This window comes from Carya illinoinensis, chromosome 4 (assembly GCF_018687715.1).
Source record: "Carya illinoinensis cultivar Pawnee chromosome 4, C.illinoinensisPawnee_v1, whole genome shotgun sequence".
NCBI classification, from domain to species: Eukaryota; Viridiplantae; Streptophyta; class Magnoliopsida; order Fagales; family Juglandaceae; genus Carya; species Carya illinoinensis.
Genome location: NC_056755.1, coordinates 22,211,686 through 22,283,774, shown reverse-complemented (window position 1 = coordinate 22,283,774; position 72,089 = coordinate 22,211,686). Strand labels below are relative to the sequence as shown.

The window sequence follows — 72,089 nt, the reverse complement described above, 5'->3', positions numbered from 1 at the left end:
ATCGTTTGTGTCTTCCACATTTGCTCGGGTGTGTAACTTGGTCACGGAACCGTTGCCGAAGGCTATGGTAGTGGCGCTACCCGATGGCGAGATGGTGTGGTGTTCCAAGGTTGCTTTGGGATGCCCGTTAAATTTTGAGGGAAGATTTTTGGATGCCGATCTGGTGGTATTCAAGCTGTTGGGTTTTGATATCATCCTCGGGATGGATTGGCTATACCGATATTCTGCGACTATTAATTGCAGAAGTCGGACAATTAGCTTTCAACTTCCGGATGGTGATTGTCTGGAATTTGCGGGGAGTAGATTAAAAGAAAAGCCGATGATTATATCGGCGATACAGGCAAGAAGAGAGATTGCATGGGGAGCGGATGCATTCTTGGTCCAGATGGTGTCCACGCCGTCTGAGAAGAAGTCCTTGGCAGACATTCCAGTTGTGGAAGAGTTTCCCGATGTGTTTGTGGATGACTTGCCCGGACTACCCCCCGTGCGAGAGATGGAGTTTGTTATAGACTTGGAACCTGGAGCGGCTCCTCTGCATAAGGCTCCTTACCGCATGGCACCGGCTGAATTGAAAGAGTTGAAGACTCAGTTGCAAGAATTAGTAGAGAAGGGGTTTATTCAGCCTAGTACGTCGCCGTGGGGTGCTCCAGTTTTATTTGTTAAAAAGAAAGATGGAACCCTTCGTATGTGCATTGACTATAGGGAGTTGAACAAGGTGACCATCAAAAATAAATACCCTCTCCCGCGGATTGATGACTTGTTTGACCAACTTCAAGGAGCAGCGGTGTTCTCTAAAATTGATCTGAGGTCAGGATACTACCAGCTGAGAATCAGAGAGCAGGATGTGCCGAAAACTGCCTTCAGGTCGAGGTATGGACACTATGAATTTAAGGTGATGCCGTTTGGGCTAGCTAATGCTCCTGCCGCTTTCATGGATTTAATGAATCGGGTGTTCCAACCTTATCTGGATTCCTTTGTGGTAGTATTTATTGATGATATACTGATTTATTCCCGAGATATTGAAGAGCATGTGTATCATCTTAGTTTGGTACTTGAGAAATTGAGAGAACACCAGTTGTACGCCAAGCTCAGCAAGTGTGAGTTCTGGTTGGAAGAAGTTAAATTTCTTGGGCATGTAATTTCCCAGGGTGGAGTGGCAGTTGATCCCAGTAAGGTAGAAGCCATTTTGTCATGGCCACGCCCAACTACAGTACGCGAGATCAGGAGTTTCTTGGGGCTCGCCGGTTACTACCGAAGGTTTGTAGAGGGTTTTGCTCGCTTATCCGGACCTCTCACAGCTTTGACTCGGAAGAATACAGAATTTGTTTGGTCAGAGAAATGTGAGAGAAGCTTCCAGGAATTGAAGAACAGGCTGACGACGGCACCAGTGTTAGCACTCCCAGAACCGCATAAGCCGTTTGTAGTCTTCAGTGATGCGTCTAAGTTCGGTTTGGGTTGTGTCCTTATGCAGCAAGGACGGGTTGTAGCCTATGCATCTCGTCAGCTTAAGGACCATGAGAAGAATTATCCGACGCATGATCTAGAGTTGGCTGCGATTGTTTTTGCACTCAAGATCTGGCGGCATTTCTTGTATGGGGAAGCTTGTGAGGTATTTACTGATCATAAGAGCTTGAAGCATTTGTTTTCCCAGAAAAAATTTGAATATGAGGCAGAGGCGTTGGCTAGAGCTAATCAGTGACTATCAGTGTGAGATCAAGTACCACCCGGGGAAGGCTAACATAGTTGCTGATGCTTTGAGCCGGAAGTCTCATTTGGAGGATGAAGCCGAACCGTCAGAAATGGATTCGTTACTTTATGGGATGAGAAGGCTCCTTATAGAGAGTTCGCAGCAAGTAGAGATTTTGTCTTCGGTTCTGGACATTCGGGTAATAGATTTTGAAGAATTGAAAGCTCTCCAAAGAAAGGATCAGAAGCTGCTGAACATCAGGAAAAGAGTCCGAAAATCTCGAGGGCCGTTGCACTATAGCATGGATAGTGATGGAATACTTCGGTTCCGAGATCGCAGAGTGATCCCAAAGGACTCAGATTTCAAGGAACGGATCATGGCGGAAGCTCATGCGGCCCCGTATTCAGTTCATCCCGGCAGTACAAAGATGTATCGAGACTTGAAGAAAAATTACTGGTGGGATGGAATGAAGAAGGACGTTGCCTTATATGTGGAGAAATGCCACACGTGTCGTCAGGTAAAGGCCGAGCATCAGAGACCTGCAGGTATGCTCCAACCCCTCCCTATTCCTGAGTGGAAGTGGGATGACATCACGATGGATTTCGTAGTGGGTTTGCCGAGAACACCTAGTGGGAAGAATTCTGTTTGGGTGATTGTGGACCGGTTAACGAAGAGTGCTCATTTTCTGCCTGTTAACAACACCGACTCTTTGGGTAAGTTGACCCGTTTGTATGTCAAAGAGATAGTTCGGCTACATGGCATTCCAAAGACTATAGTGTCGGATCGAGACCCGAGGTTCACATCGCAGTTCTGGAAGAGTTTGCAGGCAGCTTTGGGTACTAAGTTGAAGTTCAGTACTGCTTATCACCCGCAGACAGATGGCCAGTCAGAGCGCACCATCCAGACTCTGGAAGACATGTTGCGAGCTTGTGCCCTGGAATTCCAAGGGAGTTGGGAAAATCATTTGCCTCTCATTGAGTTTGCCTACAATAACAGCTACCATGCGACCATTCAGATGGCTCCCTATGAAGCTCTTTATGGAAGAAAGTGTAGGTCGCCCTTGTGTTGGGATGAAGTTGGGGAGAGTAGGGTAATTGGACCCGAAATAATTCAGGAAATGCAAAGCCAAGTCCGGATCATCAGAGAAAAAATGGCGGCAGCTCAGAGTCGCCAGAAAAGCTACGCTGATACCAGGAGGAGAGAATTGTCATTTGAAATTGGTGATTGGGTTTATCTTAAAGTCTCTCCCATGAGAGGTGTTAAGCGTTTTGGTAAGAAAAGGAAACTAGATCCGAGGTACGTCGGCCCTTTTCAGATTCTGGAGAGAGTAGGGTCCGTCGCCTATAGAGTTGCTTTGCCGGATTATTTTGGGGATGTTCATGATGTCTTCCACGTATCATCCCTGAAGAAGAGCTTTGGGCAGCAAGAGCCACGTTTCGTTGACCCAGCAGGTATTCAGTTGCAACCGGATCTCACTTACGAGGTTGTTCCATCGCAGATTTTGGATTGGAAGGAGCAACAATTGAGGTCCAAGACGATACCGTTGGTTAAAGTGGCTTGGGGAGATCCGTTAGCTCAAGACTTCTCTTGGGAGCGAGCAGCGGACATGAGGGAGCTATATCCATATTTGTTTGAATGATGAAGGTATGTAATTTTAATCTTGGTCTCAGTTGGTTCATGTGCGTTTGTGTGGTTTGGTTTAAGTTGGTGGTGATCTTGCAATTTCGAGGACGAAATTGTTTTTAAGGAGGGGAGGATGTGATGACCCGCTTTTAAGTGTATTTTCGCTGAAATAATTGTTTTTATTTTAATTAATATATCAGATATTTTATTTTATTTTATTTGCGTTTTTAAAGTCGGTTTTTAATTTATTTTAATTTATTTGAGGTTGTGTTTTATTTCTTTTAGTTGTTTTTGTGGTTTTAATCTTTTTGGCGGTTTGTTTCTTTTTCCCGGAGTGAGGACTGGACCTCATTTCTTTTCGCATCTTTTTTCTTTTTCTCTTTTTCCTTTTTTCTTTTTCCCTTCTTTTCTTTTTTCTTCTTTTTCTTTTTTCTCTTTCTTTTCTCTCTCCTCTCTCCCGCTCGACCCGGTCACCCCCCCCCGTGCTCTCTCTCTCTTCTCTCTCTCTCCCTACGCCGGCGTCACCTTCCCTAAGCCCTACCGCCGCCGTCCGGCCACCGTTCGGCCTCCCACCGGTCCCATTCTCTTCCTCTCCTTCCGGTCTACCTTCCCTCCAAAACCCACCCCCAACCGGCCGGCCATTTGGCCGGAAAAAGCTTCCAAAGGGCGCACGGATTTTGCTCCGATCCGCCGCCGTCGCTCCACCTCCGGCCACCATTTCTTCACCACTTCATCACCGACTCCTTGCCGTCCTAACCCACCTATTTCCGGCCTCCAACGACCACCGGAACAGCTCCTACGAGCTTAGTTTCCGTTTTGGGTAATCCGGCCATTTCCGGCCATTCCGCCGCCACCCACGGCCGTCCGTCACTTCCAATAGCTTCACAACCACCTCTAGACCATTCCCTATCAATCCCATGTCCTAGTTTGTCCCCGTTCAAAAGTGGGTTTTTCGGACCCACGGCCACAGTGAAATTTCACTGTGACGTTGCTGTTTTTCCGCCGTTTGCAACGCCTCGTGTTTTCTAAAATTGCCGTATAGCGCTGTAAGTATTTTCCAAACCCTATTTTCAGATTTAAATATATATTGCTCATTCAATTTATTTATTATCTGTTGTTGGTTGTTGATTCCGGACTGAGTCCGAGGAGTTTCGGGAGTCGGATGGATGGAGGACGGAGTTGCTTGTTTATTTGATTTATGATTGTTGGATTATTTTATTGTGCATTGTTATGGCATTACATGGTGCATGCACGTGTGTTGTGGGTTTATGAGAAAAGCCTGTGTTTTGGGCGTGAGTGTGTTGCGGGTGCGTGGGTATCACGAGCCCAAGCCGGGATGGGTTATTATCTCGGTGGAGCTCCTCTGGTCACTCGGGAGCGGAATAAACTGAGTGATGTCCCCTGAGTTATCGAAAGCGATAATGGGAGCGGGACTAGGGGGTGCTTGGCTACGAACGCGCCGGGCGCGGAACCGGGCATCGGCCTACTCACCGACTCCGTGGCCCTTCGCTGGCGAGGGCTAGAGGATGCTTGGCTACGCACGCGCGGGGCGCGGAACTGGGCATCGCTCGTTGGGTGTCACATGCGTGGCGGTACTCTGCGGTGTGACACTGGAGCCAGGGTGTGCGGATGACCCCTAGGGGAGGTCATGGTGCATACGGTTAAAATTGGATAATGGTTTGAGATGTCAAATGTGTCTTTTGGCGTGCGTGGAAAACTTGTGTTTTACGGGTTTGTGCATTGGGCATGTTTCATGCATCTTGTTTGAGTTATATGTGTTTTTATCTGGTAGTGTTTGGGTTTTACTTACCTGCGGTACCATTCGTGGTTCCGTAGCTTTTGGTGCAGGAGATGAAGTTGAGGAGGAAGAGGCTGAGCCCGAGGATGCGGCTCCGCCGGGTTGCTGATGTTATCTTTTTATTTGTTTAAAACTGTATTTGTGGTATATGTAATATTTTATCTATGTACGTTTTAAACAGCTTGTATTATGTTAAGAAAAATTCTGGTACTTAGTTATGACTTTCTTATCCGCTGCGTGTTTCTCTGCACACTTTTGCTGCCTTGCACACACTTGGCACCCGACGATAGGATGGTGATCCGGGTTGTCACCATCCGGACGTCTCGAATTCCCCGTGTTCGGGCGTGGGGATTTTGGGGGCGTCACAGCGATAATTGTAGCACAGCTTTGGAGTGTCAGTTTCACAGGAAGACAAATTAAAAGAATAGCAGAATGAACAAAGAAACTAAAGAAAAATATTAAATGATTAATAGAGAACAAAAATTAATTTTAAATACAAATTAAAATGAAGGAAAGTTACTAATAGAAAAGGTACTCAAATCAAACGAACAGTAGAGTGTCGAGAATTCCTTACAAAAATCCTGTATTTTAATTATTCTTAATTCATTGAATAATTCAATTGGGAACTCAATTCCCGAAATTTCCAATCGGAATGTATAGATTTATAAACCAAAATTAAACCAAATGTAATCCTTTGAAAATCATTCACTATTTTTAAAATACGTAAATTATTATCCCTATTGAGAAAATCTAATAACAACAATATACTCAGAGAGTGATATTGCAGCAAAGAACTAAATCAATATAAATAAATAATTGATCCAAACATAACCAAAGAACTAATCCATTCAATAGAAAAAGCATAACTGAATCCATAAACAGAATAAATTATATGATTATTTGAAGAAGAAAATATCAACGATAAATTGAGAATGATAAAACAAAAGAGTTTTAGTAATTGAAAATCAAATACATAAATTAAAAATAAATTAAAAATATCATCTAATGTGCAAGTTCATCCCTACCTCTACTTGAGAATTTAGTTACCCATAAATATAATGGACAACAAAAATTTTCAGAAAAAGATAAAGCAAACGGCGGCTATGAAAGTGATTTTCTCCTCTATTCAAATCTACCTCTTGTGCCTCTTCTCTCTCTCTATTTTGTGATACTGATATGCGTATATAGAGTAGGAAAGAAACTCTAATGTCGTCATAATTCCCACATAAAACAATCGCCAAAATTTTAGGACTAATATTGGCAACTACATATGCACTTCAGGATTTCTAATTTGGAAATAATTATTAGAAACAAATTATATCCCTTTAAGATAGCTTTCTAATATATCAAGAATTGTATCAATCCGATATGTGAGTAGAAAGTTACAGCCAAAATATTAAAGTATGTCTAGACTGTCTCCTAACAAATTTTGGATTTGGACTTCTTGCAGTTTCCTTTTGTGATTTTTTTTTCTTTTTTTTTTCTTGATCCAAATTTCTCTCAAACCCCATGAAAGTCCTCATTTGAATTTGAATGGTTTTTGACTTACCCTTTTATAAACTTTGAAATTAAACATAAAAAATTGTTTAAGAGTATTCTAACGTAAATAGAAACTCAATTCAAGAATACATATTAATTCTTATCATTTTTATTCACATTTTAGCATCTTAATGTAATAATATGGTATTTAGAATGCACTTTTGCACACTTATCAAGTGTAAAGCTAGAGAGCACACAAGAGGGAGATTGAAGAAATAGGCCCATGGAATTTGACCCTTTGAGGAATTAGAATTTTGGAAGCCCAAAGTTGGTCCCTAAGGGTGGTGGAGGTGCCATTTGGCATGAGAAGATCTTTTTGGTTTTTCTAGAAACTCATCATTTGAAACATAGGAAAGTAGTAATGCATGACACTTGTCCTGCATGCATAGAGGTTCTAGAAGGTGAGTTGATGGAGGCAAAGAGAGAGGATTCAGCTACATAGGGAACACACCAACCCACTTGTCCCTCATGCACAAGTTTATTTTCTTTTAGACTCAATGGATGTGAAAATGGGAAAAAGGGGAAAGATAAAAATTAGGGTTTTGAATGAAACCCCTAGTCCTACACGCCACTCATGGATTTTGTCAAGTTGCAATAGAAGAAGAGAGAATGTCATATAGGGTTTCGGTTTTGAGGTCACACACCCACATGCAAAGCCCCATTTTTTTAGTTGACACTTGTCAAGTATGAAGAAAAACCTTTGGATTTCCAAGAAGACCTTAATTGGGAAGAGAAAAGGCCATGTTCTATAAGTGACTTTTTGGAAAAGGAAGAGAGAAAGGGGGAGAGGGGGGGGGGGGGGGGGGGTGATGGCACAAGCAAGAAGGCAACTCAAGGGACACCTAGGGAAGACTAAAAATCATTGAGATGCACTAGGGTTTTCGGCAAGCACAAGGCACCCAAACACACACTTTACTTACCACATGACAACCATACACACATGTAGGGATTCAAAGAAGAATTAAGAGGATTTTACCTATTTGCCACCAAGTGCATTGAACTTAGACACATGAAGAAGGGAAAAGATGGAAATAGGGTTTTGGTTGGGGAGGCTACATGCCACTTGCAAAAAGAGACATTTGGCTTTCCAATGCAATCCCATCATAGGGAAGAGAAAGGGACTCTTCTGCCTAGGTGCCAAGTGACATCCATGTACATGACCTTTGGTATTTCAAGAAGGGAGGGAGGCTTCTATATAAAGGGATAGCCGAAATGTGAAAGCCATTTTTGGACAAATTTCCATTTTTGCTTCTTACACCCATTCAGCCACACCATAGCTCTCTCTCTAGTTTTCATGTTTCCAAGTTTTCTCACAAACCACACACAACCCTCACTCTTCGAGTACTATTTCAAAATCACCAAGGATTTCTTCTACACCATTCAAGAAGAAAGTAAGCATGCAAAGGTAAGAGCCATCTCACGATTTCTTGCCCATACACACACACGTGACCATGAGGGGGAGAATACTTTCAGTTCTAGGGTTTTAGCATGAGAAAATGGTTTCGGAAATCGTAGACACTTACACTTACTCATACTTCAAAGATTAGGGTTTGTTCGATAATTTCTAATATTTCCAAATTGCTTACTAATATTATCATGGATTTTTGTAAGTAAACTTCCAACTTACTCTTGATAACACTTGTATATATTGTGTAAACTCTTGCTTCTATTGTGTTGCTTGAACCTTGCCATCTTGTTACATGTATATACTCGATTTATATGTTGTGTAAATCTTGTATGTATTTCGCTGATTGAATCATGTTGTTATATGTATGCTCTATTTTTATAAAAGAAATGAAATGTCATGTATTGTGATGTTTTGGTTAAAGAAGATTTTGAACATGCCATATAAATGTTTCAGTTCTGACATGTATATGTGTTATGCATGCTTGTTTTGATATGTGAATGTTAGAAGCATGAGTATGTGTGTTGTGATGATGAAAACCCATGGAAGACTTGTATGAATCAACAAAAGCTATATTAAGGGTGTAAAAATCTGTTTTTTGTTTCGGCCAGTATGATTCAATTATGCTTATGTGTATTCATCATATGATTGCATGTTCTAATATTTTCAAGCCATATTGCGAGATGCATGCTATTATTTGGGCTATATGGTTCAACTTTTACATGTTGCATGAGAACGATAAGTGCTTCATCATATGTCCATGTCTCATGCATTTCAGTCAATGTTTTGAAAAGAAAAGAGTCCATATATGTTTTATCACAACCCCAAATGTTAGGACGGGAAAATGCCCTAGTAGAACTCCTTATCTACTCTGGAGTGTTTAAAGTCGAGTGGAGACTCTTGGGTCGACGAAGTACCGTTGACGAGCTTCAAATGGTTCCTATGGAAGGATACCAAATCGAGGTTGCACTTAAAGCTAGTGGGTGTATTATGATAAAGGCGAAATAAGTGAATTGCCGTAAAAGAATATGTTAATGATTATGACGTAGTCACCTTGATCAAGTAGATCGTTAGTTGATGAGGTGACTAGTGGGGAGCACCGTGTGCGTAGGGGAGCCGTGAGGTATCCAATCAAGTGAAATATATTATATGAATAAGGCTTTTGAGCTCTATGATATGATACGTTATGATATGTCATGATACGATATGACATGATATGTTATGCCATGATATGATACAATATGAACATGAAATGATGAGATGTGATCTCAATATGACATGTTATGAAATGATAAAGAAATGGCATGATATGTTATGATATGAACATGAAATGATATGAAAATGATGAGATGTGTTCTCAATATGACATGTTATGAAATGATAAGGAAATGACATGATATGTTATGATATGAACAATGGAACAATTCGCTAGAAATTCACTATTGGAATTTCTATTGATTTTAGGAATTTTATGAAAACTCCATAAGTTTTCACAAATTGACTAATCGTATAGGTTTTAGTCTGTCAACATAGTTAGTATTATTACTTACTATGATGCTAGAAATGCGATTTTAATTATTTGAAATAATTAGAAATGTCAGAATATGTTATGGTCTGTGTCACTAGACTCAGTAAATTATTTAGGATTTTATGGCGCAATAATCAATTTTCATAATTTTGGATGAAACGTCCGTTCGAAAATGTGAAATTATTTTTAGGGGCATTTCGGGGTTGAGTTTTGGTAAACGGTTTTCACTATAGGTTATTATGAATATTTAAGATTTTTCAGTACTAAGTTTATTACACATTTTTTTGGGAGTGAATAGGAATCTCGATAAGCATACTAAGTGCAGTATTTTCAAAATCACAGTGTGGAATGTCCAAATTAGGTTAGAGAAGTTTTATTTGGACACTTGACAAGATCTTAGCCACATATAGTAAATAGTATTAAACACATGACACAAAAATGAACCATTAGATGGCTTTGTAAAGGAAATTAAGGTGTGAGATCATGCCACATAAGTAAAACTTTTTTTATCTGATCAACCAAATTATGCCAGACCAAAGAGGGTTCTTTGGTTTCAACCCTAGCGAGACCCTAAATGGTTGGAATCTAATTGAAACTCCAAAAACTTGGTTGAAAACCGAAACTCTAAACGGTTTCCATAAACCCTAAAGTTGGCCTCCAAACCTCTTTTTATCTAATTTCTAGCATTGTGATTAATCACTTGATTAAATCACTTCCACATGCTATTAATTTATCAAATCCTTATTATGACATCATTATCTAACCTTTTAAACCTTGAAATTTTGATTGGATCAAGAAAAATTAGATTTGGGCTTGATTGCATATCAAACCCTAACCAAACCCCCTTTTAAACCCCAAATTGAAGCCCACTTGGTTGAGACCCACTAAGGCCCACGAATTTGGCTACCTTGGCAAAGCTTGTTGAAGAAGTTTCCTCCCGCACATGGCAGACCATCCACCGCCCTTGGCTGCACCTAATAGTGTCTTGATGTGAATGAGAAATCCACCTGATCAACATCCATACATCACATCTTCTACAGGCAATCCTTTGCAACTCACTATTCTCCACTTTATGTCATATAGCCAGTTCTAATCAAGAGTCATTCAAGCCCATATCACCCCCTCCAGAAGTCTAAAGTTGTGCAAGACACATTTCTTTCCATTTCATTAGTTCTTCACTCCATTCTTAGATAGAAATCCAAAAGAGCTCTCTCGGGCAGATTTCTAGGTCTTTTTGAGTGAAGATGTTTTACCCTTTGTAAGTATTTTCGTAGGATGACTCGTTCATAAAAGTTATTTGTATTTGAGTATAGTTTATGTATATATATTATTCGTCTCATTCCATGGTCATTTGGCCGACCAAAATTGTTTATAACCATACAAAGGTCATTATGGGCGTGAAACTAGAGAGTATGTTATGTTTTGAAATTGTTGACCAAGCTAATAGACATATATTGGTCTGAAAATTTTATGGAGTGTTTCTAGCATGTGTTTATGAGTTTTCATCGAGGTTTTATTGCATGAATAAAACTTTTGATGATAGATCTTCTTAGATCTATAAACTTGAAAACTGGAAGTGAAAAAACAGTTTTTATTTGGAGAAAGTTTTAATATTTTATGGTTTGATTTTACTCTAAAGGCTTTGATATTTTTATATGATGATCCTAAGTCTCTTATTTTCATGTTAGGATGTCATTTTGAAGAATTTAGTATTAGTTTCAAATATATGATTTTTCTATGCAAGAGGATTTTGGTTAGGCCTAAGATTTGATATTTTTGGGTTAGATCCATGTTTTATTGATTTTTAGCCATGTGATTTTAAGTTTGATGATTTGATCTTTTTTAAGATACATTTTTAAATCATGTGATGTTTTAGTTTGAAGATCTCATCTTTTTAAGCCATGGATCAAGAGAATGACTAAAACTAGTTAAGAAAAAAGTTTCTGTTTTTGAACTAAGTGTAAAACCAAAAAATCCAAGTGTTATTATGTAATTTTTGGTGACTTTTTTTTGATGATTTAAATCATGGTTGATGTTAAGATGATGTTATGAATATGTTAGAAGTAAGATTTGATTTTTGAAATTCTTGGAAATGTTTTGATTTAAGGTCAAAGCTTGTGATTCAAGGGTTTGCTATTTGTTAAAAAGTTTGAATCTTTTGTTTTAAGTATGGTTTTAAAATTAAGATAGGAAGATCTTTGTTGCAAAATTTTGCTTTAAACATGAGTTTTGAAGTTAGAAGAAATTGCAACAAAAATCAAGAGAAATGGCCTATGGATGTTTCAACCAAAGTCTGTTTTCTATAATTGTGATTTATTTTAAAATTTTCTAAGTTGATATTTGACTTTATGACAAAATTTAAATAAAAAATGTCCATTTTAGAAATTTTTGGAGTTAGGATGTGAAATCGTTAAGTTAGGGGTAAAATGGTCATTTTTTCATATGTAGAGGGTAAAATGATAATTTTACTCTAAGTTAGCTTGTTTTCATGCTTCTAATTGTTAGTGACTAAATTTCTAATTTTTTTAGAATAACTATTTTCAGTTCTTCGTGTTTTGCTCTTTATTCTCGTAGAATGTGATGATTAAGATAAGTTAGCTCTTAACTTACTATCAGTTTACTGTGTATAGGTGATGGGTAAGGGAACTACAATTTATGTATGCATGTTATTATATATGCCATGTCATTACATGTTTATATGTTATGTATGATTTATTCTGTCATAAATTATTATCTATTACACAATCTATTTGATCATGTATTGCTATATGTCATGTTACGTTATGCCATCTGTTATGTATGCCATGTCACCTAATATTCACTATTACATGTTATGTCATATTATGAAATGTTGTTTGTTACATGTTATATCATGCTATGAAATATTTCTATCTCAAGTAAGTCATTTCTCTCAAGTTACGTTTAAGTTATATTATGTGAGGTCAAGTGATTGAGCTGAGATATTGCATATTTTTAGCTATTTAAAACCAATGTATTTTAAATTCTTCATGACATTATTATTGGTTTTAGATGGAAAAATGGTTAATAAGCATAAATACGAGTTGTGATTTTTAATAGATTAATATCATGTTTATGCTTAATTTTACAACCATGATGTAATTGGGCAATATTTCCTCACATATATAACATATTTGTGATAATCTATTTTTTTATTATTTTAATTTATGTTTGAATGTTATTTTTATCTACTTATTTTCAGCTTGAATAAAAGAGACAGAAGGAAGAAAGAGACGTGTAAAAGAGTTTCCAGATTTCTTTGGGGACGAATGTGAAAAGAAGTTGATGTGGGGGCTGGAATTAGCTGAAGCAGGGAGTATAGACGTGTAGGAGCTGTGCTTGATTGAGGCATATGTATATATATATATATATATATAATGCTGGACGACAAAGAGATAGAAAAGGAGTGGAGTCAACCGGTGGGTGCAAGATTGGAGCAATTAAATAATTCCATTGGACGACACATTGAGAGAAGCACATGGGGAGAGAAGTGGGGGACACGGAAAGAAGGAAAAGAGAGGGAGAGTAATGAGTGGAAGTGTGTTAGCTGAGGAGAGGAATTTACGTGGGCCCTCATTGGAATAATTTGGTAGAGCTTGAAGCATGTGGTTCGGACAGCAGCCACTCAAACATGCAACCAGCTGGACAAAGACACCCACAACACCTCACTCGGACAGAAAGAACATCACACGATGTAGCTCACATGCAAGACCACACGGACACCTTGCTCACATGACAATCACACATGCAACACATGGACAGCCAACAGCAGAAACACAATCATCACTCGGACACATGCAGAACACAACCTGCAGCAGAAGATCACCAAGGCATCACACGTACAGCTCACAAACACACAGCTATAAAGTGAAAGAAGGCTGAAATGCTGCCAGGGGGTTCGGCAGTAGCTTAGTTTAGGGGCTGAAGTGTTTTCTTTCTTTCATTTCGTAGAGTAGCTTAGCTTAGGTTTTTTTTATTTTCCTTCATTTGTTTTCTTTTTCGTTTAAGCTAAGAGTGGAGTAGTTTAGTTTGAAGCTGGGTAACGCTGCATTAGAAGGAGCTGGACGGAGAATAAAAAGAGAGGAATTCGGACTGGTCTTTAGGGGAGTTTTCTTTGTAATTCAATTTCCTGTTTTATGATCTAATTTTCATTTTAGCTTGAGTTTTATTTTAATATTATCATGGATAATGTTTGGAGTTGTAACTTTTATTTTATTTTATTTTCTTTTCAGTTTTATGTTATTGTGTGGTTTCATTGTATTTTATTTTAATTTTATCCTGAACAATATTTCTAAGGTATTTGTAATAAATATGTTTGGCTAAATTTTCATACTAAGGTTAGAGGTGAAATTTAATGATTTACATATTGTTTCCGAATCGACATAAAATCTATTTTGCGAGCTTGATTGATTGAAAGATTTTATTTGGATAATTTGATTATCTATATACTCGTCTTGATTCATTGTGATTTCCGAATACAGTGAATGCTTGAGGAATCCCTGTGGTATTCAAATAGATTTGTAAATGTTTTAATCAATCAATCATTCACACTCGATCATAAGCATCTGTTTTTCTTAATCTTAAATGCTAAATCTTCCAATTAAACGGAATCATTATTCTAGTTTAATTGAAGTAAATCAATCGGAAACAATATTATAAATTATTAAACGGACCCTCGAAACCTTAGTCTTTTTCCATTCGTTTTATCATTTCAGTTTGATTCATTTTATCAATTTCCTTCATTTGTTTTCTTTTTCGTTTAAGCTAAGAGTTGAGTAGTTTAGTTTGAATTTTTATTTTCTTTCTTTCGTTTTAGTTTTTGCATAGCAAGTTTATCTTTCTTGCACTTTCTTTTGGTTTTTTCGTTCGGCTACAGCAGTAGCTTAGCTTGGAGTTTATTACTTGCTTTCATTTTCATTCGGTGTTGCAGCAATTTTATTTCATTTTCGTTTCAGACAGTATCTTTATTTTTATTCGGCTGTTTCTTCGTTTTATTTTTCATGGTTGATCTTCATTCTATTTTCTTCAATTTACGTTTCAGTTTTTATTTTGTCATGACTCAACTTAGATTTATTTTTATCGCTAGAAACATCGTGTGTATTTAATTTTAGAAACTTGGGTTGTGGAATGAGATTTAATTTATTTTGGATTCTAGATCGATGCAATATTTTGTGATTGATTGTTGATTTCACTATATTACTAGTCGGATTTAAATTGAAAATAGATTACGATTCTTGCTCTTGTTTTGTTGTTGACGTAAGGCACAACAAAAGATTGAATGGGACGTGATTTGTTTTGGATTCAAAAAAAAAAAAAAGGATTGAAGCTCTTGCTCTTGTTTTGTTGTTGACGTAAGGCACATCAAAAGCTTGAAAATTATCAAGGCTTCTCTCGGTTGTTTGTTAATGTGTGTTCGGCTAGTAAAATAGAGAATCCCTTAGAAAAAAAATATTACAAAACTTGAGCATAACTTATTATCTTCCGTTTATCAATGCCTTGACTGGATTGTTAATCGAGAAAATTATCTAGAATCCGAAATAAAGAGAGTCTCATACCCAACCCAAGTGTTCGTTAATTTGTTTGTTTTACAAACTCTAAGTTCAACTTAAATTATCTTCTTGCATTGCATTTGAATTTTACTTTCATCTCATTTGAATTTTATTTTCATCACTCATAATCGACACAATTGTTACCCCAAAAATCCCATATATGCTTTGATAACCCTTTGTCCCTGTGGAATACGATCCTGGACTTATCCTTGATACAACTTGACACTTCTACACTTGGAAGCACATTCGAAGTCGAGTCATCAAGGATAATACGCATTGACTGGTATTGCGATCAAGGCTATGCGCTGCCGATTACTAAGGTAAAGGAGTATAATCTACCATACTACAAATGGTTAATTCAATTAAATTATGTTACGGTCATAATACGCGCTGCCTGATATTGCGATCAAGGTTATGCACTGCCAAGTACTATGGTGAAGGAGTATAATCTACCCCACTACAGATGGTTAATTCAGTTTTATAGTCAAAGATGATAAGCGATGCCTGGTACTGCGATTAAGGCTATGTGCTGTCAAGTACTATGGTGAAGAAGTATAATCTGTCGTACTACAGAAGAATGATATGCGCTGCCTAGTACTGCAGTCAAGACTATATGATTCCGAGTACTACGATGAAGGAGTATAATCTATCGTTATCTTATGTTCACGTTCACGTTAATTTTCAAGTTCATGTTCATATCATGTTATATTCACGTTTATATTATGTTCAAGCTCACTTTCATGTTAAGTTATGTTCATGTTAAGTTTCAAGTTCATGTTCATATCATATTATGTTCACATTTATGTTATGTTCAAACTCACGTTCATGTTATGTTATGTTCATGTTCACATTAAATTTTAAGTTCATGTTCATATCTTATTATGTTCACGTTTATGTTATGTTGAAACTCACATTCATATTATGTTATGTTTCAAGTTCACGTTCATGTTATGTTATGTTCACGTACATGTTATGTTCAAGTTCACGTTCATGTTATGTTCATGTTCACATTATATCTCAAGTTCATGTTTATGTCATGTTATGCTCAGGTTTATGTAAAGTTCAAGTTCGTGTTTATGTTATGTATGTTCACGTTCATGCTATGTTTCAAGTTCACGTTCATGTTATGTTGCTAGTCCATGTTATGTTTTAAGTTCAAGTTCATGTCATGTCAAGTCAAGTTCAGTTTATGTTTTAGTTCAGGTTATGTCAGTTATACCATGCTATATGTCAAGTTATGTTATGCTTACTTACGACTTTAATTATACATTCATACTTTTACTGCCATGCACATATCATTAACCTGTGTGGGAGTTTCCTGTTAACTTATTAAGATTTGTAATCAAATCTCATCGTGGTAGTCCCAACTACCATTTCCCCCAAATGGTAGGCGATGTGTCAGGATCAGAGCAGGGAGCGGATACTAGTAGACTGAAGGAGATTGACTAGACACCGCAAACACGTCGCGGAACTTACAACTTCCATAGTTAGTTTTTAGATAGTATTCTAGTCTTGTTAGTCGAATTACATGAGTTACTTGACGAACTTCCTTAATAGTGTATTTTGATAATGTAAATATAGAGTCTGGTCTCCCATGTTTTTTAGATTACAGTCTTCTGAGACTCGTACTGAAATCATGGATGTTTATTTTGTTAAATATGTTTGGATTATGATTTAACTATTTGAGTTATTAAAAGTTTGGTACATAGTATTGCTTAAAAAAAATTATCATGCTATATGCATGTTAGGAATATTGCATCGTATATATCATGAACAGAGGCAAGTAACTTTGTATTACATGTCTTGATGTTTTAGATGTCCGTTTGATCCCATGCGGAATCTAGGGGCGTCACAAACAAGAACCCAAACTCAAATGAGATGAAAAGTTATTTTATGAGTTTAAAAGATGAAAAGTTATTTTATGAGAAAGTCTATGTTGCATATGTCAAGGTTTTACGTCAAAGTATATGTCCATACATTTGTTTGTGGTTTGCTTTTATATGCTTGTGATATCTGTGCTATATTGACTATTTACTTGTTGAGATTCCTTGGAATCTCATTGTGATAGTTTCCACTACCATTCTCTTCCCAGAATGGTAAAAGTTGTAACAAGTACATAGGACACTATCGAACCATGAGTTTAGATGACACAAGGATAGAAGATGAATATACCATTGAGGCATGCAACCTTTATGCCGTAGCCACTTTAGAGTCAACGGTCTCGCTTCTTCATGAGCTGTTAGCTAGTCTGAATGATCCCGATCTCGGTACTTCGCTTGCCCTATAAGGACTCCCAATTTTCATGGAAATTGGATCAAGTTACATGTACCCTTAAGGGGGCTAGTAAGGCCTATGTCGAGGGAAAGGAGCTTGCTAGGGAAATAGGTCTTGTGTCACTTGAGCTTTGAAGGTCGGATGGAGTTTTTTGGGTTTTGTCCCCTAAGGATTTTTAGTGTTGGGGAAATTGCAAAGTGAAAACTTAGGAAAGTTTCTATAGACAATCTTTTGGAATGGTCCCTTGTTTTCGGAGACTTTATGATACTCTACATCTTTTCGAAATCTTTTGAATACATAACTCTTTTGGAAGTGCATATGCTATATAAAGCTTTTGGGATATTTTCACTCATTTATACCACGTATCTTATTTATTTTGCCACTGTGCTTAAGTAGATAGAAAAGAATTTTTTGCTACGATTTTTATTGCATACTGCTAGAATATTAGGTGCATTGCATCTTAACTGTCATATATGGAGATATGTAACCTTGTGTTACATGTCCCAATGCATTCAGTCACAATCAAATCCCAAGTGGGGGTTGGGGGTATCGTAGGCGGTGGTATCAAAGCAGCTATGTCTCTAGGTAAACCCAAAAGTTGTCCTAGGGAATTTCTTGGTATCAAAAGCTAGGCTTCAATCTTGTAGTTATAGGCTTTGATCTTATAGCTATAGGTTTGAATCTTGAAAAAGTCAGATCGAGAAGGAATGTGTGTGGAAACTCGTGGATGCAATGGATGGAAGCTGGTGTTTTCCTTCTTAGAAGGAAAGATTAACTCATGATTGGCTCTATACGTTTCAGGAGGAAGGATAAGTCATTGTGTGAAATTGACGAGACGATGCTTCTCTAAGGCGTATAGAGCAGGATACTGGAAACCAACCTTTGGAAGGAGGTCAAGCTATAGTAGAGGCTATTCGCCAAATGATGGAACTAGTGAAAAATCAAATAGAGCAAGGACAAAACGTTAGGCAAGACCCCGATAGAGGAGACGCCCGAGAATGCCCATTTGAGAGATTCCTCGCATATCAATACCCAAATTTCTCAAGAACGGAAGGAGCTTTGCGAGCCAGCAATTGGCTTATTGATTTGGAACATACCTTTGATATCAATGGGTGTGTAGAGGAATAGAAGGTTTAGTACGCTGAACATCTGCTTCAAGGAGAGGCTGGCATATGATGGGATACGAAATGGCAGTTATTGGCACGAGAATTGGGAGATGTGGTTTGTTTTTATGCTTGACTTATGCTTCATGAAAAATACTCATTTTTCATGACAGATCACAATATAATACGACATGAACATTTCAAATTTTATTCAAAAAGTTTAGAACATGAATCACGTTAATGAATCACATTTTTCATAAAGACATAAATACCATCGTAGATAAGTTAGAAGCCAACTTACACATTTCTTGCTTATAGATTAAGCTCAATGGGCTACAATAAAATATACACTAAAGTTACAGACTTCTAATAAATCATGAAATTAAACCGTATAAAAAACTGAACCTCCAACATTTAAAAACTGTATAAAAAATCACAAAAAAAAAAAAAAATTGCATATGCCCATAAACTTTCAATATTTGTGATTTAGCCCCAAATTTCATAAAACTTCATAAACCACCTGTATTTTTTGTTTTAAATCCATTTATGACCTTATAATAGGATTCATCACACACCAGACCCAACAAAACACCAAATCCGAATTTCATGATAAACATATCACTAAATGAAAATTGAAGCCTAGTCTTGTGCTTGTAAGCTAATTTAAACCAACATTAATATCTCTTAACCTCATCCCAAAACAGAATTTAATAACATTTTTACTCACGGAAATTCCATCACAAATAATTAGATTTGCACAAAGATAGTAACTAACACAACTTTGAGCAGTAAACATACAAACCTAAGCTCAATGCATGTGGAGTTCGTTGCTTCTACGGTGTATTTGAGTGCTTAAAACCTCAATATATCCTAAGTTCTAAACACACTCATGCTAAAGATCAATTCTGGAAAATATCATACCCAAATAAACAAGTAATCCAAGATAACTTTGAGGAAAAACTCCAAATCACAACAAATGTACAGACCGAAACATATATCTTATAACCATCTTGAGCTTATAATTCAATCTTCTTGCAATATGTCGTTTTTCTTGAACGTCTAAAGTGTTCAAATCATAATAAAGTCTTATCTAATTCTAAATACAACATCCAAATCATAAAAATTCAAATATTGGAAAACAAGCAGAGAAATATGAGGAGCTGTGTCTTGGTTTTGTGCAGAATGAGAGTTGAGAATGAGAGCATGCAAGCTTGGCCACCCTTAGCCTATTCTTGCGCGCTCACAGTACCTTGTTGCCAACTTTGAGGTTTTTAAACAAATGGAGGGTGAGTATCCAACCGTGTGTCACGTTGCTCTATGTGCACTTTCAAGCTGTTATTAAAAAAAAAAAAAAAAAACCAGGAGAAATCGGTAGTGAGAAATCATAAATCGACTTTGCCCTAGAAATGAAACTTTAACTAGTTAAACTTTATATATTTTCAATTAGATCACTATATCCAAAAATTAGAGAAATAGTTTTGATCTAATTTTCTTTTGACGTTATTACATGAGATTTGAGAAAATTTAGTACGGTTTGCTTTTATGCGATTGGATCGTTCATAAGTACGTGATGCTTCGTTAAGAATATATATATATATATATATTTATATATATATATTTTAATGCTAGTAGCATTACGATCTCTCTATTTACTAAAATTAATACTATTTTTAACTCTAAGAAGACACGGTGTTACGTACACACTATGTGGTGGACATGACTTTGGCCACGGCCACCATTGCAATTCCCATGGCGGCCGGTGAGTCAGTGACAGAGGCGCACAGACCACCAAGAGGTGGCCGGATTTGGCTAGCCCTTGTTGGCTTGGTGGCTGCAATGGTGGCCAGGGTCCAGAGTAATGGCTGGTGACCCAATTTTTTTATTTTCTTATTTCTAAAAGAATAAAATATTATAAGTATTTTATGTTGATGATCTACTAAGATTAGAAACATATTTGAATATTTTTGTGTACGAGTTGACTTCAACTCCCGATCAAAGTAGTGTTCAATAAAGATCGGACTTACGACTATAAATGAACCAGTATATTTGATAGTGTAGTTAAACTCGAATCGAACTCGACTTATAAAATAAAAATAAAATAAAAACTCACTCTTGAAAGCAGATACCCGCTCAATTAGCAAATGACACATAATATACAAAGAAACTCCACTCGATTCAGTACGATTAAGGATCGTTTATGTCGAGTTGATTCGATTAAAACTCATTTATATATTGATAAATATATACATATACATGTGCATATATACATATATATAAATATGTATTAGCTAATAATATAAGCATAACACTTTTATAATTAAATATACAATATCCAACCTAATTACTTATATCTATATATTGAATATACTTCATAGCTAGATTTTAAAATTTTTACAATAATTAGTCAATAAGATTTAATGATTTCGTATATTAGTATGTGGGAACCATATATAAAATAGATATATACTATCATATCATGTGTATGTATTAATAATTTATGTATGCATATAATATATTGTTATTACGATAAATATCAACTAGTTTGATGTTAATTACTATTTATAATTTTAAATCTTAAAATCGTAGTGGTATAAGATCAGTAAAAATTTTCTTAGAGTGGATATTGTTAAATGAAGTGATCATAACTTAAAGCATCCGACCCATGTTAAATGGTTCAAAAACCAAATCGACGATATATACTATTCTACTTACGACGTTCTCATCTCAGTTTTATAGAGTTGCTCAAATGATTCAATTGAGAGAAATGATAATTATAATTCAAGTTTGCACTTTTTTTTAAAAAAAAATGAGTAAATCTATATCCACATAAATAAATTATTTTCTTAATAATAGATATTATTTTTATTTAAAATGAATGTGCAGTACTTTATGTAGATCTTATAATTGTATCTAATGTTAATATTAAATTAATTATTGTTTATAAAATAATATCTTTAAATATTATTTAGAGTATAATATATAGAGTACTGCATGCTAGGATGTCACCCAACAGTGATAGTTAGGAAACATGTATTGCTCGTAATGAGCCTCCTCTATGAATGAAATTTGGTTTCCTTATCAAAAAAAAAAAAAAACAGTGATAGTTAGGAAACATGTGAGCTACTCTCCAATTGAGCACCCATGTCATTCTCACAATCCTTCTAAGATATACACTAGACTCTTAAAGAAGTCCTCCAAAGTTATGCTCGCCCCGGCCAGTAAGTGGTTTGATTTCGGATGTTCGTGCATGTCTAGACCCTTGTTCTAGGACGATTTTTGTTAGGGTCTTGACAGCGTGACCCGTAAGTAAAATCCATTTTTTTTCTATCTTTTTTTTTTTTTTCTTTTTCATATTTTGTTAACATCTTTAAACATCATTAAAAATTTTTTTTAAAAAAATAACAATACATTTAGGGGTGTTCATATGGGCCGGGTAAAACCCGGCCCAGTCCGGAACCCGGAAAACCGGATTTTCGGTTACGGGTTTAGGCCCGGATTAAATCCGGACTGAAACCCATATCTTGAAAACCGGGTATATGCGGCCCGGATCCGGTATGAAAAGCAGGTTTCATTTTAAAACACCGGGTACCGGGTTTGTATAAAATGGAAAATGAAACCCTACCCATCTATCACCCGTCTCCCATCCCTGTAGCCCATTCCGCGTACCCCCCCTCTCTCTCTTTCTGTCTCTCTCTCTCTCTCAATCCGAAGAAACCTAGCCTCCCTCCCTCACTGCCGTCGGCCGATCGAAGAAAGATAGCCCTCCTTTCCTCCCTCAGTGCCAATCGAAGAAACCCTAGCCTCCCTCCCTCAGTACCGATCGAAGAAACCCTGTCATCCCGTGACCCATCATCGTCGTCGCCGACTCGTTGTCATCCTCGACCTCAAGGTTTGTTATCTATGATTTGGGTATATTTTAGATTTGGGTCTGTTTTATTACGATAAGAAAAAGGTTAGAATCAAACTCTTTGAACCAGAGAAAAAAAAAAAAAAAAAAAAAGACAAAAAGACAAAAAAAAAAAAATGAAATATTTCTTCGTACATTTGTGTAGAAAATGAAAAGGGGAAGAAGCTTTGGTAGATCTGGGTTTCTTTTGTTATTTTGTTAAATATGTATAAAGTATGTGCTTTATTTTGATTGATTTGGATTTTTTTTTTTTTTTTGTTTTTTGTTAAACATGGGTATAATGTATATCATCTTTAGCAACGGCGATGGTGGGATCCGTGAGGTTGATAATCAGGATCGGACATCGGCGAGTGACATGGGTATGGAGTTCAAAGGACGAGGGAAAATGGAGATGGGGAATTCCTTAGTGGGTCCCCATGAAGTGCTAGTCGGGATTCATCAGAGGTTTGAAGTTTTAAGTTCTTAAATTTTGAGAGTTGTTTAGAATTGCATTAATATTGGTGATGTTGGTATCGTTATATGTAATGTAAAAAAGAGGTAAGTGTTTCTGCACACTATATATATAATTGTTGGATCAATAAGAAGAATATTAATCATGTGCTTGAATATTATGCTTTTAGGTAAGAGTTGATTGTGAAGTGAGAGGGGGAGACAGAGCATATCTATGAGATTTGTATGAGGAGTACTTGAAGACTGAAGTAGTAAAAGATCATATACTATAAAAGATCATGATCACTTTTTCCTTATGGCATCTATTTGATAATATTCCCTGCTATTTGATAATATTACCAGAGAAAACATATGTCAAATTATAACTCTTTTTTATTGGGTTGGATTTTGGACCAAACTTTTTAGATGCTTCTCCACTGTATTTTATTAAAGACTCTATTTTAAAAGTCTGTAAGAGGTATATGTTTCTCCACTGTAGCAGTTTGTGCTTTCTTGTCTCCTGTCTTCTTGTTTTTTTTTCTCAAAACTATTAAATAAATTACTAAGATCATGAACTGCAGATTTTAGATCTTTCACAAAAATCCCTGTTTTCTGAATATGCTTCTCCCCATTTGATAGCCAACCAACTATAGCGGGAAGTGCATCAACTCCTAACTTTTCACAGCTGGATCTGTAACATCACGAACCTACACACAATAAAACAATTACATGGATTATTATTATTGGTATCATCTTTAAGCAGAAAAAGATTACATCATTAAATTCTTGTGTAATTTTCTGCTACATGATGTGTTTGGAAAACAGATATTATCCAATATATGTTGTAGTTGCTCTGTCTCTGGATCTTACTCTTTCCTACCAACATATACCTTTGTGGTAGTAAATAACCTCTCTTTGCATTTTTACATTCTGTGGTTATAACTTTTTAAACCTTTCTACTAATCATATAAAAAGTGGTGGTTTGTTTCTGTTTTTCTTTTTATGAACTGCAGGTGGATAGCAACAAAATGGGACTATTTTCACGATGATAGAAAATCGAAGTCCTTCCGTGATGATGTAGTAAATTAGTTCATGTTTGTTGTTGTGTATTGGTGTTTAATTAAAACAATGTATGTATTTTGTATTGTTCTAAGCAAATTAGTTCAGACAATGTAATATGTAGTGGATTTTTTTTTTTTTTTTAACATGCATTTAGTTATAAAGTTCAGTAGTTGTTTATAGCCTTAGCTATTCTTAACATAAATCTAGTTTTTCATTTGCATATTTTATCATTATGGACAATGATATATATATAGAGTTTTATATAATAATTTTTTTTGGCTTTTCAACATTATTTCTTGAAAAAGTTGTAATAAAATATAGGATTTTTTATAAACGTTTTCCTTGAAAATAAATAATAACATACAGACTCGTTTAAAAAAAAAAAAAAGCAGGTTCAAATCCGGAACCCGGAATCCGGGTTTTTAAAAACCGGTTTCGGCCCAAGTATGACCCGGATTCATCCGGGTTGGGTTCCGGCCCGGATTTGGAATCCGGATTGCGGTCCGGGTATACACGGGTTTCCGGATTGGAACCCGGATGAACAGTCCTAAATACATTCATCTAATATATATATAATTACTTGAGCAATTAAATATGGAGTTGGTTCAAGTCTACGTGAAACCGTTAAACATATAAAAAGTTGGTTTTTCCTTTCATATCCCCAAACTGAACGGAAGAGGGAGCACGGAGGCAATAGTTAAGAATGGGTTACCGCGGGAAGCAGAAGAAGATGGCCTTAGAAGACTACGTCGATTTCTTTCTGTCTCATAAGCAATTCCGTCTCACGATCCAATCCCTCAACCAGGTTCTTCCTGTCTCCTTCATCTTTATTTTCCTACCTTCCTTCTTTTTGAATTTCCACGTTACTCATTCAATCTCATCGCTCCAAATCCAAGCAAAAGAACTTGTAAGAACGGTGCTACACATGGTTTTTATTTCGCAGATCATCGGCATGCACGGTATGAAGAAAATCTTCAATGCTCCTAAGGTGACAATTGATTTCCTCTCTTACTTTTTCTGCAATTGTCTTAGGCTCTGTTTGGCTGCCGAGAAAAATAGGACAGAATAGAAGGAAGTTTTACTTCTGATCGAATAGTTTTTCTTTCTACCGTTTCTATTTCTGAATTTGAAAAGAAACAAAACGGAGAAGTAATCTTAGCTCAATAAGTGAGTGTTAACATTTATATCTTCTTTTACTTCCCTTTATTTGGGATGGAGGAAATGGAAGCAGTGCATTTATGAACACAATAAACATTCTGCTGAAGGAGTGCATTTACAAACACAACGACCATTCTGTTATTTTCGTTCCAAAAGAGAGTCGAAAGCTTCACAAACTTGGCCAAAATATCATCTGAATAACCTATAAATTTGTTTCAATTTCTTATATTTTCTCATAAACCAAACGGATCCTAATTACGCATCCTCTGTTTCAACAATGCCGCAGAAATTGATAACCGACGCAGTGAACACACTGGATCTCATGGATCCCTCGCGCTGCACACTGAACAACAACGTTTCGTCGTTGGCGTTCGTGGCTCTGGAGGACGTAATCGCCGACCTGAACGACCTCGACTGGCAAGAGTGCTGCGTCACCTCGATCCAAACCCTGAACTCATGTAAACACAGCGTCCCGGATCCCGGCACAAAGCAGATACCGATAAAGGATTCGGATCGGGGAGGCGTGGGTGAGGGGGGCGATGGAGCTTCGTCGTCGTGTGTTGTTGGGTCGGAGCCAGGCAAGCAGCGAGGGAAGTCGAAGAGGAAGAGATCGAAGGTACCGGATAAGAACTGCTAGAGTTGGCGTTTCACTCCGAACTTCGGGTCGGTTGGAATATTCGGTTGGATTAGCCTCAATTATATTTTCGTATAGTTTTTACATTACTTTATAGTCTTTTCCAACTTTTTGACACGTCGATAATTTCCTAAGCATGAAATTACGTGTGCTTTTATAACGAGTCCGCGGGAAAATGAGTGAAAATGAGAGTAGATATGGATTTGAATTTTCTAATGCGTTTGCTCGAATTTAAATACGAAAATATACATATATGAAATGGATACCATAATATTCACTGAATATTTAACATTTTTTAAGAAATTCTGTAACTATTGAAGGTTTACTTTATATATTTATCCCTTATATTCTAAACCTTAAAATTTGATCCAAAAACCATACTTTTGTTCTCTATTTATCCCATGCGCACTAGGCACATTCTAAGGTACTTCTATTTTCGACGGTTGGCTTAAACTTTAAAACAAGCATTTGATAAAAAAAAGTAGATAAAATATCGATTTATACTAGGCTTGAAAAAATGGTTCGATTTAGGAATTGAATCGATTGGAAACAAAATCGGTTGTAATAAATGTTTTGAATCGTTCACTGATCCACCTCAATCGACCGATTAAGATTGATTTTAAACCGATTAATTTATATTTATTTTCTACTGAATAACTATCTTGCATAGTTATTCAGTAGAAAAGTTAAACATAAAAATTAAATAGAAATGCTACATTTATTATTAAAAAAAAAAATCACACAAATCAATGAGGCCATATGTAATACTCTTTATAATCTAATGTACCACCCATAACAAATCATATCATTTTATAAATTTGCTTTTGAGAGATCTCTTTATAAACGAAGCTCTTTTAATAATTGAGTGACAAAACTTCACCTTATTTAATTGTAGATGGAAAAGCTTTGTTGTTGGAAAGACCCTGCACACCTAAACAACGAAATAAATATCCATACAATAGCAAGTTGCGTTCATTACATAAACAGAATATGCATCTTTGTGTAGCAGTTAAAAAAAGCATCTTTAGTAGAACTAAACAGAAAGAGATTTGTTTGATTTCAAATGGATGAATGATTACATGGTTTGCACCAAAACGAAAAAATCTTGCAATATTTTCCCCATGAAAGAAGGGATTCTGTTATAAAGAACAGATGCGACGTTCACTATGTAATTGTGGTTAATTCAGTACATCCTTTCAACAAAATGTAGAGCAAATTATTTTGCAGTTACACAATGCCAAATTGTCAAAGTACTATCAAAGAAACAATAGGATACATCATTTCACTTTCTCGTCAGATCCAAATGAGTCCTACAGACAAGAGGAAGAATGGTGGACAAACACAGGCAGATCCAATGAAGCACCTGCAATGCACTTGTATTCTTCAAGCATTTCCACACTCAAGGATGTAACATCCTGTATATGCCATTCAAATTCCCACATAAGAAGATTGCAATATAAGCAGCCAACATAATTTTTATAAGTAACAAAGTCTCTTCAGCCTCAAAGAGAGATAGATAGATATCACAGGCAAGCAGTTGACAATAGCTTTAATTTTTATGATTTGTATACATACATATTTAGAACACAGGCAAGCAGTTGACAATAGCTTTAATTTTTATGATTTGTATACATACATACATACATATTTAGAACACAGGCATATATATAGAGTAAATCTATACATCAGCCACTGTTTATTGACACCACACCTCATGTGGCATTTGTTTTGAAAGGAAAAAAATGTGAGCAGAACCAAATCGGCATAAATTTTTCTGTGAGCGGAACTTTTTCAAGTATGGATTTAGAGATTTCGACTGTTTGGGGGCAAAAAGATGTGGAAAGTCTGATATTTGTTTTGAAAGGAAAAAAATGTGGGAAGCTCTGATGTTTGTTTTCAAAATGCATTTGGTTAAACCCAGAAGATTTCTTCCAGAACAGCTTTTCTTTGACCTTTGGTGACCTCTCCAGCTTTTTAATCTGAGAGGGAAAAAAATAAATTCGCAGCAGTGAACAAGCAAAACTCATAACAAGAGATAGATGGAGATGTTGGGGAACCCCGTGAAGAGAAGAAAGAGAGGAGTTATCTCTCTGCTTTTATACCACAGCCATGGTCAAGCAGCTTGGAAGGATGCAACTTGTTCCTTTTCTGTCATTGAACTTTCTGGAGAATTCAAAATTTTGGATATAGCGTCCCAAAATCGTGGTCACAGAGGGGCTGGAGGAAGGGGAAATCGGGGGTCTCACAGAGAGTAGGGTGAAGGGAGGCTTCGGGTGTGGGATGAAGGGCAGACTTGTTAGTGAACCCGGTTTGCCACATAGGGTGTGGGGTGTGAGATTTAAAAAGCCGCTGATATATAGATTTATTCATATATATATATATATATACTGGTGGACAAACACAGGCATATATTTATCATAGTTTAATAACTTTACTTTCACCTAAAATGATTCTCAGAAAAAAATATATGCTCTCTTTTCTCCAGATTCTGGTAACCAAATGGAGCATAAACGGAAGAAAAGAGCAGCATCATAGCAATGATCAATAAAAATACCTAGCACCTTTAAGTGCTACCATCTGCTTTAGAAAAAATGAGAAAAAGCATTTTGCTGTTCTAGTGTGCAGATCAGGTGGTTGTGTACTTTCTTCTTCAATCAATAATAAATTGTCAGAGTTGCAGGTTGCAACCTATTAGTATCTTTTATCTGATTTTAAACATCTGAAAGTTTCATTACCTTGCCATTCAATTCACGAATGTAGCCAACAAGCAGGAGCTGGATCTGTTGATCAGATAGATGGTCATTGTTTCCATCAATTACATATGTACACTGCAAAAAGAGAACCAAAATTATGTGAATAATCTTGTGTTTACATACAAGGACACAAAAGGATAGCTAATCGAACATTTAAGGGTTGATTACTCACAATTTTTCTCTTAGCAGTACAGGAGTAGTGGTCCCATCCAATGCTAACCACAACTTTGAAGCTTTTATTCATATCAACTTTGGCCCAACCAAAGTAAAGTCCAAAAACTTGGTCTGGAAGAGCAGATGTCCCATCCTCTGGATATATATTTACGAGGTTGTTAACATAGAATACAATTACCACAATGTGAAATAAAAAAACCCATAGCAGCCACCAAACTAATGAATCAGATAATCAATTGCACAAAATGTGTTGATCTTGTCTGTGAACATCAAGTTTCTCAGTTCCCAACAAGACATAGGACATTGTACATGTCTTTCTTCTTCTCGACAAATAGAGCAATGAGAGAGAGACCAAAGGTCGCTACTCTTTGCCCAGACATAGTATCATTCTCATGTGATCCCTCAAGAGGGGCCTAGACAGTGGAAATCACAAGCAATCCTTCACAACAGACTTAAATTATAACTTGACCCCAGCCCCACCAAGGGCCTAGTGGAATGAAACCGAAGAAAAGGGATCACGTACAAGAGTTTGTCTCCTTAGCATCATGCCCATGGAGACTCAAGCCCATGACCTCCCATTCATGAAATCACACGAGAAAAAACTCTTATCACTAAAACACCCTCAGAGGTATGGACGTGGTACATGTCATTGGGGTGTTTTTTTAAATGTTTTTAATTTTCAAAATTTTCTAGACTAGTTTTTTTTCTTTTTTTCTTTTGTGAATGATTATGGATCTTTTATCCACTTTTTTTTTTTTTTTGTGAATAATTATAGATATTATAGAGAAATTGAGCCTCTAATGTAGTACACTAATTATGATTGTTTTAGAAATCCCCATGCTCTTAATTGTTTTATGGAGCCTTTAAATTGGCCTCCTTGCTGTGAAATGACAAACACGCCACCACCAATAAAATTTTGGCCTTTGTGTCTGTCAGTTTTTGGGCAAGATTTTTAATACTACGGGTTTTCTGTTTTCTTTTTTTCTTTTATTTTGGTATAGGGAGAAGCATTACATAGGTGTTCCCATTCCTGATATGAGTTTTGTCTCATTAAGTCACAAGTCTAATCAGGAGATTCAAACCTCAGCCAATAACATGGGATCCATACCCAAATGCCAGTCGAGGCAATTTCAGGGTCATCACTCGGTGTTGATTAGGTTTAACAGTGCAGCTTCCCTTCCTATGTATAACACAACACCTAGTGTCAAAAACTTAGTTGGCCTCGTTTTCTGCCTTAATGACAAAGCTGAAGGGAACATCCTATTAACAACGATTAAGAGGTGGTCTCATTTGGGTAGTAGCATAGCATCTTAGAAGTCGACATTTAATCCTATGAACAGGAAATGGAATAAAGAAACCCTAAAATATCAGAACCAGTTTCATGAATTTAGGATCCATGCTTATCGGAAAAGGATAATCATAGTGCAGAGAACAACCAATTGGCTAGCACGTCGTGCTTCATGTTAGAAGTAAGGGTTTTAGGTTTTATGAAAGAATGAAAATTTTGATAATTGTCTTACAAGGAATATTTCCATGATTGGTTACCATGCTGTGCTTTATGTTATAAGTACTGTTTAGGTTTGATTGATTTATCTGAAGAGAAAAAAGGTGAATTCTTCATTGTAAAAGTTTAGGAAATTGTATTAAAACGGTGGCTAAAAAATACAAGGTGATAGAGATTGACAAGGCAAGGATAGAATTCATTAAGAGCCAAGTTTGAAAAGGATGCTTGGAATCTTTGGATTACATGTCATAATGCTCTCCTATACCAATGATGATTATTGGCCAGAGATTTTTAGACTAATGAGATTTCATGTTTCGCCATCAAGAGAAGATCTAAGTTTGGAGGTTGGCATTCAAAAGAGATCGACAAAAGAGGCGCATGTTGACTACTTAAGTATTCAAATGATGACAATTTTATTGAATCGGATACTTGCGATACCAATCAACGTTGTTGGCAGAGGATTTATTTCAGTTTCATCAAGAGAAGATATGGAGATTTCACTGAAATCAGATTTGGGTGTGAGTGTCTCAAGATCCCATATTCTATTGAAAGCAGCATGCTAACATCTACGGATGTTATTGCAAGGATTTTGGCCTCGTTTTGGGAATGAGATGAGATGAGAAATCTGTGAATGGTAGTAAAATGGTTTGTAAATAGTAGTGAAATAGTTTGAATTAAGATGTTTTATTGGGTATTGGGAAATGATAGAGAAAAAGTTGAATAAAAATCTTATAAAGTTAAAATATTATTAGAATATAATTTTTGTTTTGGTCCTTCATAATTTGAAAAAATTGAATTGTTTTTCGTATTTTGTTTGGAAATTTAGGAACGTTGTAATGATTAATTGAAAAAGTTGAAGATTTAAAATTGAAACGTGTTTGTGTTTGAGTGATGTTTGGGAAGAAAATTATGAAAAATTTTGAGATGAGATGAGATGAAATGTATTCCCAAACGAGGCCTTCAATATGGACTCTGATTAATGTTTATTCTCAAGTATAAATTTTGAGTTGCTTGTTGTGCTCAATTGTGTGAAACAAGACTAAAGGATTGAAGTGGTCAAAATGTCTCTTCTATTCTTTCTTACATGGAAGATTCTTGATCCTCAATGTTTACTTGAGGCAAGTTCTTTCCAAATAGATTGGACACGATGCCTCATTCGAAGATCTCTAAAACAAAAGTTTCAACTTTACAACCTAAGACATTTTAGAAAATCTTTAATTTTTATAAATTCATTGTATCTCACTAATTGTGAACCGAGAATTAAAAACAAATAGAATTATTTCTTTTACGAGTGATAATTGAGATCTTAAAGTCCACCCCCAGTAAAAAACAAACACCTATGAAATGTAAAACATAAAATCACTCCTCTCTATAAAAGTTCCAGTCATTATTTCTCTCATCTGATGTGCCCAATTTTTTACCCTGTATGCTCAAGGTGTTGTTGATAAGATTAGTCACGGACTAACCCATCTTCCGCTATCACAAGCATAGGGTGGAAATTAATTCCTGTGAGTAATTTGACTATCAAAATTATCTCAATGTTCAATGAAAAGAAAATTATGATATAATTTACAGCATGAGTATGAGCCAGAGTGTGAAAGAAGAAGAACGGTTGTCTATGATAATTTTTTCATTGGTAAGTACATCTAGTAGGCTTTAAACCCACTACTTTACACTCTCTGTCATTCTTAAGGGAAGAGAACTGCCATAAGAGCTGATACTAGCGTTACCAAACTTGTAGAAATAATGTGGGTAAGAAACAAAATATAACAAACCTGCAACTTCAGCCGCTGATCCATTGACTGAAATGCTCACATGAATTGGCTCGATAGGTAATGCATTATCTATCCCTGAAAAAATCATTTTACAACAAATCATTCAATCAGGGAATGGAAGCGCCTGCAGCTAAGAGTTTAAAGACGAAATATTTACAGTCTTCAAATGGTGGAAGACCCCAAAGCTCGGGCTGAAATTCTAGAAGTGAATGAAGCACAGAATCTGCTAGGGAAGAACAACCAGCTTCTGTATGGGGTGGGACAGCAACTACCTTCATTTTGGCAGCATTAGCTGCTCTAACACCAACCCTGTATAGATTAACTGATCAAAATTAAATGAAAAAATCTACACAACCTCCCAACACCCCAACATCCCACCCTTTTTCAATTTTTTAATATTTTTTTTTGAATTTATTCTTTTTAAATTAATTTAATTATTTTATTCATTATTTATATATTAAATATTTAATAAAAAATAAAATAATAAAAATTAAAAAAAAAAGTGGGGTGTTGGGGTGTTGGGTGGTTGTGTAGCAAAACCCAAATTAAATTGTGCGCAATGACATGATAACCACAGTTGCAAAATAATATATAAGACAAAAAGAAAGCAGAAAAACAAAGTTGCAAAGACATAATGCATTTCTCAGCATATGCCAAATCAAAAACAGTAATGCAGACAGTGTACTAACCAAGAAAGAAACAAGCCAGCCGAATTTTATTGTCAAGAACATCTCATGCTTGTGATTTACTTTGGTTGACATATCTTTGATATTATTGAACTGTTTGCATATCTTGAGATCATTCAAGACTTAGGGCACTTCAAGCAAAACATATTCAATGATTACTTAAAAGTGATTCTGCAGTGAGTGTCTCGAAATCACATTATTTAATAATCCAATGCTTATATATGATGACTTTCAACAACCTTGAACAGAATCATTAGAGCATTTCCTTAAAACTCTTGCTTTATAAATTGAACTTTTAAATTTTTAGTACATCAAAACTGGGAAGGGGTTTCTGCATTCTTAGGCATTATTCACTGCCTTCGTTGTTTTCCTTAATGAAGAAAAGCCCCTTCAACACTTGGGATAGTCATCCTCTACAAGCATTGGTTAATGCCAATGGAGAATAACAGGTCTCTTTCTAGAAATAACCTTTAGATCCATTAGAAAAAAAAAAACAGTCTAACTTGATTTCACAGATCAGAGATTTTTGAGGTAGAACATAGCGGTACTTATAAACCTACAAACAATATGCTGGCTTTTCACAAGTCATTGTACAGAGTTGTACACTCAAGGATGTCAAGCCATGCAACTTAGTGACAAAGCTACCATTCAGAGTGAATGCAATAAACTTATGCAACCAACATTTATTAGGCAAAAGCTACAAAAGGCTATTGAATTTATATTTTCGCATCTTTTTCATAAATCATGGAAAAAAAGAAAGTAACATGCACGATGAGGAGAAATATTATATAAATATGATCTCTAGTTTAACTCACAAAGAGTCTTCAATCACCAGGCAGTGAGCTGCATCTACACCCATTCTCTTTGCAGCCTCTTCAAATCTGCCAGCAATTTAGGAATTCATATGAATACATGTGAAAAATAATGATGATGGTTGAAAATAAAATTTCTTTCTCATACCAGTATTTTTTTTTAGCGTGATTGTTTTGGATTTGAGATGAATTTTTTCTGTAACATACTGATAACTATTATTCTTTTATAATTTTTTTTTTTTTTTTAAAAAAGAAATACTGAAAGTGATCCAATGTGGTTTTCAATGCAACCTTAATTTTACAACAGACAATGTGAAAATCCTTACAGATATGGAGAAGGCTTTCCCTCTTTAACCTGGTCACTTCCAAGAATTACTGAAAAGTATTCCTTCCACCCTAAAAGTATAATTTAAATAGATAGAATAAATTGACATGGGAATAATACAGAAAAACCAATAATCTATTGAGAGTGAAACTAAGGCATAAATAAGGGGGATTGTGGAGAGACAAATAGAGACAACAAAGAAAATGAAGAGGAAACATAAGCATTTGAGTAAGCTAAGGCCACCTGTGAAACTCTAAGGGCTAATAAAGTTAACAAAATTCCAACAATGGGGCAAGGGCGGGCGAAGGAAAAAAATTGCTCAGAAGATGAGAATATGTTTATTTATTCTAGCAGATGTTTTTTCAGAAGATGAGCCCAGATTAACATTACAAATTTAGACATGGGCACACTTTTTTGTTTTCAAGCACATGCTACAATACTGTCCATTTGTTCTATAGGTATAACAGTGGTAATTTGATTGGTATATTATGTTGTACACACTCCTTTGCTTTAGCAGCTATGGAAAGTCCCTCAGGACAGTCCAAATAGTTTCCTTCACTCAAACTTTCCACCCACGTTACATAGAAAGCATATCATGTGGATCCCATGCCATGTCAGGAAGAATTTTCCTCTTCTCTGGAAAGCTATACACCATTATCTAAAAGCCTCAAATCCACAATCAGGACACTTTGCATTACCTCACCTGGGCAGTCCCACTACTCTAATCATCCAAGCCTTTTTGTTAATTTCGACTCAATGAACTGTTAAGAATATAATACAAATAATTAACTCTACATCTTCCTACTAGCTTATGCTTTTGGGACAAGTGGTGGTTTCACATGATTAAATCTATCACCACCTCCAATGATGCATCTCGTTTCTATTAATAGTATAATTATCTAGTCCATTAAAAAAGAATCCTAGTGGTGAAAATAATTACAGGGTATAACTATCAAGATTTCCTGGAAAAATCAAGAGACCCTTTCATACTTTTCACTTGTTAAATGGATAAAAAGTGTAAGAAAAAGAATGTATATATATGGACTGTCGGTTACCTCAAGAGGTGTCCATAGAACAATTGGAACTTAGAGCATGTCAATACCAAATACGTAAAGCACAAGAGTCATATGGGATAATTTAGAGTTCGGTTTTCCCATTTCAAACCACAATCATTCTGCATGCTATACACACATCCAGAAGCTTCACCACCCCATTCCATTGGTGTCTATTACTTTTTAACTTGAATCTGTAATGCCAATGGAGATTACATTTCATCTAACCAGTCATGTTCATGATACAAGGGTAGGAGATGATTATGGTGGAAAAAGCATGGGCTGTAATGGAATTACATCATAATGCAGGTAATATAAAATTCTATAATTGGAGGGTCTCTATAATTTCTATTCCAGCCTCTATCTTTTTAGAACCTATAGTGAACAGATTCTTTGTTTTGATTTATTTACTTACACCTACCAATGTAAGACTCTTTCACCACTATAGGAGCCAGAACTGAATTCGTCAAGAAATTGACCATTACAGTATGAGAATGTAAAATTGATGTTGATCATGTTATTAAACATGAAAGGAAAGTAACTGAAATGGGAGGTTCATTGAAAGAGGTAACTTCTAAAATTGCTTTGTAGAGATTGGCAGATCTACTATATATAAATTTATATATATATATAAAATCAAGAATTTTGTCCAAATCCCATTGAGAGAGAGAGAGAGAGAGAGAGAGAGAGAGAGAGAGAGAGAGAGAGAGAGATCCATCCATCTAAATCCCATTTTTATCAGTTTGCTAGCAGTTTATTTTTCACTCTACACATAAAAGGAAGCTTCAAGAAGATACATGTCCATGGTTTTATACAGAGGAAATGGTTCTCCATCCATCTACAACTTTTGGCAAGTATTATGACCAGTAATTAGATCTTTTGCTTAAACAATCACAAGAATTTCAATGTTTGATTGGTTGTTTAGTTTCTTAGTAATCGTAAAACAATTATTTCAGCATGATAGTAGAAATGACAACAGTAATTTTGAAGTTTTCCAGTATAGCGAGACTAAGAGGTTAAAGGGAGCTTGATTCAAGCTATTATCCAAGAAGGTAAGAAAAGAGAACCTCTATGGTGGGATATCTTTGCATCTATGTATTCTCGTAAGGAGTTTGAAGCAAGAGCAAATGGTACTCCATGTTTATGGAGATGTTTGATAAGTCGATTAGCCCCAGGAAGTGGTTTTGCTTTCTGCCACCTAAAAGAATACAATTAATGAGTAAGAAGATTATATAAATGATACAGACCCATATGCAAGTACAACACAAGAAATCTTAGTATAATGATAACAACACAGCGTTTGTGCATTTCAAAACATGCAGTATACGGGCTCACAAAATTCTCGGTTACTTCAGAGCAGTTTCAATCATGTGAAAGCATTTCATTCCATGCTCAATATGAAAGCTTTACCAAGGTTCTCAAAGAATAATATTGGACATATATATTTGAAGTAGTAGGTTTTAAAGGTGTCTAACATGGATCTCTCTATCTTATCATATCTGTGCATTGTGATTAAAGAAGCAAGGCTAATAGGATACGGGCAGAGCATTCATAATATTTTGTTATAGTTAATTACTAATCACTAAATTACCACCATTACATTCAGTCAATGTCAATGATATTTAACACGTGATAGTCCTAGAGATGTCTTGTATTTTCCTTATAAGCGTTCTTGTAAAATTTTTTTGATTGATAATCAAAGTATTTTATTCATAAATGTAGGCAAAGCCCAAGTACAGGGATTATACATGAGAAATACCTAACTAGAGTTTACAACTGATAGTAAAAGGTCATGGACACTAGGTCTGTTACAAACAATGGCCCCCACCCATGAGAATAATGTTTTAAAGAAAAAGACTTTCAGCTCCTCTATTGTTTGCTCACAGTTTTCGAAGCTTCTATCATTTCATTCCCGCCATATACACCAACACATGCAAATAGGGACCATTTTCCAGATTGCTGCAACTTGTGAATTCTCTCATAGACCTCTATAGCTAGCTAGAAAATCAACCAATCTAAAAGGCATGACCCACAATATGCCAAGTCCTGTAAAAAAATAACCCCACAAGGTCCTCACCACCTCGTAGTGTAGAAATAGATGGTTTACTGATTCACCCTCTTTGTTACACATGTAACACCAGTCCAACACCATTATCCGACATTTCCTTAAGTTATCTATGGTGAGAATTTTTCCCAATGCTGCTGTCCAAATGAAAAAGGCTTTGGAAGGAGCTTTCGTCTGCCAAATGCTCTTCCATGGAACTGTGTGCATGCCTGGACTCATTAAAACTCTATGGAGTGATTTGACAGTGAATTTACCTTTTGTGGAAGGCCTCCAAATCATCTAATCCATGGTACCCTCAGTCATACACATAGAATACAATGCTGCATAGAACTCTATGATCTCCTCCAACTCCCAATCAGCTACCCTAATGAGATCAACATTCCATTAAGGGACGCTACTAGAAAAAGCAAGTGGTCTGCTCATTGCATCCTTCACTGGTGCAAGCCCAAATATGGCGGGGAAAGTGTCTTTGAGACTTCGTTCACCACACCAGTTGTCATACCAAAATCTGACACGAGTAGTCACCCACTACAATATGTGTATGTCTACGGAAGAACTCCCAACCCTTACTTATATATTTCCATAGACCCACCCCATATGGGCCATGTACCTCATTCAAACACCAAACACCCCATGCCTTCCCAACCTGTGCATCTAAAACAATATTCCACAAGGCCCTACTTTCGTGTTGCTACCACCATAACCATTTACCCAATAGAGCTTGGTTTAACTTCATCAAGTTACAAAATCCCCAGTCCACCTCCAATAATTGGAGTACAAACCATTTACCAGTTAACCAAATGGAACTTGAACTCATCCCCCAAACCACTCCACAAAAAGTTGCGTTCTAGCTTTTCAATACGGTTGGCAATCTTTGCTGGTAGCAGGAGCAAGGACAAAAAATAGGTGGGTAAGTTGGAAAGAGTACTTTTAATCAAGGTGAGTCTACGACCTTTAGACAAATACAACATCTTCCAAAATGCCAGTCTGCGTTTCACTTTCTCAATCACTACATTCCAAATCAGCTCTAATTTAAAGGGAGCACACATAGATAAGCCAAGATACTTCAATGGTAGAGAAGATATCTTACATCCCAAGATGGAGGCTAGAGCTGCAGCTTTGGGAACAGTCTCCACCGGTACCAGCTTAGATACCTTACATCTCTACTTCAAAGTTGTCTTAGGTTTGAAAGTTAACCTCTCTCAAATACAAGTTGTCTAGTAAAATTACCCCTGATGTTGACACAAGGCCTCATTAATGCTTCTCTAATCCATCCATCTTAGTTCAATTTCTAAGCAGCATTTTCATCAACTTCCACATTTTACAACTGATCTTCTCGAGATTACAAAAACAACCATTGTTAAGTAACTCCAAGCTACTAACATTTACTAATCTCTATTATACTAATGCTAGAAGAAATTCTTTCTTAGTCCTGCTAAATACAAACACCAATGACTTCAATATCATTACAGATTTCACACTTCATTGACCTGTAGCCTAGCTTCACTAACTAATATGCCGAAATTGCAAAGGTGGTAGAGTTACATTGATCAGAAGTACTCTATCCAACCTGCCTACTTACCCCTTATCTTTATTTCCAATAATTAGAGTTTCATTTGGTGAATTGGGTTATGGTTTTTACCCCAATAAGCGAAGGTGGGCTGGGAATTTGAAATTTGTTTGTTTTCAACAAGGCTTTATTGGGCCAATGGTTATGGAGATATCACAAAAAGAGGGGAGATTTATGGAGGGTGATCATAGATTTAAAAGATGGTGGATTGTGGGGAGGATGGTGCTCAAATGACGTGAGTGGACCCCATGGGTTGGGGCTTTGGAAATACATAAGAAGAGGCTGGACCAATTTCCACAATCAACACGTTTTGTAGTTGGGGATGACTCTAGAATTAAATTCAGGAATGACCAATTTCCACAATCAACACGTTTCCACAAAGAAAGGCAGCTTCAGTAGCAGAGCTTATGGATCTCTCTAGTGGCTCTCCCCAATGGAACATCATTTTCCTTGGAGCTACCCAAGATTGGGAAATTGACACATTTACAAATTTCTTCAATCTTGTGTACAATTTTAGAGTGACTAGAGGAGCTGATAAGACTATGTGGTCACCATCCAAGAAGGGGAGATTTACTGTACAATCATACTATAAGTCTCTTATGACACACTCTACAAGAACATTCTCATGGAAGAACATATGGAAGACTAAGGCCCCCCTAAAAGCATCTTTTTTTGTATGGACAACTTCGTTAGGGAAGATTCTCTCCTTAGATAATCTAAGGAAACGCCAACTCGTTGTATTGGATTGGTATTACATGTGTAAGAAAAGTGGTGAGTCTGTAGATCACCTATTATTGCATTGTGAGGTAGCCATGAGCATATGGAATGATATCTTTGCAAGAGTGGGACTCTTTTGGATAATGCCAGGAAGGGTTGTTGACTTTTTGGCCAGCTGGCAAGGCATCCAAAGTAACTCTCAAATTGCAGCTTTGTGGAATAATATTGACCTGCCTATGGTGGTGCATATGGATGGAAAGGAATGGTCAAAGTTTTGAGGACCGTGAAAAGACAATGAACAAGCTTAGAACTTTTTTTCTTCACACTTTATTCCATGTGTCAATTGTAATAGATTTAATGGCATGAACGTACATGATTTTCTTATATCTTTAGACGGTCATGCCTAGGTGTGGCTCTTGTACATGTCCCGTGTACTTGGCTTTGCCTATTTTCAATAAAATTCTTATTTACTGATAAAAAAAATATGTCGAGAAACAACAAATACCATGGAAGTTTTCACCTGAAGATGCCACATATAATCATTTAAATATAAAGCATCAGCTTCAGGGCTTGAGCTGATTCCATTCAGGGGAAACTAGATGCTGATATGATATGAGTATACCACAAGCAAGTTTTGGTGGATCAAAGATTGTGCTAGCAACAATTATTCATTATCCTCTACTCGCTACATGGAATAGAGATGTCTGAATCCCAATTGCAAATTAAGTAGAACTAAGCCTTAAAAGTATATCACTCTAGTATGCCCCCAAAAGCTTCTATAATTTCTAAATAAACAGAAAATTGCCTCCCCTGCCTCTTCCAAAAAATTGATAATTCTTCTGCCCCAGAAGTTTTATATGGAAATATAGATAGAAAATGCCCTCCTACCCAAAAAAAAATTTATAGTTCTTATGCACCCCAAAATTTCTATAAATTCTAATGTACTGTGTATTTTCTATGAAGCGATCTGTCCAAATTAATGTTTTGGCCCCAAACAATTTCTAATTTGATGGGTTAGTTATAAAAATTAAAACAGGAGTTTGAATTGTATAAGAAATACTAGACTTCTTAATATGGGCGTGGAAGTTTTTATATAATACCATGCTTCCTAATATGAATGCCAAAGTGTATAAACCATTCAAGGTTGATGGAACAAATTAGATGAGAAGTTCTATCCTGAAGATCTAATGGAGGAAGAAATCTGTTTGAGATTTCAATTGTAGCATTATGAGCTTGCTGTGGCACCAAAATATCCAGATTTTACACTAGCTTTGGTAGTTTATATTGAGAAAGAAATTGTTAAAAATATTTACCATAAAGATGATATTAGATGAAGTTTATTCCACGAAAGACCATTTTCAAGCATAATTTTGAAGAAGATGCTAAGGTTTTTTTTTTTTTTTTTTTTTTTTTTTTTTTTGAATTTTGTTTGTACATGTCTATAATAAATTGGGAAAGTTTTGTATTAAAAATAAAGTTCCTTCAAATGAGTTTATAGACATGTAATTTATGTATACAATTATGGTTCATGACTTGCTATGGAACTAGACCTAATTTATCTGTTTCTATTTTACATAAACACAAAGACATTATTCATATAGAAAGACTATATGTATTTAGGTAGGTGGCCCCCATCCCAAACACAAAACATTTTGGTTCCACCCCTGAATACTATCACACATATCATGTCATTCATCCACTGCTCTCATGCAAATCAGTACACAGATGTAAATGTCATTAGGGTTAAGTTTGGATAGTGAGTTTGAGATGAAAGTTGAATAAAATCTTGTTAGAATGTTATTATTTAATATTATTATTGTTTTGTTTATTGTATTTTGTGTGGAAATTTGTGAAAATTGTAATGATAAAATGAGATGAGATGAGATGGGTTGAGAGCCCCTCTCAATCCGAACCGAGCGAAAGCAGCCATACCTAACTAGTAACTAGTACCTCTTTCTCCTGTAAAACTCTGAAACTTCATCTTCTTAAAATGAACTGCAGAAAATGGTTTTCCTACGCAATCATTAGAAAAACTCTTATGTAATTCTTTGAAAAATTCCAAATGCATGACTTCTTTATTTTGTATTGCCTTGGCTTGCACTAAATAACTAACAACAACAACAAAAGAAAAGACAAGGATCATAGACAATAATGACAGAAATACTGCTTCCAATCCTTAAACTTGAGATCTAATAAGTTAATACAGCTCTCTCCTAACAAAACCTGCATCTCCCTTGTGCAATTCATTCAGATCTAAATGCTTGTGACAGCATTATTCAGAACAAAAGCTGGTGCTTTATAACCGTAATTTATTGTTTCTAGCACCTTGACTAGTCCAATTCAAAACTTGGTAACTTAATAAAGACGCATGTTGGTGTGCTAAAAGTTTCTTATCAAAATAAAGTTTTCTTCTATGACTGCATATAGTGAATAGAATAAATTTCTCAAATGAATAACAAAAGCTATGAGATTCTTTATAAGGATGTCTAACAAAGACACCAATAAAATTAAGGGGAAAATAGGATTGATGTGTGTGTGCATACGCATTTGTACTATTTTTTAGTTTATATTGTGTTACAATAACAAGAAGAAAAAATAATGACTCGCATATTTTCACAAAGGAAATAAACATTATACAAAATTCACAGACAAGAAGAAGCATAGGTTACGAAACAGGGTTGTCAAGGAAAAAAGAGAAAGAACAATCAAATCATGTCGTGCATGTTCCTGCATTAAATCCTAGGGAGATAAAAGCTAATCTTTTATTCACTTTTAAGCAACTTGACATAGAGAAAGAGAAAAAAGAATCTTACTGTTCACGATACATAGGTGTGATTTCTTTGGTATACTGATCTGGTGTCAATGGGAGGACATAGTCCTTAACGACACCAGCAGCTGACTCCTTCTGTGTTGCCCCCAGCCTTTTCTTGTCCTCCCTCTCCCTATCGATTTGTTTCCCATATTTTGCCAAGAACTCCTCCAAAACGCCTTTTGTAGTGCTCTCTACACTCAATTAACCGGGCAAATAGAATTTAGAAAGGAAAACAAGAAAGAAACCATTAAGTAAACAAGAACGAGTCAGGATTTTGAAAGGAATTAAAGGACCTGTGTCTAAAAGGGTCCCATCCAAGTCAAGAATTACTGCCAAAATTTTGGGTTTTGGTTTGCAAGACTCACAGCAGCTCATTGTAAAGCTCGCGAAGTGGGTATGTATTTTTGTGCGTGTCTTGCGAGAGAGAGAGAGAGAGAGAGAGAGAGAGAGAGAGAGGACAAAATCGTGGTGCGTGTAGGTCGTGAAACAAGGAAGATATAGAAGCGTCGTAAGAATAAAATGCAAAAACAGGAGACGTGAGGAGGGATCAATACCCTTGAAGAGGAGGGAAAGGGACAGCCAACGGCATTTTGTTGGGTGCTCTGTAGCGTATGAGATCTCATGCAAATTGGCATTGGAACGTTATATATATATAAAGAGAGAGCGAGGGAGAGGAACAGGATTTCCCGCTTTTTTTCCTGCAGAAGAAAGCGGTCATGACATGAGAAGTTGAGAGTGTGGGAGAATTGGAGAAAAATTCCTCCGAGCTTACATTTCAGAAACAGTTTCACAATTCACACAAATTCCTTCCCTTGTCAGTTTTCCTTAATTGATATGATAAATACTTAATTAAAATATTTTATATATTAAGTTTTGTCATATCAATAAAATAGATAGTATATTTTATATACCCGACTTCCGAACAGAATAACTGGTTTATTTTCATTTTCCTTTTTAACCATTTAACCACTAAAGGCCCATAAGTATTTTTTATTTTTATTTTTTACCTGAACGTTGAACATGTATATGTTCTATTTATGGGAGAGTAATGATATAATTGTAGAATGTATAAATATCGTATAATTATTTTAAAAAATAGTAAAATTTTATTATAAAAAAATTAACTTTTTATATAAATTTTATATTTATTTATTTTTAAAAAAAGTTATATGATATTTACGAACTTCATAATTATAAATATAATTTCTCTTTCTACAGATATTAAAAAACAAACTGTTAGCAACTTTTGAGGATAAAGGATCGTCTGAAATAATTGGTACTCTTAGAATTGTATACGCATCTGGAGCTATTTGGCACACACCATCTTCTATGGGAAGAATTTGTCCCAAAAATATTCTCCTTAGAGAGAGGATATACCCTCTTGTACCCATTACAAATGGAGGCTGGACCATACACACACACATTATAAATTCAGGCTGCAGGAATATGCTTATATTTACCAATGAATGCCCGCCACTTGTCTACTGCTGATTAAAGGTTTCAACTGCTTTCTCATGAATTATTCCACTTTCTTCCAAGCATCGGAAATAGTGTTCTGATTAATCCCAATGACAACGTACGCAATGCCTTTTAGGAAAAATAACACAAGGCAACACAGTTGTGGAGTCCCGCCACAACGCCTCCCATCTCAAGAGCCCAAAAATTCAACTTTGTAAAAATTTCTCAGCCTTTTACGTGTGTTCCAGGCACTTAAATAACAACAGTATTTGGATTTAAAATGAAAACTAATAATCACCTAAGATTAATACGACACTAATACGCTTTGAAATTTCATTCCTTATTAACAACTACCACTAATAAAAATATCTAACTTTGGATCTCATCCTTATTGATAATTATTAAAATAAATCTAAGACAACTATGCAAACTTCTACTGATCTTCGTAGGCTTCCAGTTCATGTAGAGCTTCGTCAATTCCCCTATCCCTGAAAGAATTCGACTCCGACAGATGCTTTGATTTGTAGAGCTCAAAGAGATCCACCTAGCCTAGTGGATACTACTTGGTCATCCAAAATAGCTTCTATAACTTCACGCGGCTTGCTTTGAGCGGCAAGGGCGGCTATCAGAGTATTGTCAAGCGGAGAAGAATCGTGACCGAGGTAATTCCATTTTAGGACTAAATTGCAACATTAAGAATAGGACTAAATTGCATTTTAGGAGGTAATTCTAGTAGGTAAGTATTAGCTCCCAAACGTTACAACACATTGAAGGGTCCAACTTTTCGTGAATATAATTTTGTTAGTGCACTCTTGGGGCATCTTTTTGGTCGAATATTGGTGAGCACTAAGTCCCCTAGCTAAAATTTGATAAGTTGACAATGAGCATCTGTCTATTGCTTGTGAGCTACATTGCTTTGAGCTATACGAAGGCGTACCTCATTATGAACTACTTGTAGATGATGATAAAAATCAATGGTTCCCTCACTAATTTGTGGTGGCAATGGTAAAGGAACCAGATCCAATGGCATGAGGGGTTTGAGGCCAGTAACAAATTTGAATGGAGAACTTCTCGTGCTACGATTGCCAAATTATTGTAAGCAAATTCTGCACGAGGAAGAAGGAGATCTATGAGAACCCGGACTTTGCCAAGTCCCCATTCCTTCTTGTCATTGTTATTTTATTTTAGAAAAGGTTTTTTAAGTTTTTTGAATAAGAGATGAATAGATTATAATTGGACAAAAAGCTCTTAGTGAGTTTTTACTTTTGGACCTTGAGGATTTTTAGATTAGAAGGCTTTGAGGAGATGAGATGAGAAGAAGCCCAATAGGACCTATATGGGTTTCGGCCATAAAGGAAAATACTAGGGTCAGAAGGCCCAAAATATCTTCCAAAACATGTGGTAGGTGTCATATGAGTTGTGAGGGACTATTTGGTCTTTTAGGTAAGAAACTTAGAGAAAATGCAAGGTGAGACACTTGTCCTACATCCAAGAGCTTCTAGAAGGTTGAGTGAAAGATGATGTCACCTAAGGCATCTTTTGATAAGAAAGGCTAAGTTGACACTTATCAAGCATGTGGAGAGTAAGAGGAAGACTTTTGGAGTTCCAATGAGATCTTACTTGGAAAGAAGAAGATGCATGTTCTAGAAGAATATTAGAAGAGAAAAAGGAGAGAGAGAGAGAGAGAGAGAGAGAGAGAGAGAGAGGACGACAACATGCATGGGGGAAGGCCAAGAAACTTTTCTTGGGAAGGCTAAAGATCACGTAGAGAAGATCTAGGGTTTTCGGCCAAAGCAATAAACATACACACACTTTGCCACGTGTTATCCATGCACACAGTGAAGGAGTTCCAAGGAGGAAGGGTATTTCAACATGTAAACCAACCACCACTACATCTTGAAAAATGATTGATGTAGACAACACCTTCTATGTCGACTACCCCATGAACAAAAAGTGCAGACCATCACGTTCAAGAGAAGCCAATGAGTCTCCACCGCAGCTCAACCAGCCTCAAATCCGTCACACGCAGATTTCCTTGTGTCCTTTCGAAGCTTCTGCCACCATCGATTTCACTTTCATCAGCCTTGCACCTTCTCGGTAAGCCTATGACTGATGAACTCATTCTCTCCCTCTACTCTTTTGCATCTCGGGCTAACATCTCTCTCTCTCTCTCTCTCTCTCTCTCTCTCTCTCTCTCTCTCTCTCTCTCTCTCTCTCTCTCTCTCTCTCTCTCTCTCTCTCTCTCTCTCAATGCTATGCCACCACATTTGCCACCCTCACCTCAGCCTAGCTCCTTTGCGTGCTTCCTCTCGGTAAGCCTTGTCCCTGTTGGGTGCCTATTCCCCCCAAGTGTTTCTCGGTTCCCTCATTCCTCCACAGGCTCTATTCTGCAAAATACAAAATGGGATTTAGGGCTCTGCTCTAATTTTTTTTTTTAGTTGAGCTTATTTACATGGGTTTTATTTACATGTTTTTTAATTGGAGTTGGGTTGTGTTAAGGGATTATTAAGTTAGACATGTATTTTACATTGGATTGGTTATATTTTTTTAGAAGCCATTATATTATGCTTTACATGGGCTTGGTTTTGATTTACTAAATATGTTAGCCAATAGACTTATTTTTACATAAAATATCTAAGAGATTTAAAAATATGTGACTAAGTTTTTAATTATGACTACCTTATAGTAATCGTTGCAAGGATTTTAATATTGAGTATATATTGTTAAGTCTATTTTATTAAGTTAATATTTCCACTGCTATTTTATTTATAAGATAAAATATAATCCTTACTAAATTATAAATGATAGATTAGATATGATGTTACAGTTTAAATAATTATATGATACAAGTAGTTATTGATTTTAGTATATAACTAAGTATTTTATTAAATCTTAAATATGATTAAGTTTAATTAAAGCAAATTTACATTGTTATTTTGTCAAATTTGATAAAATCATTATATTACGGTTATAACTAGAAAATAAAGAAATATGTTAAGAATATATAAATGATATTAGTATTTATTAAATTTTTTTGTAGGATTTAATAATTATGTTAATTATAAGATTGTAAATCTATTTCAAGAATTGAGGTTTTCATGACTTATTTTAATAGAATTGAATATAGCCTAACATATTCTACTAAATTATAAATTTAAAGTGAAAATATGTTAATTTTTATTTAATTAATTATATGATATTTAGTATTCAATATTTATTAAATTATTCTCTAGTATGTATTTAATTAAGTAGAATATTCGACATGCTTTTCTAGAAGCGTTTAGTGATGAGTTGTATTTTGTATAGGTGTTGAGCTACAAAGTAAAATTCAGAAAATGATACAAAGAGGTAAGTAATTTGGTCATAAATTAAGATCATCACATATTAGTTTAGATAAATTATTATTAAAGCCAATTCTTGAAAGCCAATATTTATATATGCATGTCATTATTATGCAAACATGCCATCCAGCATAGCACACAATCATGTCATTTTGCATCATATTCAGATTAAGAAATTATTATTATACACATATTATTTCATGCATCTCATGTGCATAAGATACGTAAGCTATCATAATTTCAAGTACAATATAAGATTATATCAGTTTAATTAGATGGTCATTTAGATATATGGTACCAATACAGTTTCAGCATAGATATACAAGCCACGGACTTAGGTGTGGTCTAGTGTAGTATGTCAAAATAAATCAAGGTCTCTCCTTGCGGCCACGGGACATGGGGCTAGTGCATGACCTCACACACAGAGTTAAGTGTATTAGCTAGTCATATCAGTTAAATAAATTAGATCAATCAGTTAATTCAAATAAATTAAGACACATCATGCATAACATAAGCATCAATATGATCAGACATGATTTAAGCTTTCAGGGTAAAAAATTTTATGAAAACATTACATTTGTTATGTTTACATCGTGGTGAGTTTCTTACTTAGTTTTCGATATATTTTAGTTTTATTTCATATTTTTAACTACTCAAATGAGGATGATGATATGTAGGAGCGAGCAAGCCAAGCTTAGATGGAGCAGTTGGATTTAGGTTTCAAGCTTTATTTATTTACTATTTAGTTGATTTATTAAATTATAAAATCTCGTACCTGGTTTTTATTCTGTAAGCACGTGATATTCCTAACCCTAGGGAAAGGGGTTTTACATTTTGGTATCATAGCCCAAGTCTAGACATTCTATAGACTTTTTGAAAAGAGAAAATTGTATTTTATTAATTCAATGATAAATTCACCTAGGATGCTCGATCCTCACCCGCTCGAGAGTTATTGGGATATTTTAGGTTAAGATAGGAGGCTTATTATCTCTCAGTAGATAGCACTATGATGTTGTTGTTGTTCTCATGACTGTTATTAGTATTATTCTTTTATTCAAAATACTAGCTAATAGTTTTTTAATAATTGCCTCAGAATATGGCACCTGACACTAGGGTACATGAGAATGGATGGAAATTGTCTTACAGTTATGGAGTTCTATTTGAGGAAATTGAGAATGAAATTAAGAATGTTTTATGTAAATTTAAAGTTATAACATAGATTTACGTATGGGTTTTGATATTAAGTGATGAATGGTGGACCAAGGTCGATTTAAGAAAATTTTCATGTACCTAAACCTACGAGTCTGGAAAGATTTTGTGAAGTCAATATATTTTTGAGGTAGAAAAACAAAATTTACAAGTATAAGAAAATTTATTTGAGTACGTACGTGTATGGCTTAGACATACACGTTATAGTTTTAATGATTAGGCCAGCATAAATGGAGAATGTTATGAGATTCTGTGGCTTGATCGGGAAGTCTAGCTTAATTAGGTTATTGTTAATGAACTAGACATGGATATCGGAAAACCATAATTAGAATAACAAATTGGAGACCTGGGCCCATAAACCATAAGCCCAGGATAATTGTGGTATCCTAGGTTTTGAGGAATATTATGAACAAGAGAGGGTTAAGTATCTTAAGGTAAAATATAGTGTACATGAGGTATGGATGAGTGTCATTGTGGAATTAGTGGTAATATATAAGAATAATGGATATTTGTTACCAATTTTTTACAATGAAAAGACTTTTTGCAATGAAAATAAAATATTTCGTTAGAAATAACTGGTCGTAAATAAGTTGTTTTTCTTGTAACACGATGTAAGTATATGAGTAAGTTGGACATGATATAAAAGTAGAAGTTGGATTTCTTTGTGCATTATATAAGATAAGGACCCCGCACTTGGAGTTTTATGTTGCTATTTTTAAGATTATTATTTTATGTGAAGTGTTTATTTAGTATTTTATGTGGAGAATCTATTTATTATTTTTTGTGGAAAGTTTTAAGTTACTATTCTTATGTGAAGTTAAGATAATGGGTTGGGTAAAATTATTATTAGTTGAATCAAACCCATTGCTAAGGTTTATAATTTTAAGCTTGTATTGGATTGCATGCCCAATGGTTGGCACTACGTGCATGAACATGTAAACGTGAGGGATTAGGAGAATATTAAAAAAGTTAGAAACAAATATCGGTGGACTAAACCTCATGAAATATTAGGCTCGACTAAATGATTAAGGATTTAAAATAAAAATATAAAAAGGATGTGACAAATAAGAATCTAGGTTGCTTGAGGTATTAGTAAATTTTGAGGACAAAATTTTTGTAAGGAGAGGAGTTTGTAATAACCCGACCTAGTTATTATTAGGGTTTGAATGCGAATAATTTTATCTTATGATTTTTCATATTATTATACAATTCTCTTATTGTTATTTTTAGTATTATCAATTTTATTGGATTCTATGGCATTAATAAGTTATTTATATTTTAAATACTGATTTTTATTATAGCTATTATTTTAACTATAATTGTTAATATTTTCATTTTTATTAATAATAATCTTTCCTAATTACTTTTAATATTTTGGGATCTTCCGTCCTTCACACGCTTCACCCTCTTGAGGTTAACCATTAATTTGAACGTCACTGTCCAACGGGAGGCCGAAATATTGCTCATTTTTTATACCTCTCTTTCCTTCACGTTATTTTCCCTTCACACCGCAATCTTCTCTAGGGTAATTTCTTGGTCTAAAAGATTTCATACATGGTAACTGATGTACACCACATCTCTCGGTATTGAATGAGTTGAAACGTACACTTTCCTTTTTGGTAACAGACTCATACGAAGGAAAGCATATACCCACGCAGCCATGCACATGTCGTCACCTTCCCCATAATATAGGGTTGCCCCTACCTTCTCACGCACATCATCAAATCCCAACCCCTCAAAGCGGTTTTGGCAACACACACAAGAAATACTCACAGTAGCCAAGATCACTTGGAGCAACCCAACATGTAGAACCTAGCTCTAGCTCCCCCATGTCTCCTCGATGCCCTCTTTCATGTTCTACTAGTTTTGCATCGCACGAAGCAACAGTCAAAAGAAACAACACACCAAGCAATCCTTCTACGTCCAAGTTCCATCACCACAAAACCACAAGCCCTTTCTAGTCCAACATCAAACCAAAGACCCTTACCCACCACCTCCCTCAACAACAACCAACCTCAAGCTCACAACAGTGTTGTGTTCTCCCTACCATGCTTTGAAATCGAAGGTAATCACCACGCACCACATTCCATGGCAAACTAGAAAATTCTTAAGCACAACAACCGTCGAGGGACTCTTGGAATCACTACAATTGCCACAGACAGCAAGAGACCAACATGAATGTATGGGCTTTAAGGCTCTGCTCTAATTGTTTTAGTTGGGCTTGTTTAATCTCACATGGGTTATATTTACATGTTGGGTTTAATTTTAATTGGAGTTGGGTTATGTTAAGGGATTATTAAGTTAGAGCATTGGCATTGGCTTCATCAAAAGCCAAGCCAAATATATAAATAGATGAATATGTGAAAAAATGAATGTATTGGATTAGTCAAACCAATAAATGGCTAACTTTGACCTATAGTAAATGGTTCCGGTCTTTCATATTTGAAGTGTTCCTGTGCACTCATCTTTATATTATTTTACTCTATTTTATTTCATCTACCGGTCAATTTTCTTTTCCCTCTCTCCCCATTTCCTCCCCGCGTTTTCTCTCCCCATTTCTCTCTTTTTCATTTCTCCCAATCCCTTCGGCTATACAGTTCAATTTTTCGTAGCAGTTCGATTCTTCGTAGCACACGCCAACACAGCACCACAGCCACCAGTTCTGTTTACGTTTTAGCTTCTAATTTTTTTCGTCACGATAATTAATTATTTGATTTCACTCAGTGAGGCTTCTTCTTTTTCCCCTTCTTTGTCTATCAGAGCTTTCCTTGCATGATTGCATCTTTGCGGTCTCTATTCTCTGATATAATCTCTGCTAAAGGATTTTTTTCAAAGAGAGAGAAAGTGTGCATGTTTTAGACAGAGAATGTGAAGCTCTCGATTCAGTGCTTTAATCAGATCTGACGATGATATAGAGGAAAGTGAATTCTGAGAGGGAAAGCGATAGAGTGTGTTTTGCAAGGTTTAAGCTTAATCGGAAATCAAGAGAGAGGTTATGAGCCGGCAGCATTTCGACCGAGTTTTGATCTGGTCTTTGAGAGATGAACGGGGCAGGGAGGCAGGGGCAGAGATCTGCTGCGGCCGGGGTGCATCACCAACGCCAGTACTCGGGAAACTTTCTGGATAATTCGTCCAATGATCGCTGGCTTCAATCCACTGGTCTTCAGCACCTCCATTCCTCCAGCTCTTCCATTCCTCATCTTCAGGTTCCCATCTTTCTGTTTGGTTCCCAATTTAAATATTCTGAAAACCCTTACAAATCAATACAAATATTCCTCAATCTCACGTTAGATGATAATGTTTATCTCTGTGTGTGTGTGTGTGTGGGTGTTTTTTTTTTTTTTTTGTGTGGATTTGGTGCTGTAGTCCTAGATTGCAACCTTATGATTGTGTTCGATTTGTGCTGTTATCCTAAAAGCAGGACCACGAGTTCTATGGTGGTGGTGGCGATGGTGGTGGAAGAGGAGGAGGAGGGCGGGGTTCGATGATGTATAGGAATGGGCAAAGTGGATTAAGTGGAGGAAATGAGTTTTACTTGGAGCCATCAACGCCTCCCGGTAACTCTCGATCGAGGAAGAATGGTGAAGATAATGAGTTCAGTCTGGGACTCTTGGATCTGCATTCTTTCAATACAGAGTTTCTAACCGAGGTGGGCCTCTTGGCATTTTCAACAATGACTTAATTAATTTTAGATGCCATTCCACAATTACAAAGGCCTCATCTTCAATGGCCCTTGTGACGCCCCCAAATCCCCATGCACGGACACGGGAAAATCGAGACTTCCAGATGATGACATCACGGGTCATCACTCTATAGACGTGTCTCAAGTGTGCGGATAAGCAACAGAAGTGCACAAGAAACACGCAGCGAAAAGCAAAGTCAATAACTAAGTACCAGAATTTTTTCTTGTTTAATATAAAGCTGTTCAAAACATATAGAATAGAATATTACAAAATACAAATATTATATCAAAGCCAAATAGAAAACATAAACTCCACTCAGAACTCTGGCGGAGCTGCATCCTCGGGCTCAGCCTCCTTCTTCTCCTCGAACTCTGCACCAAAATCTACGGAACCAAAAATGGTGCCGCAGGTAAGTAAACTCCAAACACCACTAGATAAAAACATATAAAACTCAAACAATATGCATAAAAGAAAAACTAAAGCACATGTCCCATAAAACCATATTTTTTTCCACGCATGCCATAAAAACTCATTTGGCCCACAAAAACATATCCTTAAAACCAAGCCTCGCCATTATCCCAGATAATGACCCAAACCACCATTTTCCCAGAAAATAGATCAGAAGTCTCGAAACCAAACCTCGCCATTTTCTCAGAAAATGGCCCGCATCTGAAAACCATAAAAACAAACCAATTATGCATGCACCATGATCTCCTCTAGGGATCATCCGCACACCCTGGTTCTGTGTCACACCGCAGGTAACGACTACGCATGTGACACCTAAAAGAGCGATATCCAGACTCGCGCCCCGCCACTCTAGGGACCACGGAGTCGACACGACAGCGTTACCGTATCGTGCGATCCGGTCGTTGCCTTGCGACAACCCAGGGGATATCACTCAGTATTATCCACTCCTGAGTGATCAGAGGAGTTCCACCGAGATAATAACCTATCCCGGCTTGGGCTCGTGAGACACACGCACCCAAAAACCATTTACGCCAATAAAACGGGATTTTCTCAATTAAAAAAATGCACATATACACAATATGCAACGCACACCTCATGTCACGAATAATCAACCAAATCACAAATAAACATAACCAAGCACTCCGTCCTCAAACCATCCGACCCCTGAACTCCTCGGACTCAGTCCGGAATCAGCCAACCAACAACAAATATTTATTGAATGAGAAAAATATATTTAAATCTAAAAGTAGGGTTTGAAAAATACTTACAACGCTATATGGTATTTTTAGAAAACTAGCGGCGTTGCAAATGACGGAATAAAAGCAACGTAACAGTGAAATTTCACTGTGGCCGTGGGTTGTAAAATACCACTTTTGAACGGGGACAAACCAAGGCTCGAGATTGATAGGGAATGGTTTAAGGATATTTATGAAACTAGTGGAAGTGGAGTTTGGCCATGGGTGCTGGCGAAAACGGCGGAGGAAGGGCTTAAACGCCCAAACGGAAACTAGCTCGTGGGAGCTGTTCTGGCGACTGTTAGAGGTTGGAAATGGGTGGGTTAGGACGGCAAGGAGTTGATGATGAAGTGGTGAAGAGGTGGTGGCTAGAGGTGGAGTGACAGCAGTAGATCGGAGCAAAAACCATGTGGTTTGATGGGCTTTTTCCAGCTAAACGGCGGCTCCGTTGGCGGTGAAAATTTGTGGGGTGGTTCACTGGAGGGAGGGGAAGAAAATGGTGGGGGTGGTGTGCTGCACGGTGGCAGGCGGCGGTGGTTCTGGGTGCAAGGGGTGATCGGCGTGAAGGAGAGGAGAGAGAGACAGACAGACGGGGGGGTCGCGCGGGAGGGAAGGGGAAAAAGGAAGAAAAAAGAAAAAGAAAAAAAAAAGAAAAAAGAAAGAAAAGAGAAAAAAGAGAAAAAGGAAAAAGAGAAAAGAAAAGATGGAGGGAAGAAATGAGGTTCAATCCTCACTTCGAAAAACAAAATAGATCATCCGAAAACAAGATTAAAAACCGTAAAACGACTAAATAAACAAAACATAACAGCAAATAAATTAAAAATCAATTTAAAACACAATAATTTAAAATAAATAAACCACTATATTAATTAAATTAAAAACAACCCTTTAGTGAAAATACACGTAAAAGCGGATCATCACATCCTCCCCCCTTAAAATAAATTTCGTCCTTGAAATTTGCAAGATCAACCACCAACTTAAAACAAGCCACATAATATCACATAAACCACCTGTGACCAAGATTAAGAAACGTACCGTCTTTACTCAAACAAGTATGGGTACTGCTCCCTCATGTCCGCTACTCTCTCCCAAGAGAAGTCTTGAACTAACGGATCTCCCCATGCCACGTTAATCAAAGGTATCGTTTTGGACCTCAACTGTTGCTCCTTCCAATCCATGATCTGCGACGGAACAACCTCATAAGTGAGATCCGGTTGCAACTGAATACTCTCTGGGTCGAGAAAGTGTGGCTCTTGTTGTCCAAAACTCTTCTTCAAGGACGATACGTGGAAGATATCATGAATATCCCTAAAATACTCTGGCAAAGCAACTCTATAGGCGACGGACCCTACCTTCTCCAGAATCTGAAAAGGGCTGACATACCTCGGATCCAGTTTCCTCTTCTTACCAAAACGCTTAACACCTCTCATGGGAGAGATTTTGAGATAAACCCAATCACCTTCTTCAAAAGATAACTCTCTCCTCCTAGTATCAGCATAGCTTTTCTGGCGACTCTGAGCTGCTGCCATTTTATCCCTGATGATCTGAACTTGGCTTTGCATCTCTTAAATTATTTCAGGTCCAATTATCCTACTCTCCCTGACTTCATCCCAACACAAGGGCGATCTGCACTTCCTCCCATAAAGAGCTTCATAGGGAGCCATCTGAATGGTCGCATGGAAGCTATTATTATATGCAAACTCTATGAGCGGCAAATGGTTTTCCCAACTCCCTTGAAATTCTATGACACATGCTCGCAACATGTCTTCAAGGGTCTGAATGGTGCGCTCTGATTGGCCGTCTGTCTGCGGGTGATATGCAGTACTGAACTTCAACTTAGTACCCAATGCTGCCTGCAAACTCTTCCAGAACTGAGACGTAAACCTTGGGTCTCGATCAGACACTATACTCTTTGGTATGCTGTGCAGCCGCACTATTTCTTTCACGTACAAGCGTGTCAACTTACCCAAGGAATCGGTGTTATTAACAGGCAAGAAATGAGTACTCCTCGTTAACCGGTCAACAATCACCCAAAAAGAATTTTTCCCACTAGGCGTCCTCGGCAAGCCCACTACAAAGTCCATAGTGATGTCATCCCATTTCCACTCAGGAATAGGGAGGGGTTGGAGCATACCAGCGGGTCTTTGATGCTCGGCCTTGACTTGATGGCATGTGTGGCATTTCTCAATATACAAGGCAACATTCCTCTTCATTCCATCCCACCAATAATTTTTTTTCAAGTCCTGGTACATCTTTGTACTGCTGGGATGAACTGAATAAGGGGCCGCATGAGCTTCTGTCATGATCCGCTCCTTGAATTCTGAATCTTTGGGGACCACTCTGCAATCTCGGAACCGAAGTATTCCATCTTTATACATACTATAGTGTAACGGCCCTCAAGATTTTCTGATATTCAGTAGCTTCGAATCCTTCCTTTGAAGAGTCTTCAATTCTTCAAAATTAGTTACCCGAATATCAAGAACTGAAGATAAAATCTCTTCTTGCTGTGAACTTTCAATAAGGAGTCTTCTCATCCCACAAAGTAAAGAATCCAATTCTGACGGCTCAGCTTCATCTTCCAAGTGCGATTTTCTGCTCAAAGCATCAGCAACTATATTAGCCTTCCCCGGATGATACTTGATCTCACACTGGTAGTCACTGATTAGCTCTAACCATCGCCTCTGCCTCATGTTCAGATTTTTCTGAGAAAACAAGTGTTTCAAGCTCTTGTGATCGGTGTATACTTCACATGCTTCCCCATACAAAAAGTGCCGCCAGATCTTGAGAGCAAAAACAATCGCAGCCAATTCCAAATAGTGCGTTGGATAATTCTTCTCATGGTCCTTTAGCTGACGAGATGCATAAGCAACAACCCGTCCTTCCTACATAAGGACACAACCCAATCCAAATTTAGACGCATCACTGAAGACTACGAATGGCTTGTGCGGTTCTGGAAGCGCTAACACTAGTGCCGTCGTCAACCTGTTCTTCAATTTTTGGAAACTTCTCTCACACTTATCTGACCAAACAAAATCTGCATTCTTCCTAGTCAAAGTTGTTAGAGGTCCGGATAGGCGAGCAAATCCCTCCACAAATCTTCGGTAATATCTAGCAAGTCCCAAGAAGCTCCGGATCTTGCGCACTGTAGTCAGATGCTGCCATGACAAAATGGCTTCCACCTTACTAGGATCAACAGCCACTCCGTCTCGGGAAATCACATGCCCAAGAAATCTAACTTCCTCCAACCAGAATTCACACTTGCTGAGCTTGGCATACAACTGGTGTTCTCTCAATTTCCCAAGAACTAGACGAAAATGATACACATGCTCTTTAACATCGCGGGAATAAATCAGAATATCATCAATGAATACTACCACAAAGGAATCCAGATAAGGTCGAAATACTCGATTCATTAAATCCATAAAAGCAGTAGGGGCATTAGCTAACCCAAACGGCATCACCTTAAATTCATAATGCCCATATCTCGACCTGAAAGCAGTTTTGGGCACATCCTTGTCTCTGATTCTCAACTGGTAGTATCCCGATCTCAAATCAATCTTCGAGAACACAACTGCTCCTTGAAACTGATCAAATAAATCATCGATCCGTGGGAGAGGATATTTATTTTTGATGGTCACCTTATTTAATTTCCGATAATCAATGCACATACGGAGGGTTCCATCTTTCTTTTTAACAAACAGAACTGGCGCACCCCACGGCGAAGTACTAGGCTGAATGAACCCCTTATCTACCAGCTCTTGCAACTGAGTCTTCAACTCTTTTAATTCAGCCGATGCCATGCAGTAAGGAGCTTTATGTACAGGAGCCGCTCCAGGTTCTAAGTCTATAACAAACTCCATTTCTCAAACAGGGGGTAGTCCAGGCAAGTCATCCACAAACACATCGGGGAATTCTTCTACAACTGGAATATCTATCGAAGACTTCTTCTCAGACGGCGTAGACACCATCTGAACTAAGAATGCATCTGCTCCCCATGCAATCTCTCTTCTTGCTTGAATTGCCGATATAATTACCGTCTTTTCTTTTAACTTACTCCCCGCAAATTCCAGACAATCACCATCTGGAAGCTGAAAGCTAATTATCCGACTTCTTCAATTAATACTCGCAGAATATCGGTATAGCCAATCCATCTCGAGGATGATATCAAAACCCAACAGCTTAAACACCACCAAATCAGCATCCAAGAACCTTCCATCAAAATTTAACGGGCATCTCAAAGCAACCTTGGAACACCACACCATTTCACCATCGGGTAGAGCCACTACCAATGACTTTGGCAAAGGTTCCGTGACCAAATTACACACCCGCGCAAACGTGGAAGATACAAATGACTGTGAAGCACCCGAATCAAACAAAGTGCAAGCATAAAACTCATATAAACGGACTCTCCCTGTAATTACTCCAGCATTATGGGTCGCTGGTGCCTCATAATCCACATCTTCGGGTGTGACAGCATAAACCTGGGCTTGCACTGCTTGCCTTGGATTTGTTCTTCCATAGCGTCTACTTCCACGGCTTCCTTGAACTGGTCTTGGACACTCACAGGCAAAGTGACCCTGCTGACCACAATTATAACATCGAGCCCCACCAGAAGGGCACTCACCCACGTGTGCTCTATTACAAACTCTGCAAACTGGCACACGTCCTTCCATGCGAACACCTGAGGATGATTGCGTTCGAGTTCCAGTCTGCTGAACAAATTTCTGAGGCGAACTCGAGCTGCTTCCTTCACCAGAAAAACTCCACCTCTTATGTCCTAGAGGGGAGCCCATACTCAGATTATTCTCTCGTTCTATAAGGGTGGCCACATCCACTAAGTCCTAAAAAGTGGATATCCGGTGACTGACCACCATACGGCGTATATCAATGCGTAGTTCCTCCTGAAAATTCTCAGCTCGCATTTCCTCTGTGGCGATGAGATGTGGAGCAAATCGCCCAAGTTCTATAAATCTTCGGGCGTACTGTTCCACTGTCGTGCTCCCTTGGACCAAATTTGAGAACTCTCTTGCCTTTTGCTTCCTTACAGAAGCGGGAAAGAAGCGATCATTAAACTCTTTCTTGAAACGCTGCTAGGTCATAGCGGCGAAAGATCCCAATTCTGATTCCAGCATCACCCTCTTGGTATCCCACCAATCAGAAGCGGTGCCTTGCAACAGATAGCTGGCGTAGAGTACTTGTTGCGCCTCGGTGCAACCACACACCTCAAAAGTTCTTTTCAAGTCTTTAATCCACTTTCCAGCTTGAAGTGGATCCTCTTCTCCAGTGAAGTGTGGAGTTCTATGCGCCAAAAAGCGCTCATAGGTGCATCTGGATTGCACCATGCTACTAGGTCCTCCTGGGTATAGCCAAGGCCCTCCTTGATGTCGCCAAGGACCTCCTGGTTGTGGCCAAAGCCCTCCTTGTTGTAGACAAGGCCCTCCTTGTTACGGACAAGACCCTCCTTGTTGTGGCCAGGGACCCCCTTGTTGTGGCCAAGGTCCTCCTTGTTGTGGCTAGGGCCCTGTCTACTGTGGCCTAAAATTCTGCTGCATAAACTCCATCATCTGCCGTATTGCTTGGGCTATGGAGTCATCTCTTGATATATTGTCCCGTGACTCCTGAGTAGATTTCCTTGGTCTCACCATTTTTCATGTCACCACAACCTTTGACCTCCTTTAAGAAAACAAAAACAAAAACCAAAGACCAACACCACATAACAATAAACAAAAAGAAACCATCTTGCAAAAACATAACCAAATAAATAAAAACAAGCAAACAAGCTGAAACAAATAAAACAAATCAAATAGCAACTTTACTTAACATAATTTTTAAAACACAACCTTAAAAAAAAACATTCTGGTACTACCTACGGGACATATGGTTTTACCCAGAGCCGAACTGCTCTGATACCACCTGTGACGCCCCTAAAACCCCATGCACGGACACGGGAAAATCGAGACGTCCGGATGATGACATCACGGGTCATCACTCTATTGACGTGTGTCAAGTGTGTGGATAAGCAACGAAAGTGCACAAGAAACACGTAGCGAAAAGCAAAGTCAATAACTAAGTACCAGAATTTTTTCTTGTTTAATACAAAGCTGTTCAAAACATATAGAATAGAATATTACAAAACACAAATATTATATCAAAGCCAAATAGAAAACATAAACTCCACTCAGAACTCTGGAGGAGCCGCATCCTCGGGCTCAGCCTCCTCCTCCTCCTCGAACTCTGCACCAAAATTTACAGAACCAAAAATGGTGCCGTAGGTAAGTAAACTCCAAACACCACTAGATAAAAACATATAAAATTCAAACAATATGCATAAAAGAAAAACCAAAGCACATGTCCCATAAAACCATATTTTTTTCCACGCAAGCCAAAAAAAACTCATTTGGCCCACAAAAACATATCCTTAAAACCAAGCCTCGCCATTATCCCAGATAATGGCCCAAACCACTATTTTCCCAGAAAATAGATCAGAAGCCTCAGTACATCCTCGCTATTATCCCAAATAATGGCCCAAACCACCATTTTTCCAGAAAAATGGATCAGAAGTCTCGAAATCAAAACTCGCCATTTTCCCAGAAAATGGCCCGCATCTGAAAACCATAAAAACAAACCAATTATGCATGCACCATGATCTCCCTTAGGGATCATTCACACACCTTGGCTCTGTGCCACACCCCAGGTAACGACTACGCATGTGACACCTAAAAGAGCGATACCCAGACTCGCGCCCCACGCGTACCTGGCCAGGCCATCCACTAGTCCCCGCTACTCTAGGGACCACGGAGTCGACACGACAGCGTTACCGTATCGTGCGATCCGGTCGTCGTCTTGCAACAACTCAGGGGATGTCACTCAGTATTATCCACTCCCGAGTAACCAGAGGAGCTCCACCGAGATAATAACACATCCCGGCTTGGGCTCGTGAGACACACGCACCCAAAAACCATTTACGCCAATAAAACGAGATTTTCTCGATTAAAAAAAATGCACATTTACACAATATGCAACGCACGCCTCATGGCACGAATAATCAACCAAATCACAAACAAACATAACCAAGCACTCCGTCCTCAAACCATTCGACCCTTGAACTCCTCGGACTCAGTCCGGAATCAGCCAACCAACAACAAATATTTATTGAATGAGAAAAATATATTTAAATCTAAAAGTAGGGTTTGGAAAATACTTACAGCACTATATGGTATTTTTAGAAAGCTCGCGGTGTTGCAAATGGCAGAATAAAAGCAACATAACAGTGAAATTTCACTGTGGCCGTGGGTTATAAAATACCTACTTTTGAACGGGGACAAACCAAGGCTCGGGATTGATAGAGAATGGTCTAAGGATGCTTATGAAGCTAGTGGAAGTGGAGTTTGGCCGTGAGTGGCGGCGAAAACGACGGAGGAAGGGCTTAAATACCCAAAATGGAAACTAGCTCGTGGGAGCTATTCCGGCGACTGTTAGAGGCCAGAAATGGGTGGGTTAGGACAGAAAGGAGTTGGTGATGAAGTGGTGAAGAGGTGGTGGCCGGAGGTGGAGTGACGGTGGCAGATCGGAGCAAAAATCGTGTGGCTTGATGGGTTTTTTCCGACTAAACGGCGGCTCCGTTGGCGGTGAAATTTATGAGGTGGTTTACTGGAGGGAGGGGAAGAAAATGGTGGGGGTGGTGTGCGCACGGAGGCCGGCGGCGGTGGTTCTGGGTGCAAGGGGCGATCGGCGTGAAGGAGAGGAGAGAGAGAGAGAGAGAGACGGACGAGGAGGGGGTCGCACGGGAGGGAAGGGGAAAAAGGAAGAAAAAAGAAAAAGAAAAAAAAAAGAAAAAAGAAAGAAAAGAGAAAAAAGAGGAAAAGGAAAAAGAGGAAAGAAAAGATGGAGGGAAGAAATGAGGTCCAATCCTTACTCCGGAAAACAAAATGGATCTGCTGAAAATGAGATTAAAAACCGTAAAATGACTAAATAAATAAAACACAACAGCAAATAAATTAAAAACCAATTTAAAACACAATAATTTAAAATAAATAAACCATTATATTAATTAAATTAAAAACAACACTTCAGTGAAAATACACGTAAAAGCAGGTCATCACAGCCCTTGCGTTTTATAGGGTGATGTGTATTTGGCATTAAGTGGCACCATTTGCTTTTAATGAACTCATATTTTGTTTCTTTGTATGGAGTCACTGGTATGGACTTTTGTTGGTAATTAGGTTTAGAAAAAAAAAATTAATTGGAAATCAATAATTTAAATATCAAATTAAATTATTAATGTACATATAGTAGGTTTAATTGCAAAATATGAAAAAAAAATTATTATTAAAAAAATAATATTATATTATTATTTTGATGAATCTAATGGCTAATCTAATGTGGGATTATGGATAGGAAGATTTTAGAATTATGAAAAACTTGTACTTTTCATCAAAATTTGAAGATGGATTTGATAAAGCTAATGTGGATGCTCTTAGACATGTATTTTACATTGGACGGGGTTATATTTTTCAGAAATCATTATATTATGCTTTATATGGGCTCGGTTTTGATTTACTATATATGTAACTAATTTTTAAATTATGAATACCTTATAGTAATCGTTACACGGATTTTAATATTGAGTATTGTTAAGTCTATTTTATTAATTTAATATTTTCACTGCTATTTTATATATGAGATAAAATACACTCCTTACTAAATTATAATTGATAGATTAGACATGATATTAGAGTTTAAATAATTATATGATATAAGTAGTGACTGATTTTAGTATATAACTTAATATTTTATTAAATTTTAAATATTATTAAGTTTAATTAAAAAAAATTCTTTGTTATTTTGTCAAATTTGATAAAAAAATATTACAATTATAACTAGAAAATAAAGAAATATGTTAAGAATATTTAAATGATATTAGTATTTATTAGATTTTTTTTGTAAGATTGAATAATTATGTTAATTATAAGAAAGTGAACCTATTTTAAGATTTGAGGTTTTCACAACTTATTTTAATATAATTGAATATAGCCTAATTATTTTACTAAATTATAAATTTAAAGTGAAAATATGTTATTATTTAATTAATTATATGATATTTAGTATCCAATGATTTTGTTTGAACCATAATATTTATTAAATTATTCTCTAGTACGTATTTAATTAAGCAGAATATTTGACACGTTTTTTGAAAAGTGTTAGTTACGACTCATTCTTCATATAAGTGTCAAGCTATGAAGTGAAATTTAGGAAGTAGCCCAACGAGATAAGTAATTAGATTAGAAATTAGGATCATCACATGTTAGCTTAAATAAATTATTATTAAAGCCAATTCTTGAGAGCCAATGTTTATGTACTATGCATGTCATGATTATGCAAATATGTCATCTAACATAGCACATGATCATGTCATTTGCATCATATTTAGATTTAGAAATTATCATTATGCACGTATTATGTCATCCATCTCATGTGCAAAAGACATTTAAACTATCTTAAGTTCAAGTGCAAGATAAGATCATATCTATTTAATCAGATGAATATTCATATATGCATGGTATCAATGTAGTTCAGGGTAGATGTGTAAGCCACAAACTCAAGTGTGGTTCACCAAAATACGCCAGAATACTATTAGTGGCTCCCCTTGCTGCCGCAAAACTTGGGGTCGGTGCACAACCTAGCACACAAGGTTAAGTGTGTTGGTCACTTAAAGCAGTTAGATAAATCAGATCAGTCAACTAATTCATATAAATCAAGACACTTCATGCATAGCATTAGCATCAGTATGATTATGCATGATTTAAGCTTTCAAAATTGAAATTTTTTTGAAAACCTTACGTTTATTATATTTACATCGTTGTGGTTTCTTACTGAATTTTCAACTCATTTTAGTTTTATTTTATATTTTTAACCACCTAAGTGAGAATGATGATCAGTACGAGCATGCAATCTAGGCTTAGATGGAGAAGTTGGATTTAGGTTCAAGCGTTATCTATTATTTAATTGATTTATTAAATTATGAAATCTCTTGCTTTGCTTTAATTACATAAGCATGTGACATTCCTAACCCCAAGAAAGTGGGTGTTACATGAACAATGAACATCAAGGATTTTAATATTGAAAGACTAAAACCCCAATATGTTTTTATTGAAACTTGAAATAGATTTGGGGTTTCAATATTGAAACTCCAAAAATAGATTGCTAAATTAAATTAGGTTGAAGCTCTTAACAATTTGGAGTTTCAAAACTAATTTAAGGTTTTGGATTGAAATCCTAGATTTACAATAAAATATCACAAATTCACTAAATAATAAACATCATCAAAAATTCACACAAATAACACCACAACACCCAAATCACAATCACATCCTCCAAATCTATTTATGAATCCCATTCTCCATAGTCCAATCCAAGAACTAAAAATTAATGAGTTGCACTAGTTACTTGCATGTGAGGATCGAATGTGATCTCAAGAAGGTTATAGCATGGGTAGGGCTGTAAATCTTGATGGAAGGAGTATATGGGTGCCATTGTCATATGAAAAATTTCTAAGAATGTGTTTTAGGTGTAAAAGAATTCTACATCAAAATCAAGGTTATACTGAAAGGAGTATCAGGCAAGGATCAGATAAGTGAGGTAGGAGGTCTTGGCCCTTGGCTGAGGGCCCCTTTAAACATGCGTAAAAAACCAATGGTTGGGAGGAAGGGGTTTGTGGAGAAGTGTTTTAGTGAAGAGAATGAAGATCTACAAAGGGGTGGTGGTGAGGAGGCATATTAGCCTACTATGCAAGTAAATATGGAAGGGGAAGTGAATGATATGAAGGGGATTATGCCAAGGTCAACTAGGATATGTGTATGAAAAGAATGAGAAGGATGTGCTTGAGGGTCCGATTGAGGTCACGAACATTGCTAAAGAGAAGGAAATTATAATATCAGAAAGGTAGCAAAGGGCCAAAATCGAGGAGAATGGAAGATGAGAACATGTGCAATAATTACTCCAGGTATATCTTATATTTTATCTGTGGGACACAAGAGGTGATGCTCTAGGTATTGTGGAGGGAAATTTGGGTGAAGGAGCACATAAAGTGAGGAAAGTGAATTAAGTTGCTTGTGACAAAGGAATTGTAGAGGTAGAGGCTTGTTGGATATAATGAATTTGTTGAGTTGTAATTGCCAAGGGCATGGCAACTTTCAAATAGGTCAAGACCTCTACTTTATGGTGGGGGAAAATAGACTCAAAGTTGTGTTTTTTATTAAAACTAAGACAAACTCAAGTAAGATAGAAGCTGTTAAAAGGATGATTAGTTTTGTTGAGTGTTTTGTGGTGGATGTGATAGGGAGGAAAGGGGAGCTAGCCTTATTGTGGAACAACGAAAATATTTTTAGTATTATTTACAAATATTCTGAAATATTATAAGTATCCAAATGAGCATTGAGTGTCCAGACGAGCTCTTAATTGACAAAAAAATGTGATAGGAATCGGTTTGAATGTTGAAGAGGGAGCAAATTAATTCAATTATTCTTCATGTTTATAATTTCTTTTAAAGGGTGTAAGAAAAACTAAAAAAAAATTTAAAAATAAAAAAAGGAAAAGATAAAGATAGTACTTAGGTTGAACTAGTTGGACTCGAAATGAACCCACTCGAACCCAACTTACCCATATTTAATGGACTCGAACACTTCTGGTTTGCCATTCACTTGACAAGTTTTGAGCGCCTAGAAATTTTAGAAAGGTGGGTAGAGATTAACAAAAAAAAAAAAAAAAAGGAAAAGGCGTGGAAGTTTTCTCTCCCTTAGCCACAACCATAACACTATAACAAACCTCAGGGAATGCCTAGCAAATTAGGGTTTTTACTCTCTTTAAGGGAGAGCACCTCCAGAAAATGAGAGAGAGAGAGAGAGAGAGAGAGGGAATAGGATAATAAAATAGTTGGCATTCAAAATGAAATTCCTACAGGGAATGTTACCAGCATAAAAGCTATCAGACATAATAATGGAAAACACTACAGACAAACTGTCCTATGAGCATGGGCCAAACAAACAATAGGATTATACTAGACTAAACCCAATCCAACATGCAAGGAAAACAAAGTACTTAAACTAATAACATAACAGGCCCACAAGAACACCCTCCTCGCCTAACTCACACGAAGCCTAATAAAACTAGCCTTTCAGACTCTAAAGATCCAGCTCATAAGCCTTCTCGCAAGCCCACCCTTGATGCAGCCCATCCAAGTAACACTTCAGTTGAAGTGAAGTCCCTCCAAGTGCCTTGACAGAAACTCTCTTTCCCCTTCAACATGCCCTTTCTGTGCAGAATGCAAGCAAACCCTAGATCTAAGCAATGGTTGTTACAACTCTCCCCCTCTTTAAAACACCTTGCCCACAAAGTGGGGAAATCCTTGTCTGAGTGTAGCATAGTTTTCTCATGTTGCTTCAATTGACTCTTGCCCTGCAAGCGTACAAGAAGCTCGATTTTGGCATTGTTTCCCGATTTAACCATTTTACGAGCTAATGCCTTTTTAAACTTGGGTTTAATGACAACAGTGTCGTCTACAGGAGGTAGCTCTGGAACTGATGTTGAGGAGGATTCCAACTTCTTTTTAAGCTATAAAACATAAAACATTGGGTGGATTTTCAATGATCCTAGTAGATCCAAATGGTAAGCTACTTTTCCACCCTTTGTAAAATCTGGAAGGACCAAAAAATCTTGGGGCCAGCTTTTTGCTAGGGCGGAGGGCCACTGTGGTCTGCTTATAGGGCTGGAGTCTTAAATAGACCCAGTCTCCTTTAGAAAATTACCTATCGTTCCTTATTAACTCTACATATCTCTTCATTCTATCTTGTGCTAGTTGCAGGTTGTGATGTAGCATACGAGCTATCTGATCTCTAGTCTCAAGATGATCTTCCACAGCAGCTCCTTGGGTAGTTCCAAGTATATACTCTAACAACTTGGGAGGGGGGAGCTATATAGGGCTTCAAATGGTGATAACTTTGTAGACATGTGAGGAGTGGAATTGTACCACCACTTCGCGAGAGGTATCCACCCAGTCTCTAGGTCTCTCCCTTGAGAAACATATCAGAAAGTTTTCTAAGACCTTGTTTATAGCCTCTGACTGCCCATTGGTTTGAGGGTGGTAGGCTATTGTTAGTGCCATTTGAATTCCTTGCAAGCTGAAAAGTTCTTGCTAGCATTTTCTAGTGAATGATCTATCCCTATCCAAGACTATGGACAGAGGTAAACCATGCAGTTTAAATATGTGCTTGAGAAACAGATTTGCTAAATCCTTAGCAGTATAGGGATGCTTCAATTAATGGTATTACATGGTTGTAGTTAGTGAGGCGATCAACCACCACCCACAAGCTGTTAAACTCCTTAGAATTTGAAAGGCCTTCTATAATATCCATAGTTATATAGGTCCAGTTTAATTATGTGCTTGAGAAATAGATTTGCTAAATCCTTAGTAGTATAGGGATGCTTCAATGGTGTTACATGGTTGTAGTTAGTGAGGCGATCAACCACCACCCACAAGTTGTTAAACTCCTTAGAATTCAGAAGGCCTTCTATGATATCCATAGTTATATAGGTCCATGGTTGATAGGGGATTGGTAATGGTTGGAGCAACCCACTCTACAATTCATTAGAGGATTTCACTCTTTGACACAGGTCGCACCCTTAATAAATTGTTTAACATCACTCTTAAGCCTGGGCCAAAAAAAAGTCTCTTCTCACCCTTTGTATGGTTTTGTCGCCCTGAATGACGCCCCTCCCCACCTCCCTCCCCCCCCCCAAAAAAAAGAGCCTCTTTTTGTATAGTAATAGGTATGATCTCATGGTATACTCAATATCCAGCTTTTTCTCATTAAACATAGAGATCAGAGTCTGTTCCTTTGGATCAATGGTATAGGTAGCCTTCAGGTCATTTAGCCAATCCACGATGGGGAAAGAAATCAGCAGCAAGTTTTCTTCCTCCTCTTGATACACTCTTGACAAGTCATCGATGACTCTATTTTCAGCCCCCCTTTTGTACTCCACCACAAAGTTGTAACTCATAAGTTTGGAAATCCATTTATGTTGCATTGGAGTTTCCACTGGTTGGTCCAGTAGGTGTTTGAGGCCCTGTTGATCTATTTTGACTTTAAAAGTTCCACCCGATAAATGGGGTCTTCATTTAGCCACTACGAACGCTAGAGCGAAAAACTCCTTCTCATAAGTTGATAGGAGTAGAGGTCCCCTTTTAAGAGTTTAGCTGAAGTAGGCAATAGGTCTTCCTTGTTGCATCAAAATAGCCCCAATAGCAGTGGCTAAGGCATCACACTCAATAGTGAAGGGTGATGCAAAATCAGATAATGCAAGTACTGGGTGGGTTTGTAACAACTTCCTTTAGCTTGTAGAATTCGAAATTTGCTTCTTCACCCCATTTGACCCTTCATTTTTCAACATTCTGGTCAGTGGACTAGCAAGCTCCCCGTTCCCCCTTGATAAACTTTCTATAGTATCCCGTTAGGCCCAGGAAGCCTCTCAATGCTTTAATGGATCCGGGAATGGGCCAGTCATTTATGGCTTGTAACTTATTCGAATCTACACTTACACCTTAGGCAGAAATTTAGTGGCCCAAATAGGAAATCTCCTTGCACCCAAACCTGCACTTAGAGAGTTTAGCATAAAGTTTGTGACCTCTTAAGGTCTCAAGAGCCACTTCCAAGGGTCTTAAATGTAATTCAATATATCATCGAAAAAGACCAAAATAAACTTCCTCAAATGAGGTTGAACACCTTATTCATCAAACTTTGAAAGGTAAAGACTGCGTTAGTTAGCCCAAAGGGCATAACTAGGAACTCATAGTGACCCTCTAGCTCACGAATTATTTTTTCTATTTCATCATTTTTATAGTAAGGGTAGCGATAAGGTCTCATGGATATGGGTTTGGTGTTAGATATGAGGTTAATGGCATGGTCATGGGATCGGTTGGGAGGAAGGCCTTTGGTTCTTCAAAAACTTCACGATATTGTTTCAAGAGGGCTTATGTAGCTGCCAGTATTTCCTTATTCACTTCCTTGCTCTCTTCAACTTGGCTCTCTAATACTTGTAGACTTATTCCCTTGATTTCCAGCTTGTTCCCTTGGTTCCATGAGACTTCTTCGATCACTTTTGACGATGCTAACCCTTGCAACTGCACTGCCTTTCCATCCGCAGAAAAACTCATAGCTAGTTTGTGAAAATCCCATAAACAATACACAATTGATGCAACCACTGGATTTTAAGGACCATATCACAACTAGCAAGTACCAACATTTGTCCTTCAACAGTAAAACTGGTTCCTTGAATTTTGACTCGAACCCCCATGCATTCCCCTTCACTTGGGATCACTTCTCCTGCAACTTGCCTATTATCACTATCAGCTGCTGCAACATTGTATCAGTTTGCCTTTTAAGAGTCAAAATTTCCATTTCCAAGGTTTTTATATTGGGAATCGGTGGTTTTTCTAAGGCATTGAACCCATCTTTTAGCTCTGAGTTTAGTGCCTTTTGGTATGGTCTGTAAAACATCATCCTCTAGAATATCATAGAATGTGTCTCTAGATATTACTTGTAACAAAACTCAAGAAATGCTTAGTAAATTAGGGTTTTTACTCTTTTCGAGGGAGAACACCTTCAGAAAATGATTGATAGAAAGATAAAAGAAATGAGATAAGAAAATAGTTGGCATTCAGAATGACATTCTTTTGGGGAACATTACAAGCATATTAGCTACAAAATAACGGAAAACATTATCGACAAAGTATCCTATGGCTATGGGCCAAACAAACAGTAGGATTATACTGGACTAAATCCAGTCCAACATGCAGGAAAAACAAAGTACTTAAATTAACAATATAATAGGCCCACGGAACACCCTCTCGACCCAACTCACACGACGCCTAATAAAACTAGCATTTCAGACTGAAGATCCAGCTCATAAACCTCCTACCAAGCCCATCCTGACGCAATCCATCAAGTAACACTTCAGTCTGAAGAAATCCCTCCAAGTACCCTGATAGAAACTCTCTCTCCCTTTGACATGCCCCTTCTTTTTTTTTTTCTCCTAATCAAGCATCCATATGTTAATAATAATTACAAAACATCATGAGGGTCTTTTCCACTGTTTAAAAACAAAATATTAGGAGGAATAAAATTTTAAAAAATACTACCAAACAAAGTGTTTGTAACGGCCCATTGCCCCCTTCTATGTAGAACGCCAGCAAATATATCCGAGCAGTGGTTGTTACAAGAAAAAATCTAGTTGTAAGTATAATTGTACATTAATCTGTACACTAATTTTTAATGTGATTGGTCAAAAAGTAAATTTTATTGAAAATAATATTAATTTAAATTTTAAGTATGAAAGAATCAATATCAATACGTAAAGAAGTATACGATTGTCCTTATATATAACAAAACTCCTGTTACAAACACCTCATATATTCCCAAGAAAAGCCCACAAAAGCCAACCCCAAAATCCCACTGTAAACATCAAATTTCCCAATCCGCCGAACAAAACAAACCACCTTCATCTCTCTTCTTCTCGTTCTTCTTTCATTTCGTTTATATGTTTCACTTCCACACCAAGTGCGACTTCAACTTCATCTCCAAAGAAATTTCTCACTCCCAGTGACAACCACGGCTGGATGGTTCTCATGGAGGCTTCTTCACAAGGGATCAATTCAAAACCAGAAGTTATTGACTATTGCGTTAATCCCTTAGCAAGAATATTGAGCAGGTGGGTATGTTTCATTTTAATTTTCAGATAAAAATGTTTGCTTTTGGTCTGAATTATGCTTTGGTTGTGGTTTTGAGCAGTGAGAACGATGCGCAGATGTATATATATCATGCTTCTTGTGATTCCCCCTTTGGCTTTTGCTGTGACTTTGACGAAGATACTTCCGGCGAGGTCGCCCGTAAGTTTCTGTTCTCTTACGCTTTCTTCGATATGATTCTGGTTTGCAGAAGAATGAATCATCTGGTTGTGCTTCAATTCTGCATCATGTTGGTCCTTTAGATTTTATGTTCGGAGAGAAATTATGAAAGACGTTTTCATTGCTGCTTATGTTCGGCGAATGTCTTGTAGGTCTATCTGAAGTTTTATCGGTTAGGCACGACCCGGATTATATTGCCGTTAAAGAGACATATAGCTCACTTACAGGAAGTACTGTTTCCTGTGGGGAATACCAACCACTGGCTTGTTCGAATGGACAAGCCGGGGGTTGGCGTTGTTACGAAGGCACAAATGGTTGATTATTATGCTCAAGCACTGACCAAGGTGTTTGGGAAGTAAGAAACAAGATTTGAGTGTTATTTTTCCTGTTCCATTTTGTGGCAACGTTTTCGACAGAGCATCAATTTGATATCCTTCCTTTGATCACCTTGTTTTTCTTAACCCTGAAAATGGAATAGTAATTTTGTAGTGAGAAGCATGCTCAAATGTGTATATATCAGATTTCTTGGCGGTCAAACTTTCGGTTCTGTTGTGATCTTGATGATGAAATTGCATGGGAACTAGCTGGTTAGTATTTTCATTTAATTTATTTTTTGCCACAATTTCCATTTTGATGCATTTTGTAGGTTGAGGACAAATGCTTCCAAATGTGCAGGTGTACTGGGTGTATTATCTGTTCTGCCAGATAAAAACTTTGAGTCGAAGAATAAGGATTATGGAGGTTTGCCCCGTTGTTTGGTAAAAATACATCCGCTTCCATATAATATCTACTTCTGATTGTAATTTCAATGTGGGTATCTTATCCTCAGTTTTTCTAGCTCGGAAATTCACTCATCTGTTTGAGTGTAATTGTATATGGTGATATCTTGATCTTTGAGATATATTAAATATAAAACATAGCCAGATTTGAAAGGTATTTGATGTTGGGGTAATGTTGCCAATTCGGTTTTTGTCTAGCTAAGCTGCTGGAAGTCTTGGAGATGTATTGAGGAAGAGAGATGCTCATGTCTTTGCAAGGGAAGCTGATGTTGAAAATAATAACTTAATTATTGCGCCATGTTACCAGGTGCTAAATCATGGATTAATAATTTATCATGGTTTTGTTAGATTGCTTAAGTATGATTAAATCCCTTGGAGAGAGGATCTCCACTTTTGAAGTGGAAGATGACATTACTCTTTAATGTTATCTCAGAGGAAACTTTGCAATTGCTTATTTAATAACCGGGATTTGTGGCATTTACTTGTTGTACTTATAAGCTACTGTAGTCATAAATCTTGATTTTTATTAATAAGAATTCAATTCGCAATGAATAATGTGTCATTCCACCTTTACCTATAGATAAAAAAAGAATCATTTGTAATTCAGCGTTTATCTAAAGTTGACCACTGGGATAAAGAAGGTGTCTTTTCCAGGAAATTTACGGGGTTCTATGGATCAGGCAGATTCTTTAGAAGCAAGTCAAACAGCCACTATAAAAACAAAGAAACTATTTATTACCGTATGCTGCAGCTTGGACTTGACTTATGGATTCTTTTTAAATAATGTCTTTTGTTGAAGTATGCCTTTCCGAGTTTAAATTGACTTAAATCTCTGAAAATAACTTCAAACACAAAAAGGTTTCCCACTATGGAAACCGATCAAAAAAAAAAAAAGAAAAAGAAAGGTTTCCCACTGTGGAATCATTTATCAGTTTCTATGCGTGGGATAAAAAAATTTCTTATGTACCAGTAACTTCATTTCTCCCTCTTTTCTTGTATGCTAACGACAACGCTTTGCAATCTCTTTCAATAAACAGGCCTGTCATTCTATACATCTGAGAAAACCTTAAGAACAGCATCTGAAGGCTTTGGTGAGCTTGTTGAAGGTAGATTGCAATTTTGTGCTTATAAAATGCAGCATTTCAATTTCTTAGTATTGGTATGCTCGTACTGGTGTAATGCTTTCTCAACAGTAAACATTATAGTGGACAAAATTTCTAAAAGGTCCAAAGGTTATGCGTTCATAGAGTACGCTACAGAGGAAGCTGCTAGCACAGCACTCAGAGATGAATGGCAAGGTTAGTTCACTGGCATCTTCCCCCTTCCTCTTTTCCTATATATATATATATATGCATACATATTTTTTTTTCCACATGAATCTTCCTTGTGTTTCTCGTTTTTAATACTCATGAATGGGTTGGTTTCACTATAGTTTTGGTTCAGAATTGTAGATAAAACAATTAAAAAAACTCTCAATAATAGAAAACTGCTCTCCAAAGTT

At 36.9% G+C, this 72,089-nt stretch overlaps 4 protein-coding genes across 14 annotated transcripts in view; 3 read left to right on the top strand and 1 right to left on the bottom strand.

Moving 5' to 3' along the window:
- Positions 1 to 24,594: 24,594 nt before the first annotated feature.
- On the top strand, positions 24,595 to 25,877 carry LOC122308010. 2 transcript variants are annotated; one of them, XM_043121158.1, is made up of 3 exons: positions 24,595 to 24,727; positions 24,866 to 24,910; positions 25,367 to 25,877. In XM_043121158.1, exons 1-3 carry the CDS (start codon positions 24,626 to 24,628, stop codon positions 25,715 to 25,717), a joined length of 498 nt encoding a protein of 165 aa, XP_042977092.1. In that variant the 5' UTR covers positions 24,595 to 24,625; the 3' UTR covers positions 25,718 to 25,877. The 2 variants fall into 2 exon arrangements, with proteins under 2 accessions (XP_042977092.1, XP_042977091.1); XM_043121157.1 differs by having other exon boundaries at positions 24,602 to 24,910.
- A 940-nt stretch (positions 25,878 to 26,817) lies between these two features.
- Positions 26,818 to 42,745, bottom strand: LOC122306610 (bifunctional riboflavin kinase/FMN phosphatase-like). The gene is made up of 10 exons (XM_043119038.1): positions 42,253 to 42,745; positions 41,961 to 42,150; positions 35,863 to 35,993; positions 33,745 to 33,814; positions 33,422 to 33,487; positions 32,078 to 32,229; positions 31,921 to 31,995; positions 28,640 to 28,776; positions 28,450 to 28,542; positions 26,818 to 27,129 (listed from the first exon to the last, which is right to left on the bottom strand). The coding sequence occupies exons 1-10, from the start codon at positions 42,332 to 42,334 to the stop codon at positions 27,025 to 27,027; spliced, it is 1,101 nt and encodes a 366-aa protein (XP_042974972.1). The 5' UTR covers positions 42,335 to 42,745; the 3' UTR covers positions 26,818 to 27,024.
- Positions 42,746 to 50,479: 7,734 nt separating this feature from the next.
- LOC122308265 (kinesin-like protein KIN-13B) lies at positions 50,480 to 51,740 on the top strand. Its single transcript, XM_043121497.1, has 2 exons — positions 50,480 to 51,173; positions 51,389 to 51,740. Exons 1-2 carry the CDS (start codon positions 51,009 to 51,011, stop codon positions 51,647 to 51,649), a joined length of 426 nt encoding a protein of 141 aa, XP_042977431.1. The 5' UTR covers positions 50,480 to 51,008; the 3' UTR covers positions 51,650 to 51,740.
- A 17,728-nt stretch (positions 51,741 to 69,468) lies between these two features.
- LOC122307578 (organelle RRM domain-containing protein 1, chloroplastic-like) overlaps positions 69,469 to 72,089 on the top strand; it is a 4,642-nt gene continuing 2,021 nt past the window's right edge. Inside the window, exons 1-8 of one of the 10 annotated variants that reach the window (XR_006241781.1) lie at positions 69,469 to 69,613; positions 69,694 to 69,791; positions 69,962 to 70,164; positions 70,299 to 70,396; positions 70,485 to 70,567; positions 70,787 to 70,895; positions 71,626 to 71,694; positions 71,813 to 71,880. Coding sequence is in view for 7 of the 10 variants with exons in the window: in XM_043120514.1 (XP_042976448.1) it covers positions 69,702 to 69,791; positions 69,962 to 70,164; positions 70,299 to 70,396; positions 70,485 to 70,550; positions 71,626 to 71,886 (718 nt within the window). In the remaining 3 variants the exon portion in view is untranslated. Of the gene's footprint in view, positions 69,614 to 69,693; positions 69,792 to 69,961; positions 70,165 to 70,287; positions 70,397 to 70,484; positions 70,568 to 70,786 lie in introns of those variants that run through there. The other 9 variants (XR_006241782.1, XR_006241780.1, XM_043120515.1 and 6 more) reach the window with 9 other exon arrangements.

Bases quoted from the DNA above. Each gene is read 5' to 3' on its own strand.
- LOC122308010 (XM_043121157.1), top strand. From the start codon at position 24,626: ATGGGTTACCGCGGGAAGCAGAAGAAGATGGCCTTAGAAGACTACGTC. The intron at 24,911-25,366 runs GTGACAATTGAT...ACAATGCCGCAG, and splicing joins AAATCTTCAATGCTCCTAAG to AAATTGATAACCGACGCAGT.
- LOC122306610 (XM_043119038.1), bottom strand. From the start codon at position 42,334: ATGAGCTGCTGTGAGTCTTGCAAACCAAAACCCAAAATTTTGGCAGTA. The intron at 35,994-41,960 runs GTAAGATTCTTT...GTATTCTTTTAG, and splicing joins ACACCTATGTATCGTGAACA to GTGGCAGAAAGCAAAACCAC. The intron at 33,815-35,862 runs GTTCTCTTTTCT...TTATACTTTTAG, and splicing joins AAAGATATCCCACCATAGAG to GGTGGAAGGAATACTTTTCA.
- LOC122308265 (XM_043121497.1), top strand. From the start codon at position 51,009: ATGAACGGGGCAGGGAGGCAGGGGCAGAGATCTGCTGCGGCCGGGGTG. The intron at 51,174-51,388 runs GTTCCCATCTTT...TCCTAAAAGCAG, and splicing joins CTTCCATTCCTCATCTTCAG to GACCACGAGTTCTATGGTGG.